General features: G+C 44.1%; 5 protein-coding genes across 9 annotated transcripts; 2 read left to right on the forward strand and 3 right to left on the reverse strand.

The window, feature by feature from the left end:
* Window positions 1–1033: 1033 nt before the first annotated feature.
* On the reverse strand, window positions 1034–17265 carry exoc5 (exocyst complex component 5). Of its 3 annotated transcripts, none has more exons than XM_035752256.2 (18): window positions 17094–17265; window positions 14621–14715; window positions 12395–12542; window positions 11972–12166; window positions 10543–10607; window positions 10244–10272; window positions 10033–10142; window positions 9762–9806; window positions 9489–9629; window positions 9314–9396; window positions 8611–8820; window positions 7825–7972; window positions 6153–6261; window positions 5878–5998; window positions 3839–3925; window positions 3621–3729; window positions 3242–3457; window positions 1034–3085 (listed from the first exon to the last, which is right to left on the reverse strand). In XM_035752256.2, the coding sequence occupies exons 1-18, from the start codon at window positions 17118–17120 to the stop codon at window positions 2897–2899; spliced, it is 2127 nt and encodes a 708-aa protein (XP_035608149.1). In that variant the 5' UTR covers window positions 17121–17265; the 3' UTR covers window positions 1034–2896. The 3 variants fall into 3 exon arrangements, with proteins under 3 accessions (XP_035608149.1, XP_035608152.1, XP_035608150.1); XM_035752259.2 differs by having other exon boundaries at window positions 17082–17221; XM_035752257.2 differs by lacking the exon at window positions 17094–17265 and adding an exon at window positions 15523–15656.
* On the forward strand, window positions 16068–21069 carry ap5m1 (adaptor related protein complex 5 subunit mu 1). Of its 2 annotated transcripts, none has more exons than XM_035752261.2 (8): window positions 16068–16198; window positions 18154–18814; window positions 18926–19153; window positions 19255–19394; window positions 19587–19672; window positions 19799–19911; window positions 19992–20088; window positions 20202–21069. In XM_035752261.2, exons 2-8 carry the CDS (start codon window positions 18188–18190, stop codon window positions 20282–20284), a joined length of 1374 nt encoding a protein of 457 aa, XP_035608154.1. In that variant the 5' UTR covers window positions 16068–16198; window positions 18154–18187; the 3' UTR covers window positions 20285–21069. The 2 variants fall into 2 exon arrangements, with proteins under 2 accessions (XP_035608154.1, XP_035608153.1); XM_035752260.2 differs by lacking the exon at window positions 16068–16198 and adding an exon at window positions 17687–17969.
* Window positions 21070–22587: 1518 nt separating this feature from the next.
* naa30 (N-alpha-acetyltransferase 30, NatC catalytic subunit) lies at window positions 22588–26358 on the forward strand. The gene is made up of 4 exons (XM_035752265.2): window positions 22588–23386; window positions 23795–23915; window positions 24373–24428; window positions 25222–26358. Exons 1-4 carry the CDS (start codon window positions 23033–23035, stop codon window positions 25357–25359), a joined length of 669 nt encoding a protein of 222 aa, XP_035608158.1. The 5' UTR covers window positions 22588–23032; the 3' UTR covers window positions 25360–26358.
* On the reverse strand, window positions 26350–31964 carry LOC118368280 (uncharacterized). The gene is made up of 6 exons (XM_035752264.2): window positions 30547–31964; window positions 30152–30440; window positions 29963–30054; window positions 29670–29732; window positions 27647–27764; window positions 26350–27422 (listed from the first exon to the last, which is right to left on the reverse strand). The coding sequence occupies exons 2-6, from the start codon at window positions 30372–30374 to the stop codon at window positions 26932–26934; spliced, it is 987 nt and encodes a 328-aa protein (XP_035608157.1). The 5' UTR covers window positions 30375–30440; window positions 30547–31964; the 3' UTR covers window positions 26350–26931.
* A 122-nt stretch (window positions 31965–32086) lies between these two features.
* On the reverse strand, window positions 32087–58020 carry LOC118368279 (solute carrier family 35 member F4-like). Of its 2 annotated transcripts, none has more exons than XM_035752262.2 (7): window positions 57664–58020; window positions 35039–35339; window positions 34310–34529; window positions 34054–34179; window positions 33749–33941; window positions 33581–33670; window positions 32087–32870 (listed from the first exon to the last, which is right to left on the reverse strand). In XM_035752262.2, the coding sequence occupies exons 1-7, from the start codon at window positions 57884–57886 to the stop codon at window positions 32635–32637; spliced, it is 1389 nt and encodes a 462-aa protein (XP_035608155.1). In that variant the 5' UTR covers window positions 57887–58020; the 3' UTR covers window positions 32087–32634. The 2 variants fall into 2 exon arrangements, with proteins under 2 accessions (XP_035608155.1, XP_035608156.1); XM_035752263.2 differs by lacking the exon at window positions 57664–58020 and adding an exon at window positions 39869–40886.
* Window positions 58021–70315: the final 12295 nt, after the last annotated feature.

Here is a 70315-nt window from a genome sequence, read left to right on the forward strand (position 1 = left end):
TCAAGTGCAGCCATAAAAACCATCAAGCACTATGATGAAACTGTCACTTATGAGGACCGCCACAGGAAAGGAAGACCCAAAGTTACCTCTGCCACAGAGGGTAAGTTCATTCGAGTTAACTGCACCTCAAATTACAGCCCGAATAAATGCTTCACAGAGTTCAAGGAAGACACATCTCAACATCAACTGTTCAGAGGCGACTGCGTGAATCAGGCCTTCCTGGTGGAATTTCTGCAAAGAAACCACTACTAAAGGACACCAATAATAAGAAGAGACTTGCTTGGGCCAAGAAACACAAGCAATGGAGATTAGACCGGTGGAAATCTGTCCTTTGGTCTGATGAGTACAAATGTTAGATGTTTGGTTCCAACCACTGTGTCTTTGTGAGACTCAGAGTAGGTGAACAGATGATCTCCGCATGTGTGGTTCCCACCGTGAAGCATGGAGGTGTGATTTAAAATCAAGGCACACTTAACCAGCAAGGCTAACACAGCATTTTGCAGCGATACGCCAGCCCATCTGCTTTGCGCTTAGTGGGACAATCTTTTGTTTTTCAACAGGACAATGACCCATACCCACCTCCAGGCTGTGTAAGGTCTATGTGACCAGGAAGGCGAGTGATGGAGTGCTGCATCAGATGACCTGGCCTCCACAATCACCCAACCTCAACCCAATTGAGATGGTTTGAGATGAGTTGGACTGTAGAATGAAGGAAACGCAGCCAACAAGTGCTCAGCATATGTATATTTCAAGACAGTTGGAAAAGCATTCCAGGTGAAGCTGGTTGAGAGAATGCCAAGAGTGTGCAAAGCTATCAAGGTAAAGGATTGCTACGTTGAAGAATATAAAATATATTTTGATTTGTTTAACACTTTTTTTGGTTTCATATGCGTTATTTCATAGTTCTGATGTCTTCACTATTATTTTACAATGTAGAATATAGTACAAATAAATAACAGTACTAACATCTCAAACTCAACTGACTGTTTATGAAAATGAACCAGTAAGGTTGTGCTAGAAGTAAAGACGCTAATTAAACAAAAAGTTTTTTATGAATCATTGATTAAGGTCAAGAGCAGTACACTGGGAACAGCATCATAAGACAATAGAACTTCAGGTTTGATCTTAACTGACACTGACAGTCAATGACCACCATGTGAGAGCCGAGGCACAATGATCTTGACCCTCCCTGGCCTCCCGTATTCCCTGTGAAGTCCACTTAACTTTCACTCATTATCTCCTTAAGCACTGAAGAGCAACATTTCACTGTGTCCTGACCCTGATTCAGGACTGATCCAGGCCACAAAGGATGGATCGTAAGCCCCTGTGGACAGGTGTCGATCTAGGCAATTACCCATCATCCCAGCCACAGACAGACCACCCAGGACCTCTGAGTGGTTCTCAGACATGCTTACGGCTGGGATCACAGTGCAGTGTGATGACCCCTCACCTCTGCCCTGAGGTCAGGGGTCAGAGAGAGGTGGTCATGTGACTATCTGCCAGGCACAGCGGAGCTCTATACCAGGCTTGGTTAGATATAGATATGGAGAGATACATTAAATTACCAAAAGTATGTGGACACCTGCTTATCAAACATCCCATTACAAAATCAAGGGCATTAAAATGGAGTTGGTCCCCCCTTTGCTACTATAACAGCCTCCACTCATCTGGGAAGGCTTTCCACTAGATGTTGGAACATTGCTGCGGGGACTTTCTTTCATTCAGCCAAAATAGCAATAGTGAGGTCAGGCACTGATGTTGGGCGATTAGGCCTGGCTGGCAGTCGGCGTTCCAATTCATCCCAAATGTGTTCGCTAGGGTTAAGGTCAGGGCTCTGTGCAAGTCAGTCCTTCCACACCGATATCAAGACACCATTTTTGTGTGGAGTTCGCTTTGTGCACGGGGGCATTGTCATACTGAAACAGGAAAGGGCCTTCCCCAAACTGTTGCCACAAAGTTGGAAGCACAGAATAGTCTAGAGGCCTACCACTTCACGGCTGAGCCGTTATTGCTCCTAGAGCTTTCCACTTCCCGCTAAAAGCACTTACAGTTGACTGGGGGTAGATCTAGCAGGGCAGAGATTTTATAAACTGACTTGGCACTGTCATAGGTGGCGTCCTATGACAGTGCCACATTGAATGTCAATGAGTTTGTCAGTAAGACCATTCTACTGCCAATGTTTGTCTATGGAGATTGCATGGCTGTGTGCTCAACTTTATACACCTGTCAGCCACGGGTGTGGCTGAAATGGCAGAATTCACTCATTTGAAGGGGTGTCCACTTACTTTGGTACATATAGTGTATGAGAGAGCATGAGAGAGATAAGGGAGAGCGATATGAGAGAGATGGTAGTGGTGGTGAGAGTAAATTAGATTCCTCTGGGAGTTCTCTATGAGGGGTGGCTGTTTCCAGTCAGTCATTGCCATGACATGCCTGAGCTATGCAGAGTTCAACCTTCTCTATACTGCAGCTTTAGAGTTTGTTCCTGTGGACAAGTGCAGCCACAGAACATATATTTGGCACAATCAAAACGTCTCTTTATTTTAAAGTAGAAATCTTGGAAATCAAGGTCCATATTACCGGCAATATGACAAAATCTTCTACGGTGGTTTGGTTGATTAGTATTTAGAAACAAGAGAGCTCAGTCAATATATCTTTGCATTGCAGAAATCAAGGGCAAAATGCAGGTAGCCCAACTGTGAAAGGCGGTGGTCTTTCTTGGCCTCTAAGACGGACAAACAAGCAAAAGGTGCTACTGCAGATGAGAATGAAAGACTAATATCCAGGTTGGCTGAATTCTGTTTCCATGGTGAATCTTGTGAAATCATAGGGCCTGGTGATTGGATGGATGGACGGACAGACAGAGGGCTGGACAGTGACCCATAGACCGGGGCCATTAGCTGAAGTGGCGTCCCAGTCTGGCCTGGCGGTAGTCCACTCTCAGCTGGACGAAGGCGTGCAGAAGGTTCCGGTCCAGGTTGGTAAGCTGCTCGCCAGAGCAAACCTGTTTGAGGTTGTCGGGGGCAACCACCAGGAGGTTACACAAGGCGTGGAGCGTGTCAAAGAGCTGCAGCACCAAAGGAACCTGCGGGACAGACAGTCAACCATACACAGAACTTTTACAACATCCAACCCAAGCCAGTATGCTAGCTAGCATTAACTCGGTAGCATTGCTAGTGCTTAATATTATGATGTAAATTGTTGCTACAGCTGTAATGCTAACTCTGGTGTGACCTCTCACCCGGAAGTCCTTGGCACTTTTGCGGTACTCGGCCACGTCGCAGATGGCCAGCATGCCTCCCATGGAGCTGTAGCTGTACTGCTGCAGATGCTCGTGGATGAGGCGGTGGAAACGCACACCCAGCTCCGTCAGCACTGTGTCCACGTTCTTACCGTCCATGGACTTCCGCACACGCTCCACCTGCCGACTTACGTACACACACACCTTGGAGCAGGCCTGGGGAGCACAGGCAGGAAGGGGACATCAGACCATCTGGTTGGGAGTCACAGGTCGAGTGAAATGGCACTGATTTGTTTTTTACTTTTTAAAACTCTTCAGACTACAGTTTCTCTTTGCATATGAGACAAGGGGTGGAGGCTGGGTGCAGTTCACTCCTTACTGCGGTGCACTGGATCATAACGTTGTTCTCGTCTTCAGGCCTGAAGTCTGTCTTCTTCTGTTCCGTAGCCAGGATGTGCTTCATCTGTCCCACCATGCAGTTCAGCGTTCTGCAGAGAGGACAACACCATGACAACCACCCCTCACACACTAATATAATACATTCACTAATTTCCCATGATGTTGTTGATAACATAAAAAAAACAGTGGTTTACTGACCTGTCTATGCCGGTGTCCAGTTTCACCTCCATCTGTTCAATCACCTCCTTCTTCTTGTGCAGGCACTCTGTCAGTTTGGGAGAAGAGCTGGTGGAGAGAGAAGGTCCATAAAAGGTCAACGGTAATACAAAGTAGCACAGAACAACTATCTGGAAAACATGAAGCTTGCTACATGGCTAAAACATTTGAGCAGTTGCCATACCAGGCATATAATAAATATATTTCGTAGACCGTGAAATGCTAAATACCAGTCAGGATGCTGTCGTAACAAGTAATTAAATAGCAGGTGCAGCTGTAGAACCTTTTGAGGATCTGAGGACCCATGCCAAATCTTTTCAGTCTCCTGAGGGGGAATAGGTTTTGTCGTGCCCTCTTCATATCTGTCTTGGTGTGCCTGGACAGCCCCGTTGATGAGAATGGGGGCGTGCTCGGTCCTCTTTTCCTGTAGTCCACAATCATCTCCTTTGTCTTGATCACGTTGAGGGAGATGTTGTTGTCCTGGCACCACACTGCCAGGTCTCTGACCTCCTCCCTATAGGCTGTCTCGTTGTTGTCGGTGATCAGGCCTCCCACAGTTGTGTCATCGGAAAACTTAATGAATGTGCTGGGGTGGTGCTTGGCCGTGCAGTCATGAGTGAACAGGGAGTACAGGAGGGGACTGAGCGCGCATCCCTGAGGGGCCCCCTGTGTTAAGGATCAGCGTGGCAGATGTGTTGTTACCTACCCTTACCACCTGGGGATGGACTGTCAGGAAACCCTGGATCCAGTTGCAGAGGGGGGTGTTTATTCCCAGGGTCCTTAGCTTATTGATGAGCTTTGAGGGCTCTATGGTGTTGAACGCTGAGCTGTAGTCAATGAATAGCATTCTCACATAGGTGTTCCTTTTGTCCAGGTGGGAAAGGGCAGTGTGGAGTGCAATAGAGATTGCCTGGGGTTGGGGTGGTATGCAAATTGGAGTGGATCTAGGGTTTCTGGGATAATGGTGTTGATGTGAGCCATGACCAGCCTTTCAAAGCACTTCATGATATGAGTGCTACGGGTCGGTAGTCATTTAGGCAGGTTACCTTAGTGTTCTTGGGCACAGGCATTATGGTGGTCTGCTTAAAACGCGTTGGTATTACAGACTCGGATAGGGAGAAGTGGAAAGTGTCAGTGAAGACACTTGCCAGTTGGTCAGCGCATGTTCGCAGTACACGTCCTGGTAAGCCCTGCGGCCGTGTGAATGTTGACCTGTTTAAAGACAGCTCCTTGAAAGCGAAAGCTGAAAGCGACAGCTCTAACCTTTAGCTCAGTGCAGTGTGAGAGCAAAATTGCAAGATTGTTATAATACTTTTATTGCATCAAACGGTTGTTTTATGCAACAAAATAGAGGGTTCTCATAACTCTATTGTGTCTGTGTGAATTGAAAGTGGGCCTCTGGGAGTTAACACTGCCAGGAGATATAGGATGTCCTTGGGGATACCGCATTCCAGAACATGAGTTAATGTTTCCGCTCGATAAGGTACCAAGGAGAGACGACTCCAGAGCCAGACCCTGGTCTCTACATAATGAGATACTTATAATTAACAGCAGACAGTATCTTTCATACAAATCTGAACCTTGTGACCCATTCCATACATCTGTTTTTTGTCATCAACATCCAGGAGGATGGACTTTGCTATAAAATGCTGTGGCTCAAATCCGCTCATTGGTTTCTCAGTGATCACCTCCAGGGGTGATTACCGACCAGCTCCCTTACTGCAGTAATTAAATAATAGTTTGATTGTTTTGAAGAAATCAAAAAGTCTCCCTTTGATTACAATAATTCCACCACAGCGGATGTTGCCTGTAGTCCATGGCTTCTGGTTGGGGTATGTACGTACGGTCACTGTGGGGACGATGTCGTCGATGCACTTATTGATGAAGCCAATGACTGATGTGGTATACTCCTCAACGCCATCTGAGACATCTCGGAAAATAATCCAGTCTGTGCTAGCAATAGACTGCAGTATGGGACAGGGGGGGATAGGTATGATTGACAGGACATGCCCTATGCTAACCTGATAAGAGGCATGAGGTGGTCATTGAACTGCTTATCAAACAGGTGGAAGATGGTGTTGGCCTGCTGAACTACATCCAGGAAGTAAAGGTTGGCATTCTTGGCATCAGCTGATGGAATGGCTGTAGAGAGAGGCGAGAGAAAAACACTTTCCATTTAAAAAGGCACAAGAGAAGATTCATTTTACACCCACATGTAAAAAGGATTTACTCAATGTTTCTAAAAGGTTTTTCGACCTTTACTGTGTTAGTGACAGTTAGTGAGAGTTGTGTGTACCGGAAAGGCCTATCTCCAGTGCGTAGTCAATGTGGTCCACACACAGGTGCTCCACCAGCAGCAGGAAGATGGAGAAGGCGTTCTTGGGCAGGTCCGAGGGATCTGAGAGCTGGTTCACAACACAGAGACAGGACCTGATTTCCTCGCAGCACTCTACAGGGATCTACTGCAAAGGCCTCATTTACATACACCGTAGCCAAATATATTTAAACTCAGTTTCACAATTCCTGACATTTAATCCTTGTAAAAATTCCCTGTTTTAGGTCAGTTAGGATAATCACTTTATTTTAAGAATGTGAAATATCTGAATAATAGTAGAGAGAATGATTTATTTCAGCTTTTTATTTCTTTCATCACATTCCAAGTGTGTCAGAAGTTTACATACACTCAATTAGTATTTGGTAGCATTGCCTTTAAATTGTTTGACTTGGGTCAGACGTTTCAGGTAGCATTCCACAAGCTTCCCACAATAAGTTGGGTGAATTTTGGCCCGTTCCTCCTGACAGAACTGGTGTAACTGAGTCAGGTTTGTAGGCCTGCTTGCTTACACACGCTTTTTCAGTTCTGCCAACAAAGTTTCTATAGGATTGAGGTCAGGGCTTTGTGATGGCCACTTCTATACCTTGAATTGGTTGTCCTTAAGCCATTTTGCCACAACTTTGGAAGTATGCTTGGAGTCAATGTCCATTTGGAAGACTCATTTGCGACTTCCTGACTTATGTCACAGAATTTTTAATTCCTCATGAAGCCATCTATTTTGTGAAGTGTACCAGTCCCTCCTGCAGCAAAGCACCCCCACAACATGATGCTGCCACCCCCGTGCTTCACGGTTGGGATGGTGTTCTTCGTCTTGCAAGCCTCCCCCTTTTTCCTCCAAACATAATGATGGTCATTACGGCCAAACAGTTCAATTTTTGTTTCATCAGACCAGAGGATTTTTCTCCCAAAAGTATGATCTTTGTCCCCATGTGCAGTTGCAAACTGTTGTCCGGCTTTTTTTAATGACGCTTTTGGAGCAGTGACTTCTTCCTTGCTGAGCGGCCTTAAGGTTATGTTGATATGGGACTTGTTTTACTGTGGATATAGATACCTTTGTACCCGTTTCCTCCAGCATCTTCACAAGGTCCTTTGCTGTTGTTCTGGGATTGATTTGCACTTTTCGCACCAAAGTACGTTCATCTCTAGGAGACAGAACGCATCTCCTTCCTGAGTGGTATGACGGCGGCATGGTACCATGGTGTTTATACTTGCGTACTATTGTTTGTACAGATGAATTAGCCTATCAGAAGCTTCTAAAGCCATGACATAATTTACTGGAATTTTCCAAGCTGTTTAAAGGCACAGTCAACTTGGTGTATGTAAACTTATGACCCACTGGAATTGTGATACAGTGAATTATAAGTGAAATAATCTGTCTGTAAACAATTGTTGTAAAAATGACTTGTGTCATACACAAAGTAGATGTCCTAAACGATTTGCCAAAACTACAGTTTGTTATCAATAAATGTATGGAGTGGTCGAAAAACAAGTTTTAATGACTCCAACCTAAGTGTATGTAAACTTCCGATTTCAACTGTATGATCACTGTGACAAAGGATCCTGTTATGATAATTCAGGATCACTGCAGTCAGTGTTATTGTCTCTCCTGTAGGGGGCAGCGTAGCAGCCTCACCCTGTTGCACCTCTCGAAGGCGTGGCGTGTCTCCTGCAGCAGGTTGACCACCACCTCCTGGGACAGGAAGGTCTCCCCGTGGGTGTCGATGCTGGGCCCCAATGGCAGGTTGGTGCGCTGTCTGATCCGCTCCTTCAGCTCCTGGATACTGAAGGGGGGGATTGATTAAGTGCACCGGGCTATGGCCCGTGATGTGAACGGAGGAGTGCCCTTATCAAATCGAAATCTGCACCTCTGTCATGTCGTCAACAAAGCAGCATGGTGCATCATTCAGAAAAACACCACTTTCTTATTTCTCCATAAAATGCTTCAATTTTCAAAGAATTCATTGGGAAGGCAGATAAAGCCTTTTCATCAAAAGCAATCATGTTTGCACTTGAAAACACAGAACCCTACTCACTACTCCAAGTGCCTAAACTACGCCACTTTTGTTTTGAGCAGACTATGTCGTCAGCCAAAACAGGGCACCTGGCTTACACCCGGGAGGCAGCCCGGTTCTAAAACGAATGCATTCAATACTAACCGGCTTCACCATACCCGGGTCATTAACAGAACTCCCTCACCATTACACCATTAAGGAAAAGGGAGGAGTCTGAACTCAAAGACAGGACCTTGATATGAGGAGTGGAGAGATGAGGGATGTACTATTTAAAGCCATTTAACTATTTAATCCAACTCAGGTCTGACACCAAGGCGGAGAAGGAAGTTCAGGGTAAAGGGAGAAGACGGAGGAGAGAGGGGAGGGTCATGGGGGCTCTAGGGTAGAGGTGGTCAGTCACTTCCTACCTGCCCCCACCCAGTGGGCGTTTCTGGTGGTTCTTGGAGTCGTAGTAGCGTTGCAGGATCATGGCGCTGCGTGTGCGGAGGTAATCTTTCTCCATTTCAATGTAGCTCTCCAGATAGGTGGAGAAGATGTTCTTGATGAGCTTGGACAGGAACGTGTGTTTGTCTGAGCCCAGGTTGAACTCTGTTAGCTTGGCAGCCAAGGCTGTCGTCCTGGAGACACAGGGTTGCCAAGATTACCAATGGTCAGACTGGAGGGTATGAGGTATTAAAGGCCCAGTGCAGTCAAAAACTTGATCTCCTGTATTTTATATATATTTCCACACTATGATGTTGCAAAAATACTGTGAAAATGATAATTCCCTTTTAGTAAGAGCTGTTTGAAAAGATTGACTGAAATGTCAACCTGTTGTGGTGGGATGGAGTTTTGCCTGTTGACATCACCAGGTGGTAAATAAGTTAATAGACCAATTAGAATTCCAAACCTCTCTGCCAATTTCAGCTAGTTTTCAGTTTTCCCCTCCCCACTCAGTCCACTCCCAGACAGACCTAGCAAAATTATTGATTGAGAAATTGCTTTAATTTAAAGCAATCACAGTAAGGTACATATTGTCAGCCAGAAATGATTTGGTATCGAGATTAAAAAAAAGAAGAAGCCTGCATTGGACCTTTAAGAGTGAAGAGATCAAAGGTGAACAGACATTACCTGGTGTAGAGGTCGTAGAGGTTTTTGAGGTATTGTTCTATGTCAGAGCGGCGGGTCTCGTCCAGCTTCTCTTTCACGTGAGCCTGGAAACACAAAGCTGCTCAGTCAGTCCAACATAACTGGGTCAGAGAAGGTATTGTCTGGCAAATCTAGTGGCAGATATTGTTCACTATACCTGTAGTTTGTTCTCAAATATGTTCTGGATGAGTTTGGCCATGACGGTCTCGGGGCTCTGGAAGACCTCGCCCACCTGCTTGTTGACTCGCTGGCAGAGGAGGGCCGTGTCTTCAAACACATCACTACGCATATACGCTCCCTGAACACACACAGAGTTAATTACAGACCTCAGGACTACAACTTGTGCTGAGATTACAACAGAAGCAGGAAAGGTACTCTATACTAAACTGTTATGAAAGGGTTCATGTTCAACTGAACACTGCACACTCACCTCCTGACACTGCTTGATATAAACATCTACACAGTGCGCATAGCCCTGCAGGAAACAAAGACATGTCACAATCACACCTGCATCATTACCACAATCCAACATCTCCAAAGAACAAACTGGATGCAATGCTTGTATAGACGCTAAATGAGATACAAGTGCATATTTGTAAGTTACAATATGCACCACTACTACACATACACCGCTCAAACAATAACACTAATCTTTCTTTAATATGGAGACGTATCAAAACAGTCCAGTGTTTGTGGGTCACCTTGAAATGTAAGAGGACTGCGGCGACCTCCCGCATGCGGCCAATCTCGCCCCTACGCTGGGCCGCCGTGAACTCCTGGACCAGCTGGCGCTCCAGGTCGTGGTATTTACCTAGAGAGACACATTCAGATCGAGTTGCCTTTCTTAGCATGGCTGTGCAATCATTTGTTGATCAATCAGCAACAAAGGTCATTTTGAGTGCAACCACTCACTTGCAATCTTGGCCTTGACATCCGCAAACCTGTAAGAGGACAAGAATAGAGGCATTCACCAAAGAGGATATCGGAGATTAAAAAGACTCAAACTCAAAATGATGTCAATGTAATCTTGCATGTGTGACATTTGTAGTCCCTCTTGAAGTGAAATGTATTCTCTCACTCAGAAACACTAGTTAATGCAACATAACATTTACAAAACTAGTCTGGTTGGGCTGGAGGCACAGAGTAGCAGCACCGATACTGTTTGCATTGTACCACAGAGCTCGTGTAAAGCTGCCTCCAGGACGACTCACCTGTCAAACGGCAGCTCCTGCGCTATGAGATGCAACTTCTGAATGATATCAGCAGCTTCCTTAATCTGGGAAAGGGAGAAATATGGGGGTAGGAGTCGGGAGGGAGAGAAACATTAGAAAATGGACACCCAAACAGAGAGCAGACCAACAGTAGCAGCATCTCCACTTAGGAGATCATGTTAAACCAGCCCTCCTCTTCCCTGTACACCATGGAGCTGATAACAAGCAGCCGCCGCTCACCTGGCTAACAGCATCCGCAGCAGCCGCCCTGGGTTAGCAGCATATCTAACTCTTTATTGGCATGCCTCCTCTGAATGGGCTCTAATCCCACTGCAGCCTAAATCGCCTTCAATAATCTGTCCGGCCAGGGATATCTCTTAAAAAATGGGCCCTGTCGAGAACCCGCCACTCCCCTCCCCCTGACATACACGCTGGCTGAAAAACCCAGACCTAGTAAAGGCCCGCCGTCCGCAACTCTTCTGTTCCCGCAGATGCCTGCCTCAGCTAACATCATTACTCCGCTCCCATGAGGAGGATCCAGCCTTTCTGCGCGGCAAAGGTTTTCTAAGTATCTGTCCCCCAGCTAAGATTAGCTAAATCCCATGTAAGTAATGTAGCCGTCTCTCTGCAGTCAGGGTTTAGCAGCACTTGTCTCCTCGCTGGCGGCCCAGCCCTCCCTTTCAGAAGGATTAGCAGAGCCATCCCCCCCTTCAGCTATTCACTCGCAGCTTTCCTCTTTCCCCCTCATCTGGAGGTATGCTCAGGAAAAGGGATCCGTCCGATATTCCCGCCATGCCTCTCTGGAAGCATTCCCATCCCATCTCCAGGTCCCGTCTCTGAGATTGACCTCCAGACTCTCCGCCCGCTTTGATTACGGTTTCCCCACTCGCTCTTAAACCGTTTTGACAATCCCCAATCAAACTTTTGAGGGTTGATAGTGAGGTCACTCAAATGGCTTTGAACTCTTATCGGAAACGTAGATTAATTAGGCCCAGTTTTCTCCCATAAGAAATATATTTTGATGTGCTTTCCCATGCCACATTTAGCTGTAGTAGGACAAAATGGTGATGACCAAGACCGTCAACAGCAACAACAAAAAAAGGCTCTCTCTCACACCTTGCAATTAATGTGATTAAGACAGACATGAGCATGTTGACATCCATGGTAGTCAATCCTCTAGCTATTGTCAAAAAGTAAAGGCCAGTTGATTAATCCAAATTAGCTCAGGGATCCAACTAAAGGGATCAATTCCACAAATTACAATGTGTGGTTACCTCAATCCTGTTCATTGACTTATTTCAGTTCTTAACATCTTTCACTGCTGTAGTAGTGTTATATTCAAGGGTCAATCTTTTTCATTTTTGAAAAACATAAAAAAGGTCAATCTCTAAGAATACACGAGGGTGGATGGTAATGTGTGTATCATGACCTTCTCTGGGTTGTTGAAGACATCACTGCGCAGGTCCCCATCCAGGAACTCATTGAAGTAGGTCATGAGACGCTGTGCCTCCACCGCCCTCTGCCTGGGCGTGTTCACGCCCTCCAGCTGGTCGCCAAGGTGACACACCTTGGTGGCCACATAGCTGATGTGCTCGTCCAACTCCTGGAAGTGCTGGAAGGCTACCTGTATGGAGATAGAGTTGTGCAAAAAGAAATCACACATTGTGTGACATGATTAATAAATGGGGATAAACATAATCTTGCATGATGGCAGGGCTTTCAAAATGTAGCAAGGGTCATAATGCTTTTATATTACACTGGATTCTGACATTCTCTTCAAAACGTGCCTGTCTACAGGGTAAAAGGCTGGGGATCTGAGGTTGTGGTGGGTCCAGTGGGTTGTGAAACTGACCTGGTTGCTCCTCTGTAAGTCCTGCACTTTGTGGGCAAACTCCTTGGCCTCTCTGTGACACTGGTGCTCCAGCTTCTCCACCCGCCGTTGGATCTTCTCATCTAGCTGCTTCAGCTCCTCTATGTGGTTCTCAAACTCCTCCAGCAGCCTAGGAGGGAAGCAGGACAAGGGCTGTAAAAGACTGCAAGCCTTCCTCACATTGGTCTAGACTCTCCATAGCCATGAGTTCACTTACAAGCTGGCCTTCAACTTGATTTGTCCTACTAACTCAGTCGTCACCAACCTTTGAGTCAAGATCACGTTCAGGGTCAAAATGCAAGCCAAGATCTACCACTCAGATAAAAACAAAACATGACTTAAAAAGTGGAAGCCTATGCAATAAAAAAAAAACTGTTCTGTAGGAATGAGGTTTGTGCCGTAGGCCTAGTACATAATCACAGCATTTGGCTAAACTGGCCTGCCAATATTGTTCTTCTCAGACCATATTGTATTTCAAAACTCGAGGTTTGATAACAAAATAGGTAAGTTCTATCACTTGCGAGGTACAGCTGAGCATACATTTAAATAATTGGCTTTTTTATTTTACTAGAGTGATGGTACCTGCATCCGATGGTCAGTCTCAGCAGAGGGAGAGCACAGCAGAGGGGTCTGCCTCTCATGGTCCCTGCTCTCTCCTTTCCTCCGGTGAGACTGACCAGAGGGAGAGCACAGCAGAGGGGTCTGCCTCTCATGGTCCCTGCTCTCTCCTTTCCTCCGGTGAGACTGACCAGAGAGAGAGCACAGCAGAGGGGTCTGCCTCTCATGGTCCCTGCTCTCTCCTTTCCTCCGGTGAGACTGACCAGAGAGAGCACAGCAGAGGGGTCTGCCTCTCATGGTCCCTGCTCTCTCCTTTCCTCCGGTGAGACTGACCAGAGAGAGGGGGCATCATGGGTCTGCCTCTCATGGTCCCTGCTCTCTCCTTTCCTCCGGTGAGACTGACCAGAGAGAGGGGGCATCATGTTTCTGCCTCAGGAACAACATGAATTTGTGCATATGACTAGAAAAAGTGAAATATTCCTTGACACAATGAGCAATTAATAAAAGACGCAGGTCTATCGATACTCATTCCTTGGAGTTGCAGCGCGAGTGGAAGTAGGGAAAAGCACATTTATGTTTTGAAAAAGGTTTGAATAAAAACAGAAACATGAACTCACTCATAAAAACACCAGCTCTTTGCTATATTCTTTGACAGTCTCTCTCTGGTCGAGGTTTTAAAAGCTATGAAATCTCACCTAGGCTAATATCAAACTTTGCTGTGGGGTTGTGGAAGCTGTATGCACAGTGATTTTAGCTAACAGACTGGACAGGGGCACACTTGATTTAACTTTCCTGGTCTGCCGGGTAGGCAGAGTTTGTCCAGCCAGACAAATGAAATGTAGTTCAAAATGGGAACACTTTGCCTACCAGGCGTGCAGAACTTCTGAGTCAAATGAACCTACTGCCAACAGAGCAAGTTGCCTTCTAAATTAAAAAATAATAAATATATATATATATATATATATATGAGTGCAAGGCTTTATCATTGACTTTTCTTCAGAAATGTTTGGTGATCGACTAGGAATGTCTCGCAGATTGAGATCGGCCGGTTGGTGACCACTGTACTAACCTTACACTCATTCAGTTAATATTTATACATAGTATTGAGGGCTTAATCCTTGGGTCCCCACATTTACGAAGCTCTACAAACTGGGAGCTACGTCAGCTGCATTTAAAGTGAGGACTGTGGAGCAAATGTTGTAATTCAGCACCATATTTAACAGACTAGGAAACGTCCCAAAATGATGAGTATTTAATCTCTTAGCTAATTCCCGCAGCAGTGGCTTCAGCTTAGGGACATCTCCCATCCCTTCCCAATGCACATTCATTTCCTTGCTGTCAGTTACTGTATGACTCAGAGCTTGGTGGCCTCCCATTACGCACTGCCTCGGAGTTATCTTCAATGGGGGTTTAAATAGAACTTGTTGTATGGTTGGGACTAGAGCTTTAAGAAAGGGGGATAAGGCTGAAACAAAGGTAAGGGTCTTAAAAGGGGAAGCACAAGGACCTGCAATAAGACAGGGGATTGGCTGCTGGTTGATCAAGATTAGGCTGGTGGTAGGTGTTAGGGTTAGTTAGTCTTTTGAAAAGAGGTCAAGCGTCATGATTACGGTAACTTTCAATAAAGCCATGTCTTTAGAACAAGACTACCTTTTGGGGTCGAATGCCTCAGCTCCGCCTTTGGACCCTCCTCCAGGGGTTCTCCAGGCCAACCTCTCTATGTACTCATCTGCATCAAAGGGCTCCTGTGGATCAAGCACACACAGACAGTGTCAATCTCTGTCCTGTTAAGACTGTCTTAGATAAATGGTGAGCATGGGATGTGACATGAGCAATACTGGAACCTGGCTAGCTGACTAAACTCAACGACTGTATAATTGTGGGCTAATCTTTGGGTGCTGAAATCGGTAGTTTTTTATTTATGTGATGTCGGAGTTCCAATCCGCCCACACTAGTCGCTGCTCAACTCCATCGTAAATCGTTGAGTTTAGTTGACTAGACCATGGCATACATTAACCCTTATTGTGTCTAATGGTCAATGATTGATTACAGGTGCACTCAAGTAGCTAGCTGGTTACATGGTTTCAATGCTGTTTTTGCAGTTTTGGGGAAGCTACTCTGAAAATATAGTTGCTATTTTTATTTTATTTAACTAGGCAAGTCAGTTAAGAACAATTCTTATTTACAATGATGGCCTTTCCGGCCAAACCTGGACTACGCTGGGCCAATTGTGGGCCGCCCTATGGGACTGCACTGAGATGCAGTGCCTTAGACCGCTTCACAGTTTACCAAGCTACCCTTAAGAAGAATATAGTTTACTTAACTAAAGTTACTTAGAAAAAAAGTTAACTTCTTCCAAACTACTTAGTGAAAAATAACATCTAAATCTGAAATGTCATATACAACAGATAGCAAGAACAGATCCCTATAGTCAGATGTTAACAGAATGTATGATTTAGCCTATTTAACAAAGTTAAAATTAGGCACACAGTGTTTCAAGTGAGAATTAGCTAGGTTTGATGCCAAAAAATAAAGGAAATTCTTTGCCTCACCCATCTTTTCTTTTTGCAAAAACGTAGCGTGTAGTTAGCTACACCAAAACATGGCAAAAAAGTAATTAACTACCAAGATTTGAATTTAGTTCAACCACCACCAAGCTATTGCAAAATGTCATCAAATGACTAGTTGAACAATGTAGCTAGTTCACTACTCCCCAACAATGATATGTAGGGGCGTGACAAGCTACCTAGCCAATGCTACTGTAAACCAGTAACTTAGGCAATAACATAAGACATAGAGCAGCTAGAGCAGGGGTGGGCAAACATTTGGCTCGAGGAACACATCGGGATTTTGAAATTCAACGGAGGGATGCAATCAATTTGCGGAGCCCTCCCGAGTGGCGCAGCGGTTTAAGGCGTCACTACAGACCCGGGTTCAATCCCAGGCTGTGTCACAGCAGGCCGTGACTGTGAGACCCATGAGGCGGCGCACAATTGGCCCAGCATCATCCGGGTTAGGAGAAGGCTTGACAGGCCGAGATTTCCTGTGGCGGCTGGGGCAAATCCCTACGGGAGTTGCAGCAATGGGACAAGACTATCCAATTGGATACCATGAAATTGGGAATAAAAAATGTTTACAAAAAATAAATATATAATAAAATATAATACGTCTTGCGGGCCAGATTGAAGTGCCCAGTGGGATGGATACACTTTGCCCCCCAAGCTAGAGGTAAGTTTGGTTAAGGTACAGCTGGGGGGTATACTACAAATCAGGTTCAATGAGTTAACCAGCTAACTTGTCTAAATGCTCTAAAATAACTTTAAATGGGCTCAGCATTTTAAAACACATGAGTTTAGCTTTCTTAATTAACCAACAAAAATCGGTTATTTCTGGTTGTTTATCAAGTTAGCTGGCTAACTCACTGAACCTACTTTGTAGTATAACCCTCTAGTCAACTTACATAATTGACAAATGATCACATCGTCAACATCTGCCTGGGTAAACACTACAGTAACTAGCTTTGTTAGCTAGCTGTCAGTGCAAAATAGCTAGCAAATGGTAACGTCGCTAGCTAATGGACAGCTGGGCAACTTCCTAACCAGCAGATCTGACCCGCTTGCTTACACCTGCGATAGGACTGGGTTCGGATAGGATTCCTGTGTTGGTTAAGACACCACGGAGCCGGCGCGAGATATGGCTCGGAAAACGTAACTCAATCCTGGGAAATGCGTTGTACTCCCGAATTTTTTCGGTGTAACTGTTGGGACAATTCGGAGTACACCGCATTTCTCATCCCTGTTTTGAAGTACGTTTTCCGAGCCTTACCTCGCGCTGGCTCAGTGGGGTCTTAACATACAGAGGAAGCCTATCCGACCCTAGTGCAGCTGTAAGCAAGCGGGTCGGATCTGCTGGCAAGGCAACTTCCTAGCTGAGGCACAATTTCCAATCCTTATAGCTATATCTGGCTAGCTAGTTAGCCTAAATTAAGACATTTCAACTAACGGTACTCATCTAACGTTTAAACAGGGGGTTATCTAGCTCATACGTATCCTCCTAGCTAGCTATTAAGCTACCACTAAAGTTAGCAGTCAGCTAGGCCAAGGGAACATACATTTTATTTTACCTCGAATAGTTGAGGAGTCGTTGCCATGTTCTACTTATATATGCAATGTACAAATTGCAGTTTAGGCAAACTAACATTCGGGTATGACAGCCGATTGACTGATCAGCTGGATTTATGTTTTGCCCTTTGTTGATACGTTTAACAGCTCTACTTCCGGGTCGTCACTAGTTTCTTTTTTTTTTTGGTAGTCACTAGTTTCCATAGCCTTAGGCCGTATTCGAGAGCGTCAAAACCGTGGTGTATCATGGGTTAATTGTGACTGACTGACTAATCGATCAATAATATTGAGCAGTTATTTAGGATGCAAGGGAATTTGTAAATCAGTCAGTCTCGACTCGCATTTATAATGTCGGCTGCAATGTCGAGCGTGTCCATTATTATGACTAAACCCCGCCTACAATTTCTCTTATCAAAATCTGATTTTAAACCTAACCTTAACCACACTGCAAAACTTATGCCTAACCTTAAATGAATAACCAAAATGTAAAAAAGAAATAAAAATAATGTTGACTTTGTGGCTGTGGTAACTAGTGACACCCCGGAAGGTACACTGCGTAAACACACACGCGCAAAAGTATCCTGATTGGTTCAGGCTGTCACATGATTGTAAAAATAGGAAGTTCATTTTGCAACGAAAACAGAACAGAATATCGATAAACTCAGTCGTGCAAGTTTAAAATGAGGCAAAATGTTATGTCCCCCTTTGTTGGACTACTTTAAGATTTCCCTCATAGATCTATCATAGAAGAAACGTGGTTATCATATGTATGCATAACCTGTCAATCACAGGCATTTTGTTCTGGACAACATGAGTGTGAGGGCATTGTGGATTATATCTTACGAGAGGGGAGAGTCTGTAGCAGTGCGCTTTTCCAGGTTTGTAATGTTTTTCCTTCCATTGTTTGTGTAAAATGTAATGTCATCGTATGTATGTATGTATGTATGTATGTATGTATGTATGTATGTATGTATGTATGTATGTGTATGTTAATTCACACCTGTCCCATATTGCTGTTTTGGCTATGTGCATAGTTGGTAAAAGTGTTGGCTCCTCACACAGGCGATACCCAACAGTGGAGCAGCGTGCTAAGTGTATGGCCGGCTCATTGTATGCGTCTGTCCCAGAGGATGGCACTGTGCTCCAGCTCCTACTCACTGAGCTGGGCCTCTCTGACTCTGACAAACCCTACATGGCTCTACGAGATGACTGTCTCCACCAGCAGCGCTCACCAGCCTTGGAGCTCCATTTAGAAGGCCCCAGTGGAGGGGTTCTTTGGCCAATGTTGGTCATCTCCCAGGGGACTCTGATCCTGGCCTGTCTGGCCGTGGTGGATGCCCCCGCTGATCCTCGGCCTCCTCTGGCTAGCTTGTTCTCTGTCTCCCAGGGTCTCACACTGTTGGCGGGCCTGCAAGCTTTCCTCTGTGGGTCTGGGAGTAAGCCTGACAGAGAGGGGCTGACATCTCGCCTGGCCATGATGCCCTCTATCCTCCTGCAGATCTGCCCCCTCGGGACCCCACTGGACATCCCTCAGCCAGGGGCCTCATCGGCATCAGCAATGCCCACTCCTGCAGGGACCCAGAAACAGCCAGCCTGGAAAACAGGGGTGCACCGTGGTCGGGCTGTGGTGAATGTAGCTCTAACGGAGATGGTGCGCTCCATGCAGTATGGAAACCGAAACAGGCAGGACCTCTGGGATGTCTATGGCACAGTGACTTGCAAGGTGAGCACAGTGATACTGTCTATGGTAATGTAATACTGAAGTTTCTTGTTACCTTCTGCTTTCTACTCATTCTCTCTAACCCATTTGTGCTTTTTCCCTTTGTGTCATCAGTGTGAAGTGGAAGGGGTCCTTCCCAATGTGACGGTCACTCTCACACTGCCACCCAATGGCTCACCACTGATGGATGTCCTGGTCCACCCTTGTGTGTCTTCACTGGATGCCAGTGTGCTGACTGCCATGAGTGTTGAGGACTGTGACAGCTCTGCCTTCTCTGGCCCCTACAAGTTCCCCTTCTCCCCTCCTCTTGAGCCTTTCAGGCTCTGCAGCTACACATCTCAGGTACACAAGTCCAGAGCTTGTAAAACTAGCTAAATACATGCATTCACTCCTTCATACATTGCTGTCTTCATCTCGTCAGATTGAATGATGTATTTTCTCAGGTTCCCGTGCCTCCTATCCTAGGCACCTATCAGCTGAAGGATGATGACAACCAGTTGCGTATTACTGTGAGTCTGAAACTTCACGAGAGTGTGAGGAACAGCTTCGAGTACTGTGAGGCACATCTGCCATTCTTTAACAGGTAACCTATGCACATATAAACAATACACAACATCTCACATTGATGATGCACTTCTTGATGTCAATATAGTAGCTTATTACACATAATCATCCCTTCTAGTGTTGCTTGAAATGCAGTGTTTCTGGAATCTTGTAAAGAAACACATCTCGACTTGAGAATACGTTTAACCTCTGAACCTCTGTGTTGTGGCAGGGACCAGATGGGTAGTGTGGATGTGAAAGTGAGCTCAGGACAGCTGGAAGTGTCCAAGGAGAAGAACCTGCTGGTCTGGGTCCTCGGTACGTCTCATTGGTCTGGGGACAACATTTACACTGTGAAATGACCCAGTTTACCACATATTTAAGTTTCAAATACCCTTTATTTATGGAAAAACAACATGCATATTCTGCCTTGCCACTCTTTAGGCCAGAAGTTCCCCAAGTCCCGTGAGGTGTCACTAGAGGGCAGTGTGAGTTTTTCAGGGGAGCTCCCAGGACCTACAGATCCTCTCTGCACAGACCTTACAGCCTACATCAAAGTAAGTCAGATTCTTTCTAGACATTGGAGATGCATCTAAAACTAAACATACCAGAAAAACCATTCCTTCATGTTTTTCAGTTGTACTTCCGAGTGCCAGACTTGACTCTGTCTGGATGCTGTGTGGACCAGCATTCAGTGCAGGTCTATTCCTCTGCAAAACCTCGTATAGTCACATGTGAGTGAGAGATTTGGGTTCTAATGCTGGTTTAATTATTTTCTATGAAAATATATTCATGAAAAAATATGTATTTGTGAAGCCTGAATGTGTGCTCTCTCTTCTCTCTGCAGCCCGGGAGTTGTTATCCTCAGAATACTTTATCTGGAACTCAACTGGAACTGCACCAGTGTCCTCCGGACACATGATGCTGTAGGATGGAACTGTACAGTATAGACCAGCATCGAGGAAATTACTACTTCGTCCATATCTGGGATGGGCCAAACACATGATGGATCTCCAGAGCATAAGATCATTGCTGGACAACAGACACTGCTTTCGATTCTGGTGACAAGGTTTGAATCTGTGTAACAAACAGCATCCAACATTATGAACACAATGGTCAAAGTGCTGTAACTGAATGGCTTGTATATGCTGTTCTTCTGACAGCCTTGGTCTCATCTAAGACGCAAAATGCAATTTCTCAACCGTACTGAACAGACCAATCAATTTTCAGTGAAAGAATATGAAAAAGCTAGAATCCTTAATTGAAACAACAACAAAGTGTCCACCCCACCTCTGTTTTGGTATAAAGCTGAGGGATGGGTCTTTAGAAATGTAACCACTCCCAAAATCATAGACATAGCTATGGTTGCAAGCACGGACTATCCATGATATCAAAATTATAGTTGTAACTATGTTTTGAGGCTATACAGTGCTTTTTGTTTTACATTGTTCACAAACATTGGAGTAAAACAATCTTATATTTTTGGTTCTAATGGGGTATGACTGTTGAATTAAGTATTTTATAATTTATATTCTTCAAGAATCAATGGGTATAAATGTATATATCCTTAATGTATGTCCAAAAATGGATGTAGCTACTAAGGATTCTAGCTTTAAATACAGATAATGGTTATTCAACTGAATCTTACTGAAGAGTATTAGTACTGGAAAGAGAAAATATTGAATTATTGCAATTAAATATTGACGTTAATACAATGTCTGCATTTGTGTACATTTTTATTTATTGATGCTGCCAGTTCCTATATTTTGTAAATGTTTGGACATCCCACTCCACTGGCCACATCTCTTTAGAGAGAGGGGCCACCCCTAGCTCTGACAGTCCCACTTCAGTGCCTCTCCATCAGCCAGATAATTAGCAGCTGGGGCCTTGTCGTCGGCTGGAGCTGAGGTCCTGTGGGAGATGGGGCTTGGGATGTGAAAGGGTAGGCTGATCCGGGCAGCGTCTGTGCCACAAAGAGCCTCTCAGGAGAACTGGCAGGTCTCCCTGGCCCCCCCTGGGGCTGGCCTCTTCAAATACCCAGCCTCTCCAGCCTGAGATGGAGCACTGAACAACCCTCTAAAAAGTTGAGGCCTCCACCACCCCCAGCTGGTCAGATGACTGGCTAAGTGGAGAAAAACTTGTAAAGAGAAACAGGGTGTGGTGGCCACCTTAAATATTGCATGACAAAAATTGGTTCGGCATAAGGGTCAGATTCAAATAATTGCAATTTGGTTAGAGTACAGCTCATCCACACATGACCATGATAAGAAAGACTATTTCCCGGCACAGACATCTGGATGATATTTCTAAGTGTCCTCACGTTAACCAAGCTGTGTTTCCCAAGACATACAACAGCCTGTCTTTAGTAATACACTGCTAGTATACACTGCTAAGTATGTGAACATCTGGTAGTTGAAGTGTTAAAGCAGGTAGAGATTGTGATCCACTTTGAGTGTGTTCCACTGCAGCCAGATTCTTCTGAGTGTTCTATTGTCCAGTACTGGCCTCTCTTGCCCTCGCTGGTGCAATCGTTCTCATGTGGATTTCCACCCAGAAGACTGACCATGACCAATCCACTGACCATGACCAATCCTCTGTCAATTGGAACCAATTGCTCACACGGCATCCTTCACCTTTTTATGTAGCAGTATGCTGTGGCAGACACCCACCCTCCACGTTGATTTGGTTTTAAGACCCAGTGTGTGTGTACTGAACTGGAAGGGGCAGACTGCTCCAAAGCTCTTGAGCATCCCGGCCTGTTGTCAGCCTGGCTCCTGGAGTCAGTGCAGTCACTGGGTTTGTACTGGCAGACGTGGCATTGGTTAAATAAGGCTTGCTAAATGAATGGGCACGTTTAACGAGCCTCTGCTAGAATGCCTTGAACCCACATATCATACAACTAAATTGAGATGCTGAATTTCGGGAGATGTTTTGAAGCAATTGATTTGATACATTGACTTGTTTATCAAATAGTAAGCCTACTAGGTTTATGAACACCCATGGTTTTTGTCTTTTGATCATCTTTGTGTTCACCTGTGGAACCCACATAATACTAAACAGAACACAAGAAAAGGAGCCCCACATTGATTTGCTCACAAAAAAATCCATTTGTGATCAATGACCAATATATAATGGTATAATATATGTATACATGAATAATCATTGGCCCAGGGACCAAGACTGATCGACATATGTCCTTTCCCTCACACTGTCAAGCATACTACGACATCCGGTGGTAGGGCTAGAGAACATGTTATTGAGTTCAGTCGGTGTGTCGCACTATAAAAACAACTTAAATAGGATTTATAGATGTCATATTCTTCATTAAATGATTTCATAATTTTTTAAAACTTGTTGTTCTTGATATTACAACAACACTGTTCCTAAGATTTTAATCGACTGAGTGTCGTAAAGATGTTTTTTGGCACAGTAAATGCTTTACGGTAGCAATAATTTTGACAGGCAGAAGCTAGCCTAGCAACAAACTTTAGAAGTTATTAGCTATCTACAGTACATTAGTTGGGTTAGCTACAGAAAATACATTATATAATTTAAAAACAGATTCGCAACTGGTGGCAACTTTAACTGTGCAAGCGACTTTTTTTTATTCCGCTTTAGCTGACATTAGCTGGTTAAACGCACTGTCTGCATGCGAACAATAACGAAATCAACAACAACATGCCAACCATGGGAATGGCTGAAATAGATTCCAGCAGTGTCGACGGGGTGCTAACATGCAGCAAAGAAGTGGTGGTGATGGACAGAGACAGGGAAGATCTCGGGACGCTGTGCGCTGAAGAAGATTTGGTGGCATCCGCGCTTGCTGCCTCTATCACCTCTCAAGTTATTGTGGAAGAACTGAGAAGGCTTGGGTTATGTTCAAACATAGAGGGAGACGTGGAATACGTACCATACGAGTCTGAACTGCAAATGTCAGACATCAAAAGGCTTATTACCAAGGACTTGTCAGAGCCTTATTCGATTTATACATATAGGTATTTCATTCATAACTGGCCTCAACTCTGCTTCCTGGTACGTCTAAAGTTGTTAGCTAGCTGACTAAACTCAACGATTTATGGTGGAGTTGCGTGTGGGCGGACTGGAGCTCCATCACATAAAATAACAATGTCGTGTGTAATTGCCGGCAATTATTTACTTTGGGTGCTGAAATCGAGAGTGAAAAACACAAAAAATGACGTTTATATGTGGCGTCGGATCTCCAGTACGCCCACAGTAGTCGCAAACTCAACTCCATCGTAAATCGTGGAGTTGCGTTTAATCGGATATAAAGTTGTATGCATTTTAGGAACTGATCATGTTTTGTAGTTTGCCACTACCAGCCTATGCTCAGGGCTGAATATGGTGTGTTCGGGCTGGAGAAAAAGCCTACACACCTGCCAGCCAGTAGATAATAACATGTTTTACCTCTCTGTGCCACAGGCGATGGTGGACAAGGATTGTGTTGGTGCCATTGTGTGCAAACTGGATATGCACAAGAAGATTCACCGTGGCTACATTGCCATGTTGGCTGTGGACTCCAGATACAGGAGGAAAGGAATTGGTAAGTGGGCATTAGGAGGAGAAACCAAGATGGGTGGTAAAAATGCAAGGAAAATTCCAAAAGGTATCTGTTCCAAAAACTTTGTAAATAACAAGGTTGCCATCAAACAACCCATAGTTGTATAGCGGCAGAATAAGGTACCAGGTAGGGAGTTGGCTATTTAATTACGTTTTCACTCACCATGTTTATTCCTGAAAATGTCTGTCCTCACACTGGTAGCCCATCGACAAACATTAAGAATAAGCTACATGGTGAGTTGATGCCTATTCGGCAGCTAGTTAGCTAGGTGTATTGATCATGTTACTTTGTATGCAATGTTTGTTGGCAACCTTGTACTTTACGAAGATTTTGGAACAGAGTCCTGTTGGAACATTCCACAAATTATACCCACCCCTGCAAGACTGTGTTATAAAGTTTCATGTTTACTTCTAACATGTCATCACTCCTGTCATTTCAGGTACATATCTAGTCAAAAAGGCTATCTATGCTATGATGGATGAGGACTGTGATGAGGTATGTTTCTTTTACATAATTATCTACCCTGGAAGACATTAGGCAAGAGTGGCCAGACGTCCCCAATTTCCAGGAACAGTCCCCGATTTTGGTGGCCTGTCCCCGAAAATGTCCCATACCAAATGGTGGGTTGGACCTCACTTTATATGTGCAGGAAGCTACGTACATGTGTATGTGTTCATCTGCAAGGCCCTTTTGGGTAAACTCCCTCTTTACCTCTGTAGTCTGGTCTCCTTCACCACCAGCAGTTACCATACCCGGTCTGCTCGGTGGTTGCTACTTAAAGTCCCCAGGACATTTACAGTATTAGGCAAGACTGCCTTTCTCGTCTTGTACACCAGAGGCATGGCATAGTTTACAATCCACGCTTCATCTAGATATGTTAGTGCCACTGAATTAATTTTAAATGTTGGTGGGAGACTCTGACTAGCTAGGCTTTTAAGAACTGTGGAGGGTTATTCCATTTCTGTGTTTTGAAGTATTTTTAAAGGACAATAGCGAAAATTGATAGTTAAATATAGTTCCATGGCATTTTTATTTTCAAACAGTACCCTCCCCACGCAAAAACAAAATCATTTCTGGTCACCTTACATTAGGCCACATTTTAGCTAGAGGAAAACAGGCCACACTCTTTACCATAAATAGTGTCAAGTTTAAGCTTGATTCTAATCTCATTACACCAATGCACATTTGAAACTGAAAATGCCATTGAATACCATTTTGTATAGTATTCAGTATGGAGATAGAGGTAACAATCTCTTACAAATTACTTGGTTTTGTTAACTTTAAACAGGTGGTGCTGGAGACTGAGATCACCAACCAATCAGCCCAGAAACTGTATGAGAACCTGGGCTTTGTAAGGGACAAGAGGCTCTTCCAATACTATTTAAATGGAGTGGATGCTCTACGGCTCAAACTGTGGCTTCGGTAGCAATACAGTCAGTGTCTCTGGCTCTGAGACCTCTTTCTCCCAGTCTCAGGAACAAACGTCCTCCCTACGAGGGAATCATCAAAGCCACATAAAATCCAGAAAGATCAGGAAGGAAAATTGGAGACCGGGACCACAGTTTTCATTGTTGAATTGGGAGTACTTGTGGCATTTTAGTGGCCAGTGGAAATGAACTGAAAATAACCACACCCTTGACCTCGACCAAACTAAATCAATTACAAACAAAACAACAGCTTGCCTCTGTCCTTTTATTCTTTTTATTTAGAGGACTAAAAACATGGCGAAAACACAAGTTGGGAAGAAGAGTAAGACTATGCAAACTGAATGTTTTCATAAAGCCATTTATAAGGGCTATACAGCCTAAATGCTTCAGACGTCATAAGAAAAGAGCATACCTCTCACTTGATTCAAGAACTAAATGCAGCTGTCCCTTGTCTTGTTGTGTGTTCACTGTAGCCCCAGGTGTGTGGTAGCTGGCCAGTTCTACTCTCTCTCTAATCCTGCTAAGAGCTTCCATCAGGATTTTCATAAAGGTGGAGAGGATTGCTGCAATAAGCAATTTCCTGTTAGGGTAAAAGGAGCCCTGAAGTGCAATATATCTTTTCAATGTTGAAGGGAATTGGGGAGCACAAGAGGTCTTCAGTGTGCTTCTCATTAAACAAAAACTCTGCCCCAAAGATAATTTAGAAAATACATTATCTTTGAAGCTAAATTAAACGGTCATGGAGGGAAATTATTTAGTACCATTTGTACGTACCCATTTTTGTCTCTGTACCATTGTGGTCAGATATCTTTTATGGGTCTTCTTTCAAAAGTGTATCGCAAGACACCTTTCAATTTAAGATGAACAAAGTAATGTATTTGGTCATTAATTGCTGGGATTTTGTACTTTTTGGTGGTAGTATTTTGTCTGTCCATTTTCCATTGTTTTAGAGATTAAGATTGAGTAACACAATTAAAGTAACTTTTGGTCCTTGAAAAGCGCTATATAAGTACCATGTATTGTTAATCATGATGGAAATAAGATCAAAAAGCCAAATGTATTATTTTTTAATGTGCTTTCTCACCTTCTGAGCATTAAGCTGGTGTTACATCAAGCTAATTTTAGACCTTTCCACACCTGTAGTATCACTATCAGCCCTAGAGGGCGCCACACACTGCCTTCAAACTGATTCACTTTCATAAACACATTTATTTGTTATGGAAAACAGATATGTTCCCACAATGAGACTTACTTTAACCACATCTGCTATTCTAATGAAGCAATCCTAGACTTTAACCACAGCTGCTATTTTAATGAAGCAATCCTATGAATACATTCAGGTGATAGTTTAACACTGGTGGTGGACACATTCTCTGAAATACTTTGGTTATGACAAACCAATATTTAGTTTGCCATGTGATCATACAGTAAAAATGCTAACAGTTTAAAAGATAAATGAGCTACAATTTCTGCTTTTCAAAATGAAGTGACCACCTATACACCATTAGCATTTTGCAAACTGAGATTGGAGATCTGATCTAATCCAGATTAGTAAACCCCTCAAACAGCTCCTACTCCAGGTCAGGTTCCCAAATCCCTCTCTCCCCATGACATAGACCTCTAATGCCCTCTCTCTGCCAGCCTCTCAGAGGCCTCCTACTAGCCCTCTCACTATCCCCAAAAGAGCTCAAGTGTTTGGGAATTGTATCTCTTTGTTTCTCTGTCTTCCAGTCCAGCATCGAAGGTAAGGTTTTCCTCATGGTCAGTCCACCATCTGTCTCCCCTTCTACTCTGTCTGTGAGAGTATTGGTTTTCCGGTGAGGACTCCTGAGGCCTCCCCATGCCAAGTCTCTGTTGATCAGCTCTTCATCCCTACACAGGCACTGTGGTGGTCCAGGCTGGGACTGCTGTCTCTCTCCCTGCTCCAGGGGAAGGGGGCTTGGTTGGAGGATCTCCTTGAGGTCGAGACTCTCTCCTGTCATCTCATCCCAAAATATGTCCCTTTGGGTTGGCCTGTTTAGCAGATGCAGTCTCTGTATCCCTTTGCTGCTTGGTGCTTCAACTACAGAGGCCAAGGGAGCAAGACAACGTACACAATCTATTTAAGTACTGCAGCCCTATGGATTGTACGCATCACTTAGAACATGTTCAAGTTGGTGGTACATTTTTTATTTAGCCTGGCTGATGCGACCCATGTAGTACACAGCGAGGGAGAGCTGTGCCACTGCAGCCAGGAAGACTTTGAGTTTGGTGTCAGCCAGATTAACAAAATGTCTCCAGTCTCACCATTATCTATGTAGATTGTCCTCTCGTGGACCCGTTGCTCTCGGACTCGTCTCTGGTGGGCTCTCCTTCTTCGCTGGGCCTGTTGACTGAGGACCATCTGTGCCTCCAGGAGTCCTCCCTACACAACCCAACCCACACAGCCAGAGCGACCATGCATGAGTCACCACCAAATGGTAGTTTAAAATATAATATAGTCACACGTCATGGAATACACAACGCATCAATGGTATGCTACAGATAAAATGTTGATCCCTAGATCCTGTCCTATGCAATGAAACATGAAAATGTACAAATTGTTATATACAGTATGTTGGTTTGTGAGGGAGGGAGTGTGTGCGCGCACGTGTGTGTTTGCCTGGTAGTGGGGTTTTTCCTGTTCCCTGTAGCCTGAAAGCGCATCCCATTGAGGGCCAGTCAGAGCTGTAGACCACCCCACTTTCCACTCCACCAGCGCTTTAATCAGACCCACTGGGACAGAAGGGGCCCAGCCTCGCAACTCACCAGCTGCTCTCGCTCTCTGGTAAATCACCTCTCATAACATTCCTGACTAAATCAAATCCCATGTAATTGTTTTGGAGACTGAGGAACATAAGCATGTATAGTGCATTCAAAAAGTATTCATACCCCTTGACATTTTCCACATTTTGTTGTATTACAGCCTGAATTTAAAATTGATCATTTCGATTTTGTGTTTTTTTTACATTTCACCTTTATTTAACTAGGCCAGTCAGTTAAGAACAAATTCTTAATTTTACAATGACGGCCTACCCCGGCCAAAACCTCCCATAACCTGGGCAACGCTGGGCCAATTGTGCTCCGACTTATGTGTCTCTGATTTACATACAATACCCCATAATGTCAAAGTGGAATTATGTAAAAACAAATAAATGAAAAGCTGATATGTCTTGAGTCAGTAAGTATTCAATCCCTTTGTTATGGCAAGCCTAAATAACTTCAGGAGTAAAAATGTGCTTAACAAGTCACATAAGTTGCATGGACTGTGTGCAATAATGGTGTTGGAACATGATTTGTGAATAACTACCCTATCTCTGTAGCTCACAAATACAATTATCTGTAATGTCCCTCAGTCCAGCAGTGAATTTCAAGCACAGATTTAAAGACAAAGACCAGGGAGGTTTTCCAATGCTTCGCAAAGAAGGGCACATACTGGTAGCTGGGTTTAAACATTTTAAATAAAAAAGCAGACATTGAATATCCCTTTGAGCATGGTGAAGTTATTAATTACACTTTGGATGGTGTTATTAATTACACTTTGGATGGTGTATCAATACACCCAGTCACTACAGAGACCCCTCTTCATATTTTCAAGCATGGTGGTGGCTGCATTATGTTATGGGTATGCTGGTCATCGGCAAAGACTAGGGAGATTTTATGGATAGCAAGAAAATCAATAGAGCTAAGCACAGGCAGAATCCTAGAGGAAAACATGGTTGAGTCTGCTTTCCAACAGACACTGGGAGACAAATCCACATTAACCTAAAACACTGGAGTTAGTTACCAAGACAACATTGAATGTCCCTGAGTGGCCTAGTTAGTTTAGACTTAAATCGGCATGAAAATCTAGGGCAAGACTTGAAAATGGCTGTCTAGCAAACCAACTTGACAGTGCTTGAAGAATTGTTTTGAAAGAATAATGGGGAAAATATTGTACAATCCAGGTTTGCAAAGCTCTTCAAGACTTACCCAGAAAGACACATATCATCACTGCCAAAGGTGATTACTTATCTAATCAAGATATATTCATGTTTTATTTCCCATTTAGTATATTTTTTGTTGTTGAATTTTTCTTCCACTTTGACATTGCAGAGTATTTTGTGTAGATTGTGGACAATGAATTACAATGAAATCCATTATAATCCCACTTTGTAACACAACAAAATTGTGGCACAAGCATTAAGGTCATAAAAACAGCTTCAAAATTGACCAAGGCTTTGTATACATGTCAACACAGCATAAACAGAGACAAAATGGCACTGATGTTTTTGTATGTTTGTTTTTTTACCATGGCCATGTGATTGGCAGTAACCTTGAGGCCTGCACTAAGAGGGGCCAGTGGTTGCAACGCCTGAGGAGAAAGAATGATGGGAGGTCTGCATGGGTACACAGTACAGTACATCACAACAGTCAATGCAATAACACAGCCACTCTTCCCCCAATGTGAAGTCCGAGACACTAAATTGAAATACAATTTATTTCACAGAGATAGGAAAATAAAGTAGGAATTTAGGAACACTTGAACAAGAATGTTTGTGACAGTTTGTAGTAAAATGGTAGTGAAAGCTATACTGTTCTGACCTGTAGTCTTCGTGGTGGATGAGAATGAATGATGCTTGGTCCACAAATGTTGCTTTGACTCTGTGGAAGGCTGCTTGCTACATATGATGATTCTTACACACATGCATATACACACATAGACACACAAGTCAGTTAAGCCTTCGTGATGATGACAACCACATTTGGAGACAAAATAATATGTCTACTGACCTGTAGATAGTGGGGGGAAGCTTGCAGAGTTTTCCATTTTCAGTGGGGGCAGCTGGATAGTCCTATGTCCTAAGGGCCCATGTTGTGGCTCCAGTGGGGTTGGCACAGCAGAGATGGTCCATTGTGAGGTGGGATGACTGGCCTGCTGGTCCAGGTCTCCCTCTGGCTGACTGTGACATGGGGCCACCTGACTCAGCCTGGACCTGGATCCTTTAGAGCCCATAGTCCACCACTAGCCCTCCGCTATGGCCGTTATGCTGCTATGCTATGCTATGCTTTTAGCAAAAGTCTGTTGATGAGTCAAGCAATCACACTCTAATTTGGGTTTGTTAATATTATGAAATCCGGACATTTTAAGTTACTTTCAGTGTTGAAATCAGAAGAACTTGTCTCACCTCACTTGTTTTGAGTCCTCCGATTCATGTTCTCTCATTCGTTTGGCTGTATGTGGTGTTTAATGCTCCGCCACCAGCTGCTACGGTTCTTGATGTACTGTAGTTTACTTTTCTTTCTTGATAAATTAGCATAGCCCGTTGGTATGACACCCTTAGTTACACAATAACTCCCCTAGTCAGTTGTGGTGGCATACATCTCAGGTCTCCATTCTGTATGTTGCAGCTGTACAAGTGAGGTAACAGGTTTAGTTGTGGTTAAAATGGAAGGTCTGTGCCCCCATCCCTGTCTTTATACTTTTCATTATAATGAGCTGTTTCTATGACAACTCTCCCTACAGGTTACTTTGTAACTCCAAGTTAATGCTTGAAAGACCATGCTTTTTTTCTAGCCCCATACCTCTTCCCCTCCCCGCTCCAAACTGTTCAGGCATAATAATAGATCATTTACAGAATCTGCCTCGACAACATACACAATACTTTCAGTTTCCAACAAGGAAGTAATTCACAGCAGGACATAGAAATAAAGGTAAACGTTTTGAGAATTACTTTTCAAATGATGATGAAGAGAGTTCGGACTACCTGCATAACATGGAGATGCTGTACTTTGTTCTGTCTCAGTGTGTGGATGTGAAAATCATCAATAATGAGGATTTAAACCCCTCCCTACATTCGTTCACCTCCTCTTTTCTCGCTCATTTGGTTTAATGAGGCAGCATCCACAACAGTGTCTGAATCTGTCAGTTCAGCAAACGCTTCATTAGAGGTCATGTCTCACTGACAGCACACCAGTCATCACAGCACTGACTGGGGACTGAGCTCTGTCTCACAGCCTCAGAGGAGAACAGATTACTTCCAACAAACACACTCCACTTCGTCTCCAGGAATAAAGTAATTCAAGTGCCCTGAAATTAATTTAGTTATTCCGTCTTTCATTTTGGTTTCATTCTATTTCTATCCCACTGAAAGGCTGTTTTGCCTGGTAGCTGTCACGGACTGGCTGAGGAGGAGCTGTGTGCTACGTGCAGCTGAATCAGTGCTAGGCTGCTGCTGGGCCATAAAAGCCTTCATCACCTAATTACCAGAGATCTCTGTAAGTGAGCAGGGGGAGTAGAGAGAGGAATGGATGACAGAGGAGAGTCTGTCATCCCTGCAGAATTACTTAAATACATTATTACTAAGACTGAATGAATCACACTCCATACTGCTGGATATGTTTGGGACTAAGATGAATCAGGTCCGAAGACATGGTAGTGACATATTTGAGCAGATCTACTGAGCAGTTAGTTATACATATAAACATGAATCTGCTGTCTGTGTGCCACGCACGTGGCTTATGCAGAGGTGATGTAATAGGATGATATGAAGGCCCTGGCTTTATGGAGAGAGACCTCAGCTCTGCTTTGTCGAATGTGGACCTGATCCACTTCAGTGGCTATTGATAACTGAAATATCCATTTACAGCCATTTCAATAATTTTCCTGTCTTGAACATAGCATGTTTTTAAAGGTTGTGTTTATGAGACGATCTGATCAAGAAGCTATTGGTCTTTATTTGACTTTTATTAAAAAAGAAAAAGAGCCTGTATGTTCAGCATATGTTTCCCAACCCATTCCTGTATATAATACTATATAAGAAGTCAAATGTAAATACTCTATTGATACACCTCTGAGTAAATTCAATAAATGCACATAAGATTGAGCCAAACTGGCCCTGTCAATATTTATATTCACAGAATACAGTCCGTTGGTGCAGGTTAAAGGTTGGGCTTATGTGGTCTAGGGGCAAGACTGGGTGTGGCAAGGAGTTCAAGACTTTCCAACTTTACGCTCAGCAAAATCAGCAGTAAGGTTCTCTTTTTAACTCCCCATTCGTTCCTGGGGAAAGTGACAGAGGAGATTCAACTCCACAACAGTTTCTCTCAGCCATAGAAACACTTCCTGTTCTCCTTATTTTGGACTTCCTGGTCTGTAGTCAGCACAGGAGTCATCCCGCCATGCTTCCCGGATGGGAAATGTAGAACTGTGCGAGGATAGGGGTTGATGTTGGGATGGGCCTTTGGAGGATCATGGGAGCTAACAGGGTCGGGGGTCATGCCATAGGGATTGAGACGGCGCCATTGGCTTGGCTGCGGCTGCGTGTGTGGATGCTGGAATCAGTCAGCTCTTCTCCATGCTCCTCAGACTTCTTGAATGCAGCGAGGAAGCGCAGCGTGACGGAGTCCCACTCCTCAGGAAGCAGCAGCAACAGGAAGCCAAGGCAGATGATGCAGGTGGCAGCCAGACGCACCACACTGAAGATCACCTCATGTTTCAACACATCTACCACTACGGATGGGAGGGAGAGAGGGACGGAGGGAGAGAGGGAGGGACGGAGGGAGAGAGGGAGGGAGGGAGGGAGAGGGAGGGAGGGAGGGAGGGACGGGAGAGAGGGGAGAGGGAGGGAGGGACGGAGGGAGGGAGAGAGGGAGAGAGGGAGGGAGTACGGCGCGCGAGAGAGATGTTTTGATTAATTAAGCAGAAGTAAGGTAATAGAAGAGAGAGGGAGAAAGACAGAGAGAGATGTTCTGAATGATTACGTAAAGTAACAGAAACTGCAGGACAAAGGGGGGGGGTGAACTGAACTGCATGGGGGATATACAGTATGTAGCTTAACAGTGCAGCTTACAATCAGCACAAGTGGGCCACTATGTCCTCTCTGCTCTAAAGGTCTACACCACTGCACCACGCCAAGCTGTAGTAACCCACTGACCTTCATACAGGCCACTGTGGTTAAGGAAAATAACTGTGGGCATTTAGTGTCGCCTTAGCAACCTGATCCTCCCTTTGTGACGGATAGTTGCTGCGTCTGAAGGCACAATGATGATTGGGTTTCCGAGGTGAGAGAGTGAGACCTGCTGTGTAATATGTTTGTTGCCGGGGTCTCAAGTGCTGACGTCTGAATACAATACCTCTGCATGCATTAGAATAAAGAGGACTTTACACATTTTTCAGAGATACACACACGCACGCACGCACACACACACACAGACACTTACCTGCATTGCCGGGCACACTGAGCAATGTCCCTATAGAGATGAGGATGGGGTAGGTAAGCACCACGCCAACATTAACCAGGATATTGAACACTGGAAGAGAAATGACAATGTTAACACAAATATTGTTTCTAGTAAGATCAAATAGTGTGTGTGTGTGTTTCCACTCACCCAGCCAGAGCCCAGCCAGGCCACACAGGTATCCCCAGGGCAGCGAGGACAGAGAGCCCCAATGTTCCACTTTGGTGAAGTAGAGGATGAGGGGGATGAAGGAGATGAAGATGAGATTGAAGACACCCATGGTAGAGAGGAAGTGAGCCACCTCACCCAGGCTGGCACTGCCCAGGAACATCTTAAACAGCACCTGCAGCAGAGGAAACAATGTCCAGATATGTTATACTGATGGAACTCTATGTAAAACTAATTAAGAATTCTAATTATTTCAGTATAAACAGGCACCTGCTTAGTAAACTAACCTTGTAGAGAGCCGATGTGGACGCGGAGCCTACAGCCAAGGCCACGCCTATGATGGAGTCTCCATGGAAACCATCTGCGTAAGCCATCATGACGATGCCTGTGATGGCCATTATGGCTGCCACAATCTGCAGGTAGGAATGAGGGAAGTAAACCAATCAACATTAATACTTGTGCCTACCTTCCCTCCCCTGTATGATTCATTGGATAGCTGTGTGACCAAGCCCAATGAAGTAATAGTAGTGGTAGAGTACTGACCCGTACACCCATGAAGCGGTCCTTTAGGACGATCCATGACAGCAGGAAGACGAAGGCCTTGTGGCAGCAGTAGAGGGCTGAGACGTCAGTGGCGGTCAGCTTCCTCAGGGCCAGCAGGTACAGGTAGTTAGTCAGGGTCCACAGGATGGAGAAGGGAGCTGTCCTCTTCAGGAACAGCTTGAGGGTCATCCCATCCTCCCCAAAAAGCCTGCTGCACTCTCTGACGAATGGAATTATAGAGAGGGAATAGTGGATAGAGAAAAGGAAGAGGTTATTTACTTCTCAAATTTGTTGTTGGTAAGAGAACTTATCAACGGGATTAGTCCTATACCCACGAGGAAATGGGAATTCCAAAACTTTGGATGGAAGTCAAAACCGTTCTTCCGGCTGAGAGGCCATGCTTCATTGAAATTATTATACTGGCCATTTCTCATGGTTGCAGTTAATATCCCTTTCACATGCCTGTGCCCATGGTAATTAGAGGAGGGGTGTGTCATACAAACAACGTCTCACAGCACTGGAGGAGATCAAACCCCCCGAATACTGAACAGAAAGCATTTTACAAATCTGCTGCAGCTACTACTGCAGCTCCCATAAACACTTCTGGGTGTTACAACTGATTCAATACCCTGGAATTACAGCCTATGGAGTCTATGGTTTCTCAAGGAGCTACAGTACCTAGCCTGTGCAACCTTGTAAAAGCCCTTCCCCACTGTCATGATCAATCACCTGAATTTCTGTATAGGCGTCTGCTTGTCCCTGGTGGTGACCACGTGGCCTCCGTAGTAGAGAGGGAAGAGGAGGATGGTCCAGTTGGTGCTGAACCAGGAGATGAAGAAGGGGCAGGAGAAGGACTTGAAGGTGAGCTGGACCAGCTGAGTGGTGCCCACCCAAGAGGAGGAGACACATAGGACCAATAGGAGCCCCCCCAGCACCTTCAGCACTGTGTTAGCACACGTCTGGTACGATTTCCCCTCTTCACTGGCCTCACTGCCTGGTGTGTCCGCATGAGACTCAGAACCCTCCTCTCCTGTGGGGGTAAACACATCCGTAGTTAAAGTATGGAGGGATATGTACTGTAGGCTTGTTGCATCACAAAGGGCATTGGTGTAGGTGTGGCTGAACAAAAGATGCTTCAGCCCCATGGACAGTGGCATTACCTTCAGCACCATGGACAGTGGCACCCCATTCAGCACAGTGGACAGCGACACTCTGGACAAAGAGCCATAAGCATGTGTTTTCAGTATTTGTTTTTCCAGTGTGTGGTTGATAGCAACAGGTCAATTTGAATGTTCCATTTCCACAATAAAACACATAGCACTTGAAAATAAAGCTGATATGGAACAGCTTTCACAAAGACAATTAGAGTGGATTGTTCCATAAAGACCAATGGGTTCCAAGCTCCATTCTATGACGCTATCCTGGCTGCCTCACTGAGATATGTAAACAAGTATTGATAATTCGTCCTTGGTGAGTCAGTCCTCCAGTTTGAATGACCTGCTGTAAAGGCACTAAGGCATAGCTTTGATCAAAATATGTGTTCTTAGCATTCTGGTTGCTGGTTGCCCATGTCAGGAATAGCACCATTGAGTCATTATACAACACGGGGGGATACGGTTCTAACATAGACATGTATTCAGACATGCACAGAAATCTGACCCCCAAAAAGGATCCACATTATGTATGTGTCCGCCCAATCCCGTGGCATCCATCTCTGGAAAGACATGACAACCTTGTCAATTGTGGCAGCCTCCTGTTTCTTACCATTCCTTATATTGTGCTCTAAAGAAACGACAGGATTGATTGTTCAGAGGTCTGGCTATTGTAGAATAAGACTTTTCAAAATTTCTTTTAGAGCACTGAGCAAGATGTTCCACTTGGACTCTCTAGTGGACATAATATGGGCCACTATGGTAGACTGCTGACATCTTTACAACCGCAAGAAAACATTGTTGAAAGTTTAGCAGATCTGCCTTTTTTTTGTTGCTTGCGACTGTAAAGAGATTAGATTACCAAAGCTCTGAGTGTGCACTTCTGCATTCAGTGGCTTCAGAGCAGACTGGGTGGTTTTTGGACTGGTACACTGTGCGCAGGGAGACTGCGAGCAAGGAGAACCGTAAAGCTAACTGTGAGCACATCAAACCCACTACTACAGAGGAACAGGAATCGAGAACAGAAATGTAAGGACTTATATTGAATGTTATTCCTTGCAGCAGTCATTTTGCAGTCAAAGCAGAATAATGTTGGTTGGTGCATTGCCTTAATGGACTGTGGGTGTGAATGGTGTGTGCACGCATGTGTGTTTTATGTGTGTGTCACTGAGATGATGTGAGTCCGTTTCCGGAGATCCAGGATCCGTTATCTAGGCCTCCACAGCGCGATCAACCTACACCAGGGCAGGAATAAAATATACATGTGCTGGGTATTTGCTGGTCTCTCTCAGACTGCTGGTTCAGCACTATGTGTTCAGCCCAGCCATTTCCACCATGGCTATAGACATTACATTACAGTATAGCAGGAAGCAGCAGGCTCTCTCGCTCCTCTCTACTTGGACCTTTGAGGAGGGCCATTAGCAATGCTCGAAACAAGATGAGTACAATCAGTGCCTCTAAGTAATCCAATAAAACCCCTATGTGCACCACTAGGTATCGACCCTCTGCTCCCAGAGAGAAAACTGTTGGTTCAGAGCAGTCTTCTGTCCCCCCCCAAAAAAAATCCAATCAAGACTATAAAAGTACCACTACGATTCATACCGTGACTCTTCCCTTTAGGTTCTCTGAAAACAGAAAGCAGAGTGTAATGAAATGGAATATGCATGAGATTAAACTCTTTCAAAGGTAACATTAATTGCTGGCTTAACATGTCATAGATGCTTAAGAGTGTGTGTGCTGGTTTCTGTTAGACTTTAAAGCCTTAGAAGTAGGAAGAAAGACGTCGGGCAGCACATCCAGAACGATAATGTCCTTGAAACCCAAGACACTTTATGCTGTCTGACCCTAAGTTACAATAATGCTGCTAGTTTCCTACATAAACTTCATGATGACAAAACCAAACAGTAACACCATTATTCAACAGCAATCATACACCTACAGTTGCTACATAATATTAGTTGAGCATTGCATCTATCCAAAGAGTGCCTTTCCAGAGACACGAAAAGACAATGCTAGACAAACAGACAATGCTGATGATGAAGACAGACAGTGCATTAGAATCAGTTCCAGTCAGTGATGTTTGACTTCTTTTTTTAAAAGATCATTTTGATAGGGAAACTGTATATCTGCCCCACTTTTCTCCATGGTTACTGTGGCAACTGAGGTTACTGTGACAATTCAAAATGTAAAATAGGGGGTGCTTATATTTGTCCTGTTTCACACACGTACCAATGTGTAACCTTAACAAGTGTGTGGTGAAATGGAAATGTGTTTTTTGCATATCCCACTCCCACTGAGAGTGGGGTCACAGTATTGGATCAGCCATGATTGACGGCAACCCGGGAGCAATTAGGACTAAGGGCAGATTGACAGATTTTTTACCTAGTCAGCTCGGGATTCAAACTAGAAACCTTTTGATTACTGGCTCAATGCTCTAACTGCTAATCTACCTGCCACCCAATTAGATACAGTAGCTAACTTTCACTGGCAATTGGAACTCTGTCAATTTGGCTTGGGATCTTGGCGTACAGTGCAGAGTTTAATATTGCAGAGTTTTACTTTTGGATGAAAATGTCCCCTCCAATATATATCCAGGAAATGTAAGACTTGGCACATGGACGTACATCTTTTATAGAGTTTTATGCCTTAAAACTAAAGATTGATTACATGTTTTCTCTTAAAGTTTTTATCTCACTTTGTCCCAGATGGGGGCAGACAGCCAGACCTTAAGGGGAGTTTGGGAGACGATCCAGAACTGCATGATTTAAAACCAGAAGTAACATAATTTCTATGAGCGTGTCTGGATGTAGATGTTGTATGCTGAGCTACATTTCTTTGTCCTCCTCTCTCTGAGGTTCATTAACCACTCAAAGATCTTGCCCATACTGAGAGGACATAATTCACTGTACAGTACTGTAATGGGTGCTAGGTGCGGAGAGCAACACGTAGACTTGCTAGCATCCTGTTTCCCCAGGCAAAAGCACCACACTGTGATCCTTTGCCAGGATGCGGATATTAAAACAAAACTATAATTCCACATTCCACCTCACTAATACCATAACAAACAATATGGTATGGCACAGCAAAGAATAGCTTAGCAAAACTATAAAGGAAACCTACAGTATCTCACAAGCTGTAGTCTGGACACTTGACAGCATCATTTGGCTAAGATATTGCAAAGGACAGGAATATCTCTAAGCAATGCTGTTTAGTAAGTGTTTACCTAGATACCTATACATCCTGTATTAAGCCCAAAGTTATGTTTTGAGTTGACTCATAATCAAAGGTGAGAAATGTAAACACTGATGTTCCTAGATGGCATGCAGTGGTATACAGGAGTCAGGCAGTGCATTTATTCCATCCCAGGAGAGACGAAAAGACAAGTGTATATTTTGTTAATCTCTGCAAAATAGACACAAAGGCAATGGTATGGAACTCAAATCCTTAGAAACAGTGTATGGCTGTGGAGAGGCCTGTACCATTTAAAGTATGTGGTACCCATGTCCAGATCTAAATGGGTTTTGCCTAAAACTAATCACATACAAGACAGGTAAGCAAGAATGAAAAGATGTGAGAACAGCCAAGCCGCAAGCCTGTTTGGATTGTCAATATCAATTGTGACATTGTGACAAATGACAACTAAACACACACTGTGATATCACAGTCCCTGTCGATAAGTTCTGTATCCCCTCCCAAAGAATGGGGAAGAGCAAAGGCGTGGAAGTCTGTAATACATTGTCATTCAAGTGAAAATATTGAAATAATCCTAACAGTTGATTGGTAATATAATCATTAATCTGATTGTGTATGATTTTGAATAATCACAAGATAATAGTCTACTTGATAACTTTATATTGTTTACATAATTTATACTGTTTATATAATTTTCATGCCATTGTGACATTTAATAGGACTTAACAAGAAGCCCAGCATGCACTATTCTGTGGAGGGCACATCATGTGCTCTTTACTTAATCAAAGAAAGCCCAGAGCACACAATTATACTAGGACTGGACACATCCTAATTTGTTTTAGCTACCTTAACTCTCCCTCCCTCCCTCTCTCCTTCTTTCTCTTTCTCTCTCATACTCTGCCCTTTGGGGTTGATTTAATGAGCCATGTAACGACCACTTAACACCAAGCCCCATTACACAAGTATTAATATGTAAAAACAGCAAAACTGCCTGAGTTGTTTAGCTATAGGCATTAATAATGCACAAATATATGGTAATCACCACGCATATCTCTGCTCTTATAGAAGGGTTTGATGAGTTTCCAATGCTGCCCATCTTAGACACACACACATACACAAACACAAATGTACACACACATGTCTGAGACATGGCACCTAGGGTGAGACTCCATCCCTTTTTCCCTGTCCCCTACCCCCAATCAGGAGTTTTTTTTACCTTCGGAGATGGAGCAGGTGAGGACCTGGGAGCTGTAGGAGCTGAGAGGAGCCACTCTGGCTGAATGCTTCTTCATCCTCCACTAGGGGGCAGAGCCAACAGTTCCTCTTTGGGATGTGTGTATGTTGTCTGTCCGCCTGGCTAGGCTGCTGCTGCTACGTTCCTCCTGCAATCCCTCTGCATCCCCGGGCTCCTGGCTCATCCACAGGCAGCGTGCTTTAGCTCTCTATCCGCTTCTTCTTTCTAAATGTCTATTGATGTGCATCTTCTATCTTCTTCTTTAGTTCTGTCTCTCCCTCCTTCACAATCAGTTGAGCTGACTCCCTCACTGTTTCTTACTTAGATGTTGTCTTTCTCTCTGGACAGTGGTGGAGCTCAGTAGAAGTGCTGTGGAGTGGAGACTACTGTTGAGCTGTCATGCCGTGATCCAACGCTACACTGTCTTCAAGGTAGACTCAAGTGTGTGGCACCGTGCAATCACTCCCTTCATCTCTTTCCTTTCATTCCTCCTCCGTTGCTTTCCCCTCCTCTTCGTTTGCTGTGCAAATCAGATGCTTTGTTTGGAAGGTAACCAAGCATCCCCCCTCTCTTTCTCTCTCTCCCTCTCGCTCCTCTGCTGGCACTTCTCTCCTACTTCACTACTCCTTCAGTCTTAGATTATTTATAGAGGTCCTGTCCTGTTGCGTGTGCCACTGTAACACAAATGAATTTAACTGAGAATGGGAAAGGACTTATCTATGTCCCCCCACCACCCCTAATTCCTCACTCAACGTGGACTCACTCAACCTGGGGTAGACGTAAGATAGTAAAACTCCAATTAGTATGATATGTTATGTTTCGTATGTTATGTATTAATTTGTGGACACCCATCATCCGTTTCATATGATATGTTACGAATAGAGTACCACAGTGGGATTCATAATACCCATAAAACTTAACGGTTAAACAGGGAAATGGTTCTAATTGTTTTTCCACCATTCATTTTCCCCATAGGATTTTGTTTTAGAAACACTTAAAATAAGGGCTGTGCTCCATGTAGGCTTACACTGGCAGGACATTTTGATAACCATATTTATCGCTCGAGGCCAAGGTGACTTTTACCAATATATTTGCCTGTATTTACCCCCAAAAAAAATGAAATGCTAATTGGCTGCTAATGTGTCTATCATAAAGAACTACAAAATGCAAAGATGATCTGGACAAGACTGCCTCGAGTTGGTAAGAATCTTTGGATTAACTATCTAATGTTAGCTAAATGTAGCAATGAATACATTGGTTAGATTGTGCAAGTTTTAAATTGACACCATACCTGTTAGCAAAGGTGTCAGCTAGAGAGGACGTGCAGGAAGTTATAGATTTATAGCCTTGGAATATGTCTACTTTGATGCTAATTAGCATTTTTGCATATTTTTCAAAGAATAAAACTGAATATATTGATAAACTTCACCCTGTCTTAGAGAGATTTACATGGTTATCAAAACGTCATGCCAGGGTAAGCCTACACAAAACACATCCCTTATTTTAAGTGTTTCTAAAATCCCCAATAGGAAAAAAATGTATGGAGGAAAAACTATTGGAATCATTTCCCTGTTTGACCACTAGGTTTTATGGGTATTATGACACCTCCACTATGTAACAATAATGCTAGTATGAACTCGAACCCAGGCGCAGAGAAACACAGCAAGCAGAGGTAAGGGTCCTGGAACGCCTTCTCAGCAGCAGGGGTCCAGCTTACATGCCGAGCCCTTGGTGAGCGCTGTCAATGGCGCAGCCACCGAACTAAAGTCTCACAAATCTCCAGAAGAAATTAGCAAAACCTCAAAAACGCTGGAATTGCTTGACAGTGCTGGGCCACGGCCAGTTGACCACCGCTTCTATCTTTTGGGAGTCCATACATACACAGCCCTGAGACACGATGTACCCCAGGAAGGAGATCTGAGAAATGTGAAACTCACACTTCTCAGCCTTCACAAACAAGTGGTGAGATAGGGGGCTTTGAATAACCTGGTTAACATGTTGGATGTGTTCAACCATGGACCTGGAGAAGATGAGGACGTCATCCAGGTACACAACCTGAACTGGTGAAGGAAGTCGCGCAGCACATCAATTACCAGGGCCTGGAAAATGGCCGGAGCATTTGTAAGTCCAAACGGCATGACACGGTACTGATAATGTCCATTTGGGGTGTTGAACGCTGTCTTCCACTCGTCTCCCTGTCTGATGCGCACCAGATTGTACATGTTCTGTTAATGCAATTTTGAGAACTGTAGCTCCCTGGAGTCTCTCAAAGGCTGACGACATAAGACGAAGAGAGTAATGGTTCTTGATGGTAATGTTATTTAAACCCTGGTAATCGATACAGGGATCCCCCATCCCTCTTTCAAACAAAGAAAAACCCGCTACTGCAGCTGAAGTGGACGGCCGAACAAAACCAGCCACCAGCGCCTGGCTGCAGTCTCTTAACCTGAGAGAGAATAGAGCCCTCCTCTCGGAGGAGTGGTGCCGGGCAGGAGGTTGATGGCACAATCGTAGGACCTGTGAGGAGGCAGTTCGCTGGCCCTTCGTTTGCTAAAGACCTGACCCAGATCCCAGTAATCCAGAGGAATGCGGGAAAGATCATGCTTGTCATCCCCAGCCGGAGATACAGGAGAATTGGAAGCCTCCAGACGAGCAGGGCCGGAAAGATGTGGCGAGAGTTGCTGGCAGGTGGACTCGCATGAAGGATTCCATCCCAGAACTCTTCCCGAGGGCCAGTCAATTTGAGGATTATGAATAGAAAGCCACAGATGTTCAAGAACCAAGGGAAGCTCAGGAGTGTCCACCAAATGCAACTGGATAAACTCCACATGATAATCCAGAACTCGCAGCTGAATAGGCATGGTGAGTTGCGTCACCTTCCCAGACCCTAGGGGTTGACCATCCAGCGCAGTGACCGACAATGGAATGTCCAGTTTAGTGAGAGTCAGTCCCTGTTGGCGAGCTAATGTGCGATCCAGAAAACAGCCGGTAGCCCCAGAGTCATTGCAAGCAGGAATGTCCAACTGCCCATTGTCCCACCGCAGGTTGGCTGGAAGCAAGGTGTGTACCGTGTCGGCAGCTGGAGACTGTATCTGACTCCCCAGTATTCTCCCATCTACTGACGAGTCATCCCCTTTCCCGTCAGCTCGGGACAGGAGGCACGGAAATGTCCAGACTATCCACAGTAAAGACAACGTTGCTTGTTAATCCTGCACCTTCTCTCCAGAGCGGAAATACTGGAAACAGCTCAGAACCCCTCCGTCCTCTCACGACGCCATTCCCGAAGCTGGTTGTCAATCCAGATGGCCAAAATGATAAGCTCATCCAGAGTGTCAGGGTTGTCCCAGGAAGTCAGTTTATCCTTGAGAACCTTGCTGAGTCCGTTCAGAAAGGCTGAGTGAAGTGCCTTTGTATTCCAACCACGCTCAGCGGCGAGCGTCCGAAAGTCAGTGGTGTAATCAGCTACGTTCCGGCTGCCCTGCCAAACGCATTGAGTCTTTGAGCAGTGTTCCTGCCACTGATGGGGTGATCAAAAAAAACATCTCCTGGGGGAAGCTTTGCCAATTAAAACAAATGTCTGATTGCTGCTCCCATATTGCCGTAGCCCAGGCCAAAGCCCGTAATGAGAGCAAGGAGATTACGTATGCCACTCTGGAAAGCTCAGTGGGAAACGTTGATGCCTGCAGCTCGAAGGCCAGCGAGCATTGGAGCAGGAATCCACGACACCTCCCAGGATGCCCCTCATATCGCTCCGGTGCCAGAAGATGAGGCTTCCCGAAGGAAGGAAGACCCTGAGCTGGTAGAGAGTTGAGTATCAGGAACAGCCACAGGTGCAGCAGCCGTTGCTCCCGTCTGTCCTGTCTGCAGAGCGTACACAAGAGTTCTTAAATCATCCGACAATGTCTGCTGCCGCGCCTCATGGCGACCAATCACAGTTCCATGGTGGGTGAGAGCCGACCGTAAATGGTGGAGTTCGGAATGTTCCTAGGACGATTGAAAAATCTCTGCTGGGTCCATAGCAGTCTTAGGTCTACCTTAATAATAATGCTATTACGAACTCGAACCCAGGCACAGAGAAACACAGCAAGGAGAGGTAAGGGTAAATCCAGAACTTTTCCTTGGCGTCTTAACAGAAACAAGGCAACCGCACAAGAGCACACTAATAAAACATGAGACCCAAGCAAAGATACAGGCCAACTGAGGAATCTAAATAACAAGGCAACCAGGTGACCAGAGAAGGTAATTAAACACAGGTGAATCCCATAAGTAATAATCAGGGTAACCTGGAAACTAGAAAACAGTGTAAGGGTGCCCTCCAACGGTAAGCTAAGGAAACAACAATCAAATAACACAGAAACTGTCACACACTGTGGGGCTCTATTGTAATTCATACAATATGTTACGAATCTGCAAAACGTATGATATGTCACAAATTCCTACTTTTGTTTTTGCCTTAAATAACATTCTGTCTTATGTGATAATACCAAGCATAACATCATACTCATTTGAGTGTCCCGGATTTACCTACCATGTTACGTCTAGTCTATGTGACCAGGCTGCCTCAATACACCTCACGACAGGGAGATCTGCTGCAGTACAATCTCCCAGAGTCTAGATGAGGAGAGTCTGGCTGCACATCCTCTCTCCAACACCCCCACATTCAGCCCACTTCATGGTGCTCTGTCATGCCCACAGAAAGGAGGGCTGGAGAGAGCAGGGACCAGATACAAAAACTGTAGCTGCAAAGTATTATCATAGGGGAAAACAGGGTATCAGAAATTAAATGTTTTACTCCCTGTTCATGCTATTGTTTTTTATTGAGGAGAGTGATTGAGGGGAGTGATTGAGGAGAGTGATTGAGGAGAGTGATTGAGGAGAGTGATTGAGGAGAGTGATTGAGGGGAGTGATTGAGGAGAGTGATTGAGGAGATTGAGTGATTGAGTGATTGAGTGATTGAGTGATTGAGAGTGATTGAGAGGAGAGTGATTGAGGAGAGTGATTGAGGGGAGTGATTGAGGGGAGTGATTGAGGAGAGTGATTGAGGAGAGTGATTGAGGGGAGTGATTGAGGAGAGTGATTGAGGAGAGTGATTGAGTGATTGAGGGGAGTGATTGAGGAGAGTGATTGAGGAGAGTGATTGAGGAGAGTGATTGAGGAGAGTGATTGAGGGGAGTGATTGAGGAGAGTGATTGAGGAGAGTGATTGAGGAGAGTGATTGAGGAGAGTGATTGAGGAGAGTGATTGAGGAGAGTGCCCACTGCTTTACTGTTTTATTAAGCTCATCCTTCACAGGAGAGGAGACACACCACCTGTAGGTATCCCAGTATGCCCCAGCAGAGGTGTGAGCACAGGGCATACTCATGGCCCATGTGAGTGTGGCCAGGAGTTTCCATCTAACAGTGCAATCTCTCCCAGTCATCCTGCCTCTCTCAGCGGTTTTCACAATCAAACGTTCTAATGGGCCTCGCTGTCACTTTGGCCTATACATCAATAGCATACTACAGCATTGAGGTGTTGAGTCACAGAGCAGAGGTTCAGCACCCTGTAATATAAATCCCCCACCCTGCATACTCCCAAGCCAGTAAAATCAACGCCGGCTGGGGATGAGAGTTATGTATTGCTCAAGTGAGCAGTATTTCACCAGAGATGTGAACAACAGTGCAGTGAACCAGTGCTGCAGCACCTTCCCATTGATTACAGTTACCAGGAAATGTGTACTCCTGCCTCTCTCTGTCACTATATCAGTGTCACTCTGACCTCCCTTCCCGCTCTCCTGTCTCTCCTCTCCTATTCTTATCAGTCATAATCCTGGCAAGGCTACAGAGAGCATGGCAGATCATAGTGCTTCACTGTTCCTTAAAAGTGCAGTCTGGAGCTGGCTTCCCAGCTAGCACATAGCATTCAGAGAACCATATGTTTCTTAGAGTTTGGTGAGTGTGGTTGGCCTATGGTTATTTTGCATACAATCTTCCCACGACTTTCTGGGAATGGTGCAGGATAGTTGCTAGGCTTTAGAACATTCTCTGCACATTTAAAGCTGCAATATGTAACTTTTTGGGGCGACCTGACCAAATTAAAAAAAAATGTGATTAAAGAGCTCTGTCAAATCTCATTGAAAGCAAGTCTAGGAAGCTGTTCTATGTGCACTATTTCTATGCTTCCCGTTCTTAAGTTCAGTTCCTGTTGCTTTTACTTTCGGTTTTGTACACCAGCTTCAAACAGCAGAAAATACCATATTTTTGGTTATGGAAAATATATTTCACATGTTCCAATGATCCTCTACACTATACATGCTTCTTTTGTCACATAAACTGAAATAAGGCAAACTATTCCCCACAAAATTGAAAGGTGCATAGTGCACTTTTAAGTAACTTGACAAAAATAAATTATTTTCTTGGTATTTCATTACTTTAACAGAACGTTTCCTCGAAGTTCAAACATGGTTATGTTTAATTTAAAATTTGGTCATGTTCTATTCTATGAATGTTCTCCAACTGGTTTGACATTGGGAATGTTCTCAAATAGTTCAGAGAACGTTAAGAAACAGCGTTCTTCTGTGGGAATTTCAGTACTTCAGCATAATGCTTCCTGCAGGTTTCCTCGTGGTTCTATTTAAAGTCATGTTCTCAAATTTGTCAGAAAACATTAAGAAAACTTTCCATCAAAACCACAAGAAAACTTTAGTAACGTTCAGAGAACGTTTTAAAAATGTTATTTAAAAAACATACATTCCTTTCAGCATCAACAAAACTCTCTCTATCCTCTGTCTTGTTAAGTGTGTTCAGGTGTGTTGCAGCGACCACTAATTGGCCACACCTGATCTTAATGAGTGTTTGTTTCCTTTGAAATGGGGTCTGTTTGAATAGAGTTAAATTAACAGCTTTGAATTAATAAAAAAAAACATGGCAGGCTAGCTCCATCCTGGTGGCACAGTGGATTAATTCCATAGATAGAGAACAGAAGAACATAGGTTTAAATTCCACTGATGCTGTGCCACAATAAATAAATAAAATGTTTGCATGATTAATGCCTGAACAAATGCATTTCCATGGGTCCTATCTGTGTTTGGAGTTCAAAACAGTTAAACTAACCAGCATTGTTATTAAATGTCTTATTGAAACATGTTCATTCATCTGAGGGATGTTTGCTTTCAGCCACATGTTCGGTTGGTAGAGTAGAGCAACAACAGCAGCTGGTGAGATGGAACATCTGGTGTGACTCTCAGTCCTAGTGCTGGGATGGGATGACCATAAGGACTGGGACAAGCCCTCTCAATGATCCCAATGATACACATCTCCACCTCAGACCTACCAAACACTTCCCCCTCTCATCACAACCCCAGAGACCCCCGACCAGGGTTTATCCGTGGCCAACACAGTGCTGCTGTTGCATCTTGGACCAGGGCACAGGTCCCCCCAAAAAACTCAGCACTCCTCCATAGCAACGGTGTTGTTCTGGTGTGCTCTGGCCCAGTACACTGACGCAGTAGCCCCATTCAGGGCCTTTGTCATTCAGATTAGCCCATGTCCCTCTGCCACCATACAGCCCTTTGTCTTTATGCATCTCTCTGTTAATCAGTACGTCTCAGAGATGAGTAGGAAAAGGACGAGAGGACAGAGAGGAGAGAGAGTTCCTGAAATAACGTATTAGAGTAGGCAGTGGTATAATAGTATTCTGACTACCCATATGATTATAACAAAGCATAGAATTTTCATCTACATTGTTCTTAAACATATTCAATAATTACAGGACTATACAAAATAGTGTGAGGTTGTGAAGCTAAGATTGATGATTCAAACCAATGCCCATCATCTGTTGATGAAGAAATCACAAGTTTTAAGAGGGGGACATCTAGTGGGCATAAGGGAGAGTAGCAGACTAGGAGCAGTAGTTAGAAGCATTACCCATTATTTTCTGTATGATGTAACTGTAACTGTGTACCAATAGGACTTTGGTCATCTTAAGTATTTGTTAACTAATGCAAATAAGGAGCACCATATGCCATAGATATGCCCATGTTATGTGTATTCAGTGGTTCTTCTAGGGAGATAATGGATGTCAGAGTGGGTGAGATTTAATGAGCTCCCCTTTTACTAGCTGTAATTTCATTGGAGGACTGAAGGAGACTTGACGCTGAGGTTTAGATAATAGACCACAAGAGGGCACTATGAGACTGCTGGATGACTGGATATACTGAAAAGGTACTATGCTGCTATTTGGCGTAAGCTAAGGAAAATAATGACCAGAGGAGAGAGGGGACAATGCATGGAAACCCCCACCTCTAACAGTCAATCCATTAATGGAGTAGAGATCTGTGTGGTATTGCAGGTATATGCATTTCCTCCACCCGTTTTATACTGTGCTATACTGTTGCTAAAGTCTCACAAACACTGAGAATATGTGGTCAAGCACACTTTTAAGAAGTGTATGCTGAGTTAGCCTTAATCACCTATCCTAAGCACCTAGATTCCTAATTTGCCTCCCATGTTTGTATGTTTGCTACATTGGCAAACACACAGGATTCCTTATCAAATTTTTTAAAAGAAATATTACACCAATTACTTTGTAGGGCTTTTACCAATGATGCATGTACATCCTGTATTTCTGATGCTATGTATTGGCCAGTGAGAGGCTTTGAAGCCACCGTTCGGTCAGATTGGCACTCCTCAATAGGAATGAGTGGAATTCTACAGTATTTCTGATGTATTGGTGTTGATGTAGTGGGGACAGTAACATTAGGACTTTCAAAATATGTTACTTTAATAATAATTTTGTATTTTTATGTTTAGCTCACAGGTGAAATGAGGGCAGTGGGAAGGTAGGCCCCTAAATGGTGGGTAATCCAAGAAAGAAGACAAGTAGGCAGCCAGTATGTTGCAATTAACTTTAGTGAACTAATGACAAAATAATACATATATAAGCAGTTAGCATATTACATCAGGATGCACAATTGCAACATGTTTCGACTAGCAGAGACTTCCTAAGGCAGCGTTAAGTTTAGCTCACATAATATCATTTAAAAGTATGTAATAGAATAAACATGGCATTAATAAATGCATAACTTTATTTTACAATGGTGGGGTAGTGCCAAGATGGAGGCGCTCCAAAACAACCCCCCCCCCCCATCAGTCATCTAGTGCAGCGGTTCCCAAACCTTTTCACTAAGGCTCCCGCGCGCACAAGTACTGTTCATGACACAAACTATTCACACCTCTTGTGGGGGAGAGAACATTTTGCAAGTTTAAAGTTTATTTCCTACAATTCTAAACATGTTGTCATGGGGTGCAGAGAACATTTTGCAGTTATAAAGAAAATGTTATTGCAATTCTATACATTTTGCCATGTCAAATGTGTATTCCTGTGATATTTGAGTGGCTGAAACATTACAACAAAATCAATGGGCCAAGAAACCTAGCTAAAAACGTTAGCTGACATGGGCTAGTTGATCTGGACATTTCTGACAAGTTATGCTCTCGAAGAAATGCAATGACTGACATGACAAGAGGAAATCTGATTCATACTGTTGTTTTTTTTCACACTACCGTTCAAAAGTTTGGGATCACTTAGAAATGTAATTTTTGAAAGAAAAGCACATATTTTGCCCATTAAAATAAAATCAGATTGATCAGAAATACAGGGTAGACATTGTTAATGATGTAAATGACTATTGTAGCTGGAAATGGCAGATTTTTTATGGAATATCTACATAGGCGTACAAATCAAATCAAATTGTATTGGACACATACACATGGTTAGCAGATGTTAATGCGAGTGTAGCGAAATGCTTGTGCTTCTAGTTCCGACCGTGCAGTAATATCTAACAAGTAAATGTATGTAAACATTGTATAAAGTGGCATTGTTTAAAGTGACTAGTGATACATTTATTACATCCAATTCTTAATTATTAAAGTGGCTAGAGATTGAGTCAGTATATTGGCAGCAACCACTCAATGATGGCTGTTTAACAGTCTGATGGCCTTTAGATAGAAGCTGTTTTTCAGTCTCTCTGTCCCCGTTTTGATGCACCTGTACTGACCTCGCCTTCTGGGTGATAGCGGGGTGAACAGGCAGTGGCTCGGGTGGTTGTTGTCCTTGATGATCTTTTTGGCCTTCCTGTGACATCGGGTGGTGTGGGTGTCCTGGAGGGCAGGTAGTTTGCCCCCGGTGATGCGTTGTGCAGACCTCACTACCCTCTGGAGTGCCTCACAGTTGAGGGCGGAGAAGTTGCCATACCAGGCGAGGATACAGCCCACAGGATGCTCTCGATTGTGCATCTCTAAAAGTGTTTTTGGTGACAAGCCAAATTTCGTCAGCCTCCTGAGGTTGAAGAGGCACTGTTGCGCCTTCTTCATCACGCTGTCTGTGTGGGTGGACCATTTCAGTTTGTCCGTGATGTGTACGCTGAGGAACTTAAAACTTTCCACCTTCTCCACTACTGTCCCGTCAATATGGATAGGGGGTTGGTCCCTCTGCTGTTTCCTGAAGTTCACGATCAGCTCCTTTGTTTTGTTGACGTTGAGTGTGAGGTTATTTTCCTGACACCACACTCCGAGTGCCCTCACCTCTTCCCTGTAGGCTGTCTCGTCATTGTTAGTAAGCAAGCCTACCACTGTAGTGTCGTCTGCAAACTTGATGATTGAGTTGGAGGCGTGCATGGCCACGCACTCATGGGTGAACAGGGAGTACAGGAGAGGGCTGAGAACGCACCCTTGTGGGGCCCCAGTGTTGAGGATCAGCGGGGTGGAGATGTTGTTTCCTACACTCACCACCTGGGGGCGGCCCGTCAGAAAGTCCAGGACCCAGTTGCACAGGGTGGGTTCGAGACCCAGTGTCTTGAGCTTAATGGCGAGTTTGGCGGGTACTATGGTGTTAAATGCTGAGCTGTAATCAACACTCCTCTTGCTCAGATGAGTTAGGGCAGTATGTAGTGTGATTGCGTCGTCTGTGGACCTATTACAGCGGTAAGCAAATTGGAGTGGGTCTAGGGTGTCAGGTAGGGTGGAGGTGATATGATCCTTGACTTGTCACTCAAAGCACTTTCATGATGATGGAAGTGAGTGCTATGGGGCGATTGTCGTTTAGCTCTGAGGATGCGGTTAGGGATGCAGTCTGGGCTGGCAGCCTTGCGAGGGTTAACACGTTTAAATGTTTTACTCACGTTGGCTGCGGTGAAGGAGAGCCCGCAGGTTTTGGTAGCGGCCGTGTCAGTGGCACTGTATTGTCCTCAAAGTTAGTTTGTCTGGGAGCAAGACATCAGTGTCTGTGACAGGGTTGGTTTCTTTTTGAAATCCGTGATTGACTGACACATATGTCTCGTGTCTGAGCCGTTGAATTGCGACTCTACTTTGTCTCTATACTGACGCTTAGTTTGTTTGAATGCCTTGCGGACAGAATAGATACACTGTTTGTATTCGGTCATGTTTCCGGTCGCCTTTCCATGATTATAAGCAGTGGTTCGCACTTTCAGTTTTACGAGAATGCTGCCATCAATCCACGGTTTCTGGTTGGGGAAGGTTTTTTAATAGTCACCGTGGGTACAACATCACCGATGCACTTGCTAATAAACTCGCTCACCGAATCAGCGTATACATCAATGTTGTTGTCTGAGGCTATCCGGAACATATCCCAGTCCACGTGATCAAAGCTATCTTGAAGCATGGAATCAGGTCGGTCGGATCTGTGTTGAACAGACCTGAGCATGGGTGTTTCCTGTTTTAGTTTCTGTCTATAGGCTGAGAGAAACAAAATGGCGTCGTGGTCAAATTTGCCGAAAGGAGGGCGAGGGAGGGCTTTGTATGCGTCACGGAATTTAGAGTAGCAATGATCCAGAATTTTGCCAGCCCGGGTCGCGCATTCCATATACGCTGATAAAATTTAGGGTGCCTTGTTTTCAGATTAGCCTTGTTAAAATTCCATGCTACAATAAATGCAGCCTCAGGATATGAGGTTTCCAGTTTACATAGAGTCCAATGAAGTTAATTCAGGGCTATCAAGGTGTCTGCTTTGGGGGGGGTATACACGGCTGTGATAATAATCGAAGAGAATTCTCTTGGTAGATGCGAGATGCGTGAATAAACCGGGTGGCTGTACCGACTCTGATAACGTGTCCCGAGTGAGCCATGTTTCCGTGAAAGAGAGAATGTTACAATCTCTGATGTCTCTCTAGAAGACAACCCTTGCTGGAATTTTGTCTACCTTGTTGTCAAGAGACTGGACATTGGCGAGTGGTATACTCAGGAGTGGTGAGCGAGCCTGACCAGAAGACCGCTCTGTCTGCCCCTTCTGCGGTGCCATTGTTTTGGGTTGCCTACTGGGATCCGTCCTGGGTGGTGGTCCAAACAGAGGATCCGCTTCGAGAAAGTCGTATTCCTGGTCGTAATGTTGGTAAGTTCACGTTGCTCTTATATCCAATAGTTCTTCCCTGATGTATGTAATAAGACTTAACATTTCCTGGGGTAACAATGTAAGAAATAGTACATAAAAAACAAAATACTGCATAGTTTCCAGCCTATAGGGAGGAGGTCGGAGACCTGGGAGTGTGGTGCCAGGACAGCAACCTCTCCCTCAACGTGATCAAGACAAAGGAGATCATTGTGGACTACAGGAAAATGAGGGCCAAGCATGCCCTCATTCTCATCAACGGGGCTGTAGTGGAGCAGGTTGAGAGCTTCAAGTTCTTAGTGGAGCAGGTTGAGAGCTTCAAGTTCCTTGGTGTCCACATCACCATCAAACTATCATGGTCCAAACATACCAAGACAATTATGAAGAGGGCACCACAACGCCTATATCCCCTCAGGAGACTGAAAAGATTTGGTATTGGTCCTCAGATCCTCAAAAGGTTCTACAGCTTCACCATTGAGAGCATCCTGACTAGTTGCAACATCGCCTGATATGGCAACTGCCCGGCCTCCGATTGCAAGGCGCTACAGAGGGTAGTGATTTGTTTAAAACTTTATTTTGATTTGTTTAAAACTTTTTCTGTGTTATTTCATAGCTTTGATGTCTTCAATATTATTCTACAATGTAGAAAATAAAGAAAACCCCTTGAATGAGTAGGTGTGTCAAACCTTTGACTGGTACTGTATAAATCATTGTTTTTTATCCATTCTCAAGAGAGCTGAGGGCTAGTGGTTCAAGAGAAAGCTCACAACCCATCAGACACTAGTTAAAAAATAGCAGGCTGAGAGAGGGACAAGGGGAAAGTGAGTGCAGACATCGGCCTACATGAAGAATGTCTGAGTGAAAATGTAATTCAATTCATCTGCTGCTTGTAGGTTGACTACCAGCCAATACAAATATGTTCAACATAGCAGGTTGTTCTATCATACATTTGACGTCGGAAGTTTACATACACCTTAGCCAAATACATTTAAACTCAGTTTTTCACAATTCCTGACATTTACTCTAAGTAAACATTCCCTGTCTTAGGTCAGTTCGGGATCACCACTTTATTTTAAGAATGTGAAATGTCCAAATAATAGTAGAGAGAATTATTCATTTCAGCTTCTGTTTCTTTCATCACATTCCCAGTGGGTCAGGAGTTTACATACACTCAATTAGTATTTGGTATCATTGCCTTTAAATTGTTTAACTTGGGTCAAATGTTTCGAGTAGCCTTCCACAAGCTTCCCACAATATGCTGGGTGAATTTTGGCTCATCCCCCCTGACAGAGCTGGTGTAACTGAGTCAGGTTTGTAGGCCTCCTTGCTCGCACACGCTTTTTCAGTTCTGCCCACAAAATTTCTATGGGATTGAGGTCAGGGCTTTGTGATGGCCACTCCAACACCTTGACTTTGTTGTCCTTAAGCCATCTTGCCACAACTTTGGAAGTATGCTTGGGTCAATGTTCATTTGGAAGACCCATTTGAAACTAAGCTTTAACTTCCTGACTAATGTCTTGAGATGTTGCTTCAATAAATCCACATAATTTCCCCTCCTCATGATGCCATCTATTTTGTGAAGTGCACCAGTCCCTCCTGCAGCAAAGCACCACCACAACATGATGCTGCCACCCCTGTGCTTCACATTTGGGATGGTGTTCTTTGGCTTGCAAGCCTCCTCATTTTTACTCCAAACATAACGATGGTCATTATGGCCAAACAGTTCTAATTTTGTTTCATCAGACCAGAGGACATTTCTCCAAAAAGTACGATCTTTGTCCGCATGTGCAGTTGCAAACCGTAGTCTGGCTTTTTTATGGTGGTTTTGGAGCAGTGGCTTCTTCTTTGCTGAGTGGCCTTTCAGGTAATGTCGAGATGTGACTCGTTTTTATGGTGGTTACAAATACTTTTGTACATGTTTCCTCCAGCATCTTCACAATGTCCTTTGTAGTTGTTCTGGGATTGATTTTCATTTCTCCCACCAAAGTATGTTCATCTCTACGAGACAGAACACATCTTCTTCCTGAGCGGTATGACGGCTGCGTGGTATCATGGTGTTTATACTTGCATACTATTGTTTGTACAGATGAACATGGTACCTTCAGGCGTTTGGAAATTGCTCCCAAAGATGAACCAGACTTGTGGAGGTCTACAATTTTTTCTGAGGTCTTGGCTGATTTATTTTGATTTTCCCATTATGTCAAGCAAAGAGGCACTGAGTTTGAAGGTAGGCCTTGAAATACATCCACAGGTACACCTCCAATTGACTCAAATGATGTCAATTAGCCTATCAGAAGCTTCTAAAGCCATGACATCATTTTCTGGAATTTTCCAAGCTGTTTAAAGGCACAGTCAACTTAGTGTATGTAAACTTCTGACCCACCGGAATTGTGATACAGTGAATTATAAGTGAAATAATCTGTCTTGTTTGGAAAATGACTTGTGTCATGCACAAAGTAGATGTCCTAACCGACTTGACAAAACTATAGTTTGTTAACAAGAAATTTGTAGAGTGGTTGAAAAATGATTTTTAATGACGCCAACCTATGTGTATGTAAACTTCCGACTTCAACTGTATTTTGATGTCAACAAGCACTGATATGGAGCATTGTTTAGGGATGGGAACATCTTAAATGATTCAATAGAAATGTGAATGTGTTGTCTGTGTGTCTGGGGATACTTTTAGTGCTATAAGTATCATAGTGTACCTTGTCATATTTGTTCTGAGAACACTCCAGTCTCTGGAGTTTCCAAACAGAGTTCTTATTCCAATGTCAATGTTAATGTGAGCTGCCAGCCTAGCCCGGTGCTGAGAGACGTTGCCAAGGCCTTTCATTTCACTTCCCCTCTCCTCTGCCAGTCTGCCCAGTGGGATGCCAGTGCCAGCCAGCCAGCTCTTCTGGATCACTGAACAAGCCATCTCAGCACTTCACAGGCATGATACTATACACCACGAATTATAAAGAAATATAAAAAATGCTTGTTCAAGGGACACTGTTGGGCAATTTGGCTGAGCAGGGCCAATGAGGAGTCCCCAGAATCGACCTGAGAACTGATGCTGGGGTAAGAGCAAGCTATATAATTTTTACCATTTCAAAGCAACACTCCAACTTCAGCCAGTTATCTTATCACTTAATGTCAGCAAAACAGTTACATTTTTGGTCATATCACTGTCATCACAGCCACCATGTGAACTTTAGCCCACAACCTTTCTGAAAATGTAGTCCATGATCCTCCTTGGAGGCATAATATTAATTCACTGCCGATGGCAACAAAAGCAAAATGTCAACAGAAAAAGGCCAAAAATATAATTACCCAATGGCGTTGGCAAGATTAAATGAATGTTCTATATCTGTGCTATTTTTGCTTCATCCCAACAGCAACCTCTTTGTAAATGATATGCAACATTTCAAGAAACATCTAAATTCTGAATTCAAAATTGAAATAAATACTTACGAACAAGTGGTAGGCAGCCCTCAGACATCAACATCATAGAGACTAGATGTCAGATAAAGCTCCTCTGTGAGACCCACATCTGGTTTGTCATAAGAAGTGTAATAAGAACGTGACTGCGGGTGCTATTCCCCTCCACACTGAAAACACCTGCTCCTTACACCTGTAATTTCATCACAGATGGTATCCTATCCATTCATTATCATATTACCAGAGTTCGTTATGCCACGGTTGGTTTAGAGAAGGCTCTCTTTCATCTTATTAGATGGGACAGGTGGGAATGTCCATTTAAACATGGTTTATTACTTTCCTAGTTAGACTATCATAAGTGATGCCAAGAAGCAAAGATAATAAAGCCATGTAATAAGAGAGAGATATACATGTTCCTCCCCAGATGCAGCTACTGCTACAGCAGAGGAATCCAGAGAGTCAGTGAGTTATCCCACACAATAGGTTATGGTGCACTCATGGAATGTCAATCCTTGAGCAGATATACCACAGAAATCATGGTATGCTCATCTTCCAGAGTGGCTTTAACAGTGTGAAAGAAAATATCTTATCAATTCAGACATTCCCTAGCTATGCTGAAAGTTATTTCCCCGTCTACCTGGAAAGCTGATTACCTCGTAACTGAATAAGATCTCAAATCCTCTTGTATGATGCACTAAAGCGTGATAAAGACTTTTTATCCACCCTGAGTGATACTGTGTGTCACTGACTTGTATTGCTCTTTAGGTCTGAGTAACTACACAACTAATTAATGTAGATGAACTTTCATATAACGTCTAGGAAATGCAAAGGAGCTTGTGTGACACGTCAAATTAAATTCAGTAGGGTATTTTTCAGAGTTTGAAACGCAACAGGCTAATGGACACTGAATCATTGATATTTTTCCTCTGACATCTTCAACAAGAGTATCAGATCTTCCTTACATTTACACCCACATATACCACAACGAATGGACCAATTACAGTATATAGGATTTCTGACCACTGTAGCATTTTACGTGAAGCATACTGGCCTTAATCTCATATAGATTCTCTATATGCTATACGTAATATCTATTGCTGGCAGTAATTGCATTGTGGAGTGCCAAAGGGTTTTCTTTCTTCCTGCTGTCATTGGTCAAGGGGATGTATATGGTGATTTTGCCACTTTACAGAGCTCCTAGACAGAGATCCCATGAACAACCCATATAATTAAATCTAGGAAAAAAGATGTACTATTTTAATAGATTGCCAACTATTAACATGACCAGCAACAAACAATTCAATAGGCACCCAACATTTAATACACACCTCAACATATTTTGACTCCTCCTCATCTAGATTGTTAAATGATTAAGTAAACACTACAGTCATGGTAACAGGCACAATGGTTTGCATAGACATCAAGTCACTATACAATGTGTAATAAATATGCATCACATTACGATATTGCATTGCGGCTGACTGTCTGTCTGTCTGTCTGTCTGCTGTTGATTGTTTGTGGCTCAGACCAAAAGTCAATAGGGATGTGAGGAGAAGCATTACTTCCGCTTAGTCGACATAGCTAACGCTGTCAGCGACTGTCAACTTAGAATGAAAAACAAATGCCCACTTCTGACATTAAACACAACTCAGTGATTGACAGAACAGTAGAAACCAGTATAATTAATTAACATAAATCACTGTATTTCATTTTGTGAGTGAAGATAATGTTTTGGCCTATTCCTGCAACCCCCCATAAATGGTTAACATGAATGTAATATGGGGAAGCGAAGCTCTTTTTTCCCTCTATAATATGCGGGTCATACATAGTCTACTATGATCTGTGCCATTGTCTGAAAAAAGCTATTTAGTTTTACGTGTTCGTTTAGTTGACTTTTAGGCTGGCTACTGTAGGCTACTTTCTTTTCCGACTGTTTAAAAAAATATGTATACATGTCGTTTTCATGACTTACTTCTGTGACTGGAGTAGCCCGGGTAATAGCCGTAATAACCAGTGATCCGCAGAATTCTATCCTCAATGTCTTGCACGCCGTTGGCCGTCACTTTGGAGGTGGTGTCCATGTCCCCGAAGAGAAGGTGGCTGTCACCCGCTTTGCCGGGTAGGTGCGAGTTCAACGGTTCCAGCCGAAAGCAGGGCTGGTCCCCTCCACTTTCAGCACCTTCGGTACTGATCATCGTAAGTCAAAACGGGCAGTCAGAGGGACAGAATTCGGGTGTTCCGCGCTCACCATGTGAACGATAGTATCAATGGCATCAATCAACAGCTATGAAAGGACATTCACATTTCACATTCCACCACACTGTGCGCAAGGTTATTGGAACTTGGTGAGCATGACAGACATCGTACACCAGGGGGCGTGTCACTATCGCTTCTAAATTCATGTGTAGTATGCTCGTCTCTGGCCCGATCCCAAATGGACCCAAAACCCTTTTGGAAATCTGAGAGTGTTTGACAGGTGCAATCAATATGGTAATAGCGCTATGCTGTGCACTTTAATAGCCTACATGGTAGTTTAACCATATTTCTTATAGCCTACAAATTGAATCAGCTCAGATCTCCACAAGTGCATAGCTGTAGGACCTAAAAGGGTCGATGTGGGTTTGGATCTCGATAACTCTCTCTTTTACAAGATTTCCATTAGATAGCACAGCCACAGTCTAAATTAACTAGGGCTATATCGTAAATATTAATGAAAACAAAAATTATGTTTTTGTTTGTAATTAAGGTTAGGTTTAGGTTGGCGTTATGGTTAGGGTATAAATGGTCAAATGGTTTGGGGGGCTGAAAATTAATTATAATAATGTGTACACTGAAAATTGACCGGATTTAGCCTCAGCCCAAAAAGAGATTGTATTTAAAAATAACAATAATTTCATACCTTGATTACATTGAGACAAGATCATATATCTCTCTTCTTTTTTTTTTGTGAACAGACTTCCTAAATTGAAGTCATTTTTAGCTGAATTCCTGGCATTTTTCTCATATTTTCTTTAACTATCCCTGTCTTATGTTCATGTAAAATACCTTCTCATAATGTAGGCCTAATATCCTCAACTACCTTTGATTCTGCAAATACAGTTTATTGAAGGGAAAGGGGGTATATTGTTGTTGATTTGTGGCAGGACAAATGTAGTTATCAGGGTATTAGGCCTACATCAGGAGAAGGTATTTTACATAAACATAGGTCAGGGATAGTTAAAGCATGCACTTTACAATAGAGTAGCTTACAGAGTTAGTAGTCATACTCTTTAGTATAACTATAAGCAACCAAAACATTTTAATTAAAATATGAGGACATAACTTTAAATGTGAGGTCAAGCCCCTAACAATTTATTTTCTCCTGCTGGCTGAGGTGGTGCCAGAGGTTCCAGGGCTGACGTTGGAAAAAAGGGGAGCTCATCTTAACAGGATCCCCTAGTTTGTAGATGCTGCCCAAAAAGTGATTACTATTCGGCTCCAAATTCAAGGACACAAGCTGCAGTATTTCAATGTCTTTCTGATTCGCCTTTGTCCAAGTCCTCGGCACTTTGTGTGTAATTGATTTCTAGAGTGTGGAGAATTTGCACCACTGTTGGCATTGTTGTGCAGACACTTGCTGAGTTGTGGCGATGCCCCTGGGTGCCAGCAGTGTTTCATCTCCCTCTCTTACTTACTAAACCAATCTCCACCTCATGTTCCATTGTCTCTGGTTGTTTTTCTCCAGAACAGTTATCTCTCCACTACCTGGCAGGGACATGAAAGCATAATGGCTGCAATGACGTAGAGATGCCAGTGCCCAGAAGTGTTTTCCCTCCAAGGCTTTATGAGCTTTGTTTCTGTGATTCTTTTATTGGCCACCGGAGTCCAGTCTTCACAAGTTTGGATGGGGACTGGTTTATTCATAATATTATTTATTCATAATAAATACATTTCCGAATCTGTTATGTGACATACCCTGAGTAATAAGGAGAACATGAGGATGTAGGGATGAAGATGCATTCTGACACTTCTACATCCTCCTGCTCAGTATTCTTAGCATTCTCAGCCTGTCATCTTGTCTCTGTGAAGATGACGGTGGTTAATGTTTCTCAGGCACAGCTAACCCATGTGGGTCTGGTCTTACTTGTCTTGTCAATGAAGCTGAACTCTGTGTCATATGGCGTACTCTTCTAGCCCTATGATCGATTGAATCTATTAGCATTCTGACCCTGTGTCCCCCACCCTATTCTAATGAGGTGTCACATCATCATCAGTGGGGGTTACTTGACAGCAGTGTTAGTTGATGCTTATTATCAGTAACATGTTTTTCAGGCAGTTGGACAGCTAATACCTATAAATAGACCAATTACACTGTTAAGCTTCTATTTATAGCTTCTGGTTTTAGATGTGGAATTAAAAGAGAGGCTGGATTTGATAGGGCAGTCAGACCGGCTGTATAATCAAAGTTTAGATTGACATTAGTGTACAAAACATTAGGAACATCTTCCTATTATTGAGTTGCCCTTTTGCCCTCGTTGGGGCATGGACTCTACAAGATGTCGGAAGTGTTCCACAGGGATGCTGGCCCATGTTGACTCCAATGCTTCCCACAGTTGTGTCAAGTTAGCTGGATGTCCTTTGGTGGTGGACCATTCTTGATACACATGAGAAACTGTTGAGCATAAAAAACCAATCGGCCTTTTGGATGTTGACATACTCAAACCGGTGCGCCTGGCACATACTACCATACTCTGTTCAAAGGCACTTAAATATTGTGTCTTGCCCATTCACCCTCTGAATGGCAAACATACACAATCCATGTCTCAATTGTCTCAACACTTAAAAATCCTTCTTTAACCTGTCTCCTCCCCTTCAGCTACACTGATTGAAGTGGATTTAACAAGTGACATCAACAAGGGATCATAGCTTTTACCTGGGTTCACCTGATCAGTCTAGGTCATGGAAAGAGCAGTGCTGTGATGGAATACTCACACTAACATACTGTGTACTACATACTTAATGTGTATATACTACATACTATATACCATTAGTTAATTTTAGTATACTGTAAACTAATGGTATCGTTTCAGTTGAGCATACTAGACTTTCGACTGTCTACCGGAAGTTGATGCTGTTGCTATGCCACCTCTTGCTAGCTTGTTAGCATAACAAATGACTTGTTAAACATTTGATGATTTCGGGTGTGTTCGTGAATTGAATCTGGATTGCCAGAGTGCGCTCTGGGTGTTCGTAAATCCAAAACATTGTCAGATTGTCCGTTCGTAAATTCAGAGTAGATAGCTAGAATGAACAAACGCACAGCGACTATACCACTTAGCTAGGAATGATGTGAATAATCAAGTCAATAAACGTTGGGTAGTTAGTTAGATATCAGATATTTAATAATACTGCATGCCTAGTTCGATGTATTAGTAGCCAACTAACGTTAGGTAACTAGCTAACATACCTGTACATACTGCTGTAAATCTATGCGGTTCGCAAGGATAGCGTAGCTAACAAATTGTCAGCCAACATAACATGTAATGTAACTTCTTTGAAAAGTCATTACTTTATTATATTGTTAAACATTTTCTTAACATTTGTCATAAAATTAAAGCAATGAAATAGTATCCTCTCTCGTCGGACTTCGGCTGCATATTTTCCTCCATTTTCTTCAAATCTGAAAACGTTTTCAGGAAGAATTGCATTATGGTCCCTAAAAGCTCGGAAATAGTGTCCACTGCATGTATACTTCATATTTTTGTGAATTTAGTACTACATCCGGGAATGTTTGGCATACTAACTATATCCATACTATGACCAAAAAGCATACTATATAATCAATTCACGTCACAAATAGTAGGGTTAGTGTGGTTAGTATGAGTATTCGAACCCAGCTCAGGTGTTCCTAATGTTTTGTGCACTCAGTGTATACAGTTTAGACAGAAATACCATATATCTCACTCTCTCAATATATGTGTAGGGTATATTTAATTGAACAAATCACATTTATTTTCAACCCCCCAATAATTACATGAAAATACATCCAGTGCAATTCCCTCCCAAATGTATCAAGGTACAGGAGAGATAACGTCACTCCACCCATAGACAGACACACATCACAGCTAACATGTTTCGGTAGCCCACAGCATGATTGCTTTCCTAATGCTGGGTCTGGATGACAGAGTGTGAGTCACTGTGTGATGGGGCCTACCACTCTGCCTCACATCAGCGAAGCTAGATATAACATTGGTGATGAAGATGGCTGAACTCAGCTTACCACCGGCAGCATAATTCCTCGCTGTGCCTGGCGAACCTCCAGTCCCATGGAGGTTAACTGTCTTGAAAGTTTTAACACTTATCTCAAAGCTATGGATTTTCTTCAATCTCCAACAAGCCAAGGACAGCACTGCTCCATCACTGCCTCGGTACAGAAGATTTTCAGAGCGCTTGGATCTGCTCCTACATTCACCGCTGCAGTCAGCCTCCTACGGAACCACTTCACCTGGAAAGAGCTAGTGGTCCTCCGACGCTACCGGTTATGGAAAAGACACCAACGCCAGGGTGAGTCCATTCAAAGCTATGTGGCTAATCTGAGGAATTTGGCTAGCTCTTGTAACTACAGGACACTTCAGGACTAGATCATCAGGGATCAGCTGATAGAGGGGACGTCATGTGAAAAGACAAGTGAGAAACTGATTTTGGAACTGGATAATTTACAACTTGATGGAGCTATTAAAATAGCACTCCAGGTTGAAGCGGTTTCGGAATGCTCTACTGTGCTAACAGACAGCTCTGCAGCATACACTTGGCCCCCAGCCATTCTCACACAGCAGCTTCAGCCCGAGCAGGCGCACTACAACGATCACGCGCAGCACACGCCGTCCCACGTAGCTGCATGGACACAGACATGCCTGTGCAGCAGGCACACAGACAAACAAACAGAATAAGCTGTGGCAACTGTGGGTCTAGCTCTCACAATTCAAGGGCTTCAAACTGCCCAGCCCGTGGGAGAATATGCAAGAGCGGTTCAAAATACAATCACTTTGCTAAAGTGTGTCATTCTGCCCCAGCCACTAGCTCCACCCAGAACAGACCCTTATTTTCATCTCGCTCTCAACATGAACACACTGAAATCCGAATCATCTCCACTAACAATGTGTCATTCATGACATGCACCGTGCAACTGGGCGAGGTGGGTTTGCTTTTGCTACTGGATACTGGCGCTGCGGTCTCATTGCTCAACCTTGCATCTTACTTCAAGTTTTTCAGTCACCTAACACTCCAACAGCCCTCCACTGCCCTGTGTGGGTATGGGAGATCCAAGACAGACATTGCAGGCACCCTCCAGGTCCCAGTGCACTACGGCGCCAAGCACCTGCCATCATTCACATTTCACATTGCAAAGGGGGGTGCCAACCTCCTGGGCCTCGACCTCTTCACAGGCTTGGGGTTCACACTGGTCAGCTATCCACCAAGTTACTGGCACATGGCAACAGAACTGGCCAACTCTGTATGATGGACTGGGCTGCCTCACAGCTTTTACTCACACGCCCCTAGTGAACCCGGACGTGACCGCAGTCATGCAGCCCCTGCGGCACATTCCCTTTGCACTGCGTGATGATGTCACAAAAGATCTCCAGTCACAGTTGGAGGCAGGCATCATTGAGCTAGTCAACGCTGCCCCCTGGATTTCAAACTTGGTCATGGCAACCAAAAAGTGAAGTGGTATTCAGACCTGTGTGGATGTCCGTGCTGTGAACAAGGCTCTTGTCCCGAATAAGTTCTCCTTGCCTACAGCTGAGGAGCTGACCGCACAATTTCATGGCTCCACAGTCTTCACGAAGCTTGACCTGCGTCGGGGTTATCTTCAGGTGCCCCTCCACCCAGCCAGTAGAGACCTCACAGCCTTTGTCACACATGCTGGCATGTTCAGATATACATGCATGCCTTTTGGACTTAGCTCTGCCCCCAGCTGCTTCCAGAAGGTGATGAGCACCATCCTCGCCGGAATACCCGGGGTGGCAGTCTTTCTGGACGACATCATGGTCCACGTCCCTGACCTCCACATCCATGACCATTGACTACACAGAGTATTCAGTGCTCTAATGTGGAACAACCTGACCCTGAACGGTGGAAAGTGCACCTTTGCAGCTTCAGCCGTTGAGTTTGTGGGTTTCCGCCTATCGGCCAAAGGCGTTGCCCCACTCATGACGAACATTGAAGCCGTCCTCCGCATCCCGGAACCAATCTCAGCCTCTCAAGTGGCCTAGTACCTGGGCATGACATCCTACCACCTCCAGTTTCTGCCCCACTTCTCTCAGATCGCAGCGACCCTGCGCCAGCTCCTCAAGAAGAATGAGCCATGGGCCTGGACGGCAGCCTGCTCAGACACGGTCCGCTCACTGAAGAGCCAGCTCTCCACAGCCCCAAATTCTGGCTCACTTTGACCCTGTCTGCCCCACCATTGTCACCTGTGACGCCTCAGCTGGAGCAATAGGAGCTGTCCTCTAACAGCTGCAGAATGGCATTGAGAGGCCCGTCGCCTTCGCCCCAAGGGCCCTGAGCCCCACTTAACAACGGTACTCTGTGGGTGAACGAGAAGCACGGGCCTGTGTCTGGGCATGTGAAAGGTGACACCTCTATCTATACGGCCGGCTGTTCATGCTCCGAACTGACCACCAGTCCCTCACGATGCTACTGTCAGCATCAGGAACTGGCCACAAGCCACTTAGACTGTACTGATGGGCCGACCGCCTCAGACAGTATGACTATCAGCTGAAGTTCACTCCGGGGAGGGATAACGTGGTGGCAGACGCCCTCTCACGCTCCTTTGATGCTCCTACTCCGACCGTTTTGCCAGATGACAATGAAACAGAGCTCATACAAATGCTCTACGCTCTCCATCAGTCAGCCGTCTCACTGGAGGAGCTGAAGCAAGCATCGAAACAGGATCCCACACTGTCTACCCTGCGCATCTACATACACACTGGATGGCCAGCATGTGTGTCGGAAGAGCTGGTGACTTTCTCCAGGTGAAGCACACACTTTCTTGCTGGGAAGAAGTCTGTGTCTCTCGGGGTTTTGCACTGTGGTCCCGAGTGGCCTGCGTGCGCACGAGGGTCACTTGGGCACAGTGAAGGTCACCACTTGTGTGGTGGCCAAGCATCGACCATTACATTGAAGCCGTGGTCAGGGATTGTGCTGCATGCCTCCTCAGTGGGAAAACAGGAACGTCCACCCCGTCCACCCCGCCCCCTCTCGCGTGGTCTTCCCGCCCCTGGGAGTACACCCAGCTGGACATCTGTGGCGAGATCCATGGTCACGCAGTCCCTCATCATCAGAGCTTCCTGGTGGTGGCGTACGACCTCCACTCTAAATGGCCAGAAGTGTTTCCTGTCGGAACTGTCACAACACAGGCCATCGTGGACATCCTAGACAGCCTGTTCACAAGGTGGGGCCTACCCCTCACCCTCACCACAGACAATGGGCCCCAGCTAACCTCTGTCGAGTTCTCCTCCTATCTCAGCAACAAGGGAATCAAACCCATCCGCACGGCCTACTACAACCCACAATCTAACAGAGGGGTGGAACGATTCAACCAAACGCTGAAAAACAGCATCAGAGCGCACCTGGTCCAGCGGTGCACGTTCCAAACTGCTTTGAACCAAAAGCTAATGCACTACAGAGCAAGAAAACACACAACAACACAGGTCTCCCCGGCATCTCTCATGCTAGGTTGTGAGATGGAACTGCCACTGGACAGACTCAGAACACAGAGAGTAGCAGAACCGGCGACTAGACACATCCAAGAAAAGCAGGCAGTGACCAGGCACCAAAGAGCAATGAAACAGTGTTTTGACAAGGCACACAGGGTGAAGAAGCCAATCATCCAAGTGTAAGACTGGGTCCGAGCCCGACGACTTCAGCGGTGCAACAAAATGGCCTAATTCTGGTCGGACCCCTTGCAGGTCAGTCGACAACTGGGGCCCGCCACCTTCATGCTGAGCAATGCATCACGCTAGCACGCCAGCCACCTCGGAAAAGTCCCTGCCCCTCAAGGAACACAAATGCCCACAAAACTGACTTAGAGACCAGAGACGCCACCTGATGGACCTCCTCCACTTCTACCACCCGAGCCCCAGCCTCTGTGGGCTCCCCAAGGTCCAGAGGGATGCAGGGATGGCTGAAGAACAGCCTATGAGGGCACGAACTTGCCCTACTCATCTGGGGGACTACTTAACCTCCTTTCATTCTTAGGCTCCGTTAGGCATCTTAGTCAGCCTCCAGGTTAATGGACTGAACTGGCTAGTTCGGAGAGTCGTTATTTACCTCTTCCATTTAAAGGTTAAGGTTTCTTTCTTACAGATATCACTCTAGGTTTTTGCCCTATGGACATTTTTATACATGGTACAAGTCCCTGGTTTTGGAAAGGGGCTTGAAATGTTATGTATGGTACGACGTGCTGTTCGTCATACTGTACGTTGTTATGGTTTACAACAGTGTGCTGCTTTACGGATGAATGGGTTGTCAGGATGAGTGGCACATGTCATTAAACGAGAGAGTGATGTGCAATGTGACACTGTGCAGATGTTCGTTCTTTGACAGCCAGGCCCCCTCCCCCAGCACTGCCAGCCCCCTCCACCAGCATACCCCGCAAAGCCACCACAAGTAGGGTTGCAAAGCTACCAGTAATATACCAATGTTACTGTAATCTTTAGTAATTTTGGTAAATAACAGAAAATTGATGGCAATCTTTCATAACTTTGGTAATTTGTACTTGAGTGACTTTTTTAAATATTAATATTTATTCTTAATTAATAATAAAAAAAGCATCTTATCAACATTAGCATTACTTTCATTGAACTCTGCAACTCTTCTGACTATTTACTTCAAACTGCCACCAGTTTGAAGCCAAGACATTGACAAAAAAGTACATAATTAAATAAAACTGTGAAAAGAGTATTTCATGCTTAAATTCTCATATTTACATTTTAGCAGAGGCTCTTATCCAGAGCATTTAGAGTTAAGTGCCTTGCTCAAGGGCACATTAACAGATTGTTTACCTAGTCGGCTCAGGGATTTGAACCAACAACCTTTTGGTTACGGGCCCAACACTCTTAACAGCTAGGCTACCTGCTGTCTTTTATTAATCACCAATGGTATTAATTGGTTTATGGTTACTATTTAGGATAATGTTTTAAAGCTTTCTCATTCTCTTTTTTATTTTAAAATCATCTTGTTTAATTATTTCATATATTCAACATGTGATAAGGCCACACAGAGGGCCAGAGATAATTACAGACACACAGATTACACATAATCTGAAGTTTCCAAAAGTACCCAAGTCACCTTAAAGATCAGTGGCGGTGCTCCCAGCCTCTTGCCCATATAATTATTCAATGTGCACTAAAGCTAACCTGCATGGCTCGTGCCGTGGTGGTGAAGAAAGAGGTCTGTTGTAGAAAATGTTTTCTCATTAGAATATAGCAAGGCTGCATGCCGTGTTGACCTGCTTAAAGGTTTAAAAGGCTGCTAAATATTTGATGTCTTTGGTCAGTGGGTCGCTGTAATTTTAATCAAAGGACTGAGCAGGACTGAGAACACTGTCGGGAAAGTATAGAGTCAGTACCTACTGGGATGGATGGAAGCAAACTATAGCAGCCTCAGACAAATCAGAGAGGAGATAATATGTGTGATCAAACACCTTTGATGTTGGCCATGCAGTCGCCAGATAGCATTTCAGGAGTTATGTATAATCAAAAGCCAATACAGACGAACTGTGCATGCAGTCTGAGCCTGATCACTGAATTATTCCCCAATGTACAGAGTATTCTTTGAGGCCCTAATATAATATAACATACAGTAATATAATAATTAGGGCCATTCTTACATGTGTGTCATATGCTGTATGAGCATTGCTTCATCATTGAAACAAAATGCCTATCTATGGAATAATATTGCCTCCACCTCCATGGACAATGCACTCTAGATGAAATATCAAGATGCCATTTGATGATGACCTTTCTTTGTTGTTTTGATCTGCAGCACACACATACAGTACAGTCAGCTTTTTTTTGTAACTTGGTCTTGCTGTGAATTGGTCGGCCCATGACATTTCTTCTTCCTCTTCCTCTGACATTCAAAGGTTGGTTTTGCCTCTAGAAAATGCAATTGCTGGAAGTAGTCCTAAGCCAGTCTCTATATGAATAAAACATATAGTAAACAGACTGCATTTTTAAAAATAGAAGATGAACAGCGCTGGGCTACTCTAACATGCCAAGCTCCGGCCTGTTTGGTTTCATACATGTTTGAACACGCTTTTAGCGAGAGACAGTCAGACGTGCCACTACAGAGACAAGTACTCGAGGAAGTCTGTGGTGGTGAAGGTGTTGTCCTCTCTAATTCCATCACGTTGCCACCACACGGAAACCATGTGACATCAACCTTGGGGCTGCGCTCTAGTACCCTCTAAACTGGCTTTCTTCCGTATTCGTTCACTTTTCCATAAAATTCCCGAAGTGGTCAAGGTCTCTAGAGTGGTAACATGAATGCAGCAGAGTAGCCTGACAAGTAACACTGCACAACCATGTCAAAAACAGTGGAGAAGAAGGAATTCCTGGAACATTCAATTTGCAGTGTATATGATAGGTGGAGTTTAAAAGCATTGGGCCAGTAAGACAAAGATTGATGGTTTGAATCTCTGAGCGGATGAGGTGAAAAATATGTCAATTTGCCCTTGAGCAAGGTCCTTAACCCTAATTGCATCTGTAATTCATTCTGGATAAGAGCCTCTGCTAAAATGTGAATATGAGGGTTTCAGCCTGAAATATGATTTTTCACACCGTTTTATTTATTTTACAATGTCAGTATGTATTTTTTGTCAATGTTCGCATGAGTTAATCAGGCTGTTGTTTGTGGCCTGTGGAATGTTGTTCCACTCCTCTTCAATGGCTGTGCGAAGTTGCTGGATCTTGGCAGGAACTGGAACACGCTGTCGTACACTTCAATCCAGAGCATCCCAAACACACTCAATGGGGGACATGTCTGGTGAGTATGAAGGCCATGGAAGAACTGGGACATTTTCAGCTTCCAGGAATTGTGTACAGATCCTTGTGTCATGAGGCTGTGCATTATCATGCTGTAACATGAGGTGATGTCCATAGCTTATGCCTGCCCATACCATAATCCCACTGCCACCATGGGACACTCTGTTCATAATGTTGACACCAGCAAACCGCTCACCCACACGATGCCATACACGTGGTCTGCAGTTGTGAGGCCATGTAGACTTACTGCCAAATTCTCTAAAACAACATTGGAGGCGGCTTATGGTAATGAAATTAACATTACATTCTCTGGCCACAGCTCTGGTAGGACATTTCTACAGTCAGCATTTAAATGTCACGCTCCCTCAACTTGAGACATCTGTGGTATTGTGTTGGGTGACAAAACTGTGCATTTTAAAGTGGCCTTATATTCAAATCAAAATCTAATATTATTGGTCACATACATATGTTTAGCAGGCGTTATTGCGGGTGTAGCAAAATGCTTGTGTTTCTAGCTCCAACAGTGCAGTAATATCTAACAAGTATCTAACAATTTCACAACAATACACACAATACACACACAGGAATGGAATTAAGAATATCTAAATATTTGGATGAGCATGTCACGCCCTGACCTTAGATAGCCTTTTTATGTCTCTATTTGGTTTGGTCAGGGTGTGATTTGGGTGGGCATTCTACGTTCTGTTTTCTATGTTTTTGTATTTCTATGTGTTGGCCGGGTATGGTTCTCAATCAGGGACAGCTGTCTATCGAATCATACTTAGGCAGCCTGTTTTGCCACCTTAGGTTGTGGAATGTTTTTTTTTGTTAGCTGTGTGTAGCCTTCAGAACGTGACATTCGTTGTTCTTTTGTTTGGTGTTCAGATTAAATAAAGAATCATGAACACGTACCGCGCTGCACCTTGGTCCACTTCTTCCGACGGGCGTTACAGAGCAATGTTCATTATTAAAGTGACCGGTGATTTCAAGTCTTCTATTGAAGGATTGTTCCCAGCACAAGGTGCACCTGTGTAATGATCATGCTGTTTAATGACCTTCTTGATATGCCACACTTGTCACGTGAATGGACAGAGTCTCAGACTCTTTAAGTCTTTACTGAAGTCTCATCTCTTCAGTAGGTCCTATGATTGAGTGTATGGGTGTGAAGGTGAACGGCAAGACACTGGAGTGACGAACCACCCTTGCTTTCTCTGCCTGGCCGGCTCCCCTATCTCCACTGGGATTCTCTGCTTCTGACACTATTATGGGGGCTGAGTCACTGGCTTGCTCACGCTCTTCCATTCTTCCTGTCTTTGCGCTCGTGCGGTGGGGAGATCTTCGTGGGCAATACTCGGGCCTTGTCTCAGGGTAGTAAGTTAGTTGCCTATTGATATCCCTTTAGTGGTTTTGGGGTTGTGCTTTGCTAAAGTGGGTGAGGTTATATCCTGCCTGGTTGTCCCTGTCCGGGGGAAGAAAAAAAAAGAAGTCACATTTGGAAACAAACAAAGATATATACAGTACCAGTCGAAAGTTTGGGCACACCTACTCATTCCAGGGTTTTTCTATATTTTTACTATATTTTTACTATTTTCTACA

This window comes from Oncorhynchus keta, chromosome 35, assembly GCF_023373465.1.
Source record: "Oncorhynchus keta strain PuntledgeMale-10-30-2019 chromosome 35, Oket_V2, whole genome shotgun sequence".
NCBI lineage: Eukaryota > Metazoa > Chordata > Actinopteri > Salmoniformes > Salmonidae > Oncorhynchus > Oncorhynchus keta.

What these genes read in the sequence shown, in the direction of transcription:
- exoc5 (XM_035752256.2), bottom strand. Translation starts at nt 17,120, where the DNA reads ATGGCAACGACTCCTCAACTATTCGAG. An exon ending in CTCTACGACCTCTACACCAG is followed by an intron (nt 8,821 to 9,313) that starts GTAATGTCTGTT and finishes CTGTGTCTCCAG; the next exon opens with GACGACAGCCTTGGCTGCCA. An exon ending in CGCCCACTGGGTGGGGGCAG is followed by an intron (nt 7,973 to 8,610) that starts GTAGGAAGTGAC and finishes CCCCCCCTTCAG; the next exon opens with TATCCAGGAGCTGAAGGAGC.
- ap5m1 (XM_035752260.2), top strand. Translation starts at nt 17,902, where the DNA reads ATGAGTGTGAGGGCATTGTGGATTATATCTTACGAGAGGGGAGAGTCT. An exon ending in ATGGCACAGTGACTTGCAAG is followed by an intron (nt 18,815 to 18,925) that starts GTGAGCACAGTG and finishes TTGTGTCATCAG; the next exon opens with TGTGAAGTGGAAGGGGTCCT. An exon ending in ACCTTACAGCCTACATCAAA is followed by an intron (nt 19,912 to 19,991) that starts GTAAGTCAGATT and finishes CATGTTTTTCAG; the next exon opens with TTGTACTTCCGAGTGCCAGA.
- naa30 (XM_035752265.2), top strand. Translation starts at nt 23,033, where the DNA reads ATGCCAACCATGGGAATGGCTGAAATAGATTCCAGCAGTGTCGACGGG. An exon ending in GGCCTCAACTCTGCTTCCTG is followed by an intron (nt 23,387 to 23,794) that starts GTACGTCTAAAG and finishes TCTGTGCCACAG; the next exon opens with GCGATGGTGGACAAGGATTG. An exon ending in TGGATGAGGACTGTGATGAG is followed by an intron (nt 24,429 to 25,221) that starts GTATGTTTCTTT and finishes AACTTTAAACAG; the next exon opens with GTGGTGCTGGAGACTGAGAT.
- LOC118368280 (XM_035752264.2), bottom strand. Translation starts at nt 30,374, where the DNA reads ATGGGCTCTAAAGGATCCAGGTCCAGGCTGAGTCAGGTGGCCCCATGT. An exon ending in ATCCACCACGAAGACTACAG is followed by an intron (nt 29,733 to 29,962) that starts GTCAGAACAGTA and finishes CTTTCTCCTCAG; the next exon opens with GCGTTGCAACCACTGGCCCC. An exon ending in GACAATCTACATAGATAATG is followed by an intron (nt 27,423 to 27,646) that starts GTGAGACTGGAG and finishes TGGCCTCTGTAG; the next exon opens with TTGAAGCACCAAGCAGCAAA.
- LOC118368279 (XM_035752262.2), bottom strand. Translation starts at nt 57,886, where the DNA reads ATGATCAGTACCGAAGGTGCTGAAAGTGGAGGGGACCAGCCCTGCTTT. An exon ending in CCACATCGGCTCTCTACAAG is followed by an intron (nt 33,942 to 34,053) that starts GTTAGTTTACTA and finishes CCTCTGCTGCAG; the next exon opens with GTGCTGTTTAAGATGTTCCT. An exon ending in CCTGGCTGGGCTCTGGCTGG is followed by an intron (nt 33,671 to 33,748) that starts GTGAGTGGAAAC and finishes TTTCTCTTCCAG; the next exon opens with TGTTCAATATCCTGGTTAAT.